At 52.3% G+C, this 69,652-nt stretch overlaps 4 protein-coding genes across 4 annotated transcripts; 3 read left to right on the forward strand and 1 right to left on the reverse strand.

Annotated features, from left to right (window-relative positions):
• The first annotated feature begins 4,726 nt into the window (after positions 1–4,726).
• LOC104332246 (putative P2Y purinoceptor 10) lies at positions 4,727–14,336 on the forward strand. The gene is made up of 2 exons (XM_075435136.1): positions 4,727–5,313; positions 11,216–14,336. The coding sequence occupies exon 2, from the start codon at positions 11,266–11,268 to the stop codon at positions 12,238–12,240; it is 975 nt and encodes a 324-aa protein (XP_075291251.1). The 5' UTR covers positions 4,727–5,313; positions 11,216–11,265; the 3' UTR covers positions 12,241–14,336.
• A 4,066-nt stretch (positions 14,337–18,402) lies between these two features.
• On the forward strand, positions 18,403–24,261 carry LOC104332247 (putative P2Y purinoceptor 10). The gene is made up of 2 exons (XM_009937645.2): positions 18,403–18,539; positions 22,011–24,261. Exon 2 carries the CDS (start codon positions 22,061–22,063, stop codon positions 23,174–23,176), a length of 1,116 nt encoding a protein of 371 aa, XP_009935947.2. The 5' UTR covers positions 18,403–18,539; positions 22,011–22,060; the 3' UTR covers positions 23,177–24,261.
• Positions 24,262–30,708: 6,447 nt separating this feature from the next.
• GPR174 (G protein-coupled receptor 174) lies at positions 30,709–38,775 on the forward strand. The gene is made up of 3 exons (XM_009937646.2): positions 30,709–30,760; positions 32,905–32,977; positions 37,174–38,775. Exon 3 carries the CDS (start codon positions 37,571–37,573, stop codon positions 38,549–38,551), a length of 981 nt encoding a protein of 326 aa, XP_009935948.2. The 5' UTR covers positions 30,709–30,760; positions 32,905–32,977; positions 37,174–37,570; the 3' UTR covers positions 38,552–38,775.
• A 15,180-nt stretch (positions 38,776–53,955) lies between these two features.
• ITM2A (integral membrane protein 2A) lies at positions 53,956–64,724 on the reverse strand. Its single transcript, XM_075435584.1, has 6 exons — positions 64,579–64,724; positions 60,672–60,803; positions 60,262–60,450; positions 58,758–58,868; positions 57,488–57,638; positions 53,956–55,038 (listed from the first exon to the last, which is right to left on the reverse strand). The coding sequence occupies exons 1-6, from the start codon at positions 64,660–64,662 to the stop codon at positions 54,950–54,952; spliced, it is 756 nt and encodes a 251-aa protein (XP_075291699.1). The 5' UTR covers positions 64,663–64,724; the 3' UTR covers positions 53,956–54,949.
• Positions 64,725–69,652: the final 4,928 nt, after the last annotated feature.

Raw genomic sequence — 69,652 nt, forward strand, 5'->3', positions numbered from 1 at the left:
CACACCACTGTCTCAGACTTTCATTACCACTACTCTTCTAATTGCCTTGCCAATACAAGAGGCCCTAGCCACCAGCATGCAAGAGTTGACGTAACTCTAGCAGACAGCTTCTAAGCTGACTTTGGTTCCCTTAACGTGATGATCTGAGACTAGAAGAGCCTCACGAAGAGAGCTCTAAAGCCTGTTAATTGTGCAACCTTTACATTTAGTTGGATCTCAGCAGATTGTGCCAGTCTTTTTCCTCCAGGAACACTGCTGGGCAGTGAGCAACGGCCGTTAGCAGAAAGCCCCTAAAGGCACGTAAAGGGTGTGTTCCATACGCTGTGCAGATAAGAAAAAGGAATCATCTGTGCAGGCTTGCAGCAGCTGCTACAGGGTTACTCACTGCTATACAGACCCCCTTGGAAAGAGGACTTCTGCAAATCTCTTGGACAAACTGGGCAAAGAAATTAAAATCACCACCAAAAAAAATAAGCACCCATTCTCCCCCAGGTCCCTCCCGCACAAAATCTTCTTTTATCCCCCCCCTGCAAGGCTGTAGGTTACCACATTCTCTGTGTCAAGGGAATCTGAGCTGCACAGGATGGCAAAGAAGTTTTAGCAAAGACAACTGATGAAGCTGTTTTTAGTATCAGTTGCATGGAAAACACTTCTCAGAGGCTCTGGTGTGTTAGAGTAGAAGACACATTTCCTCCTTTTTAGTTTCTGCTGAAAAACGGAACTTCAGAAGTAAATAACAATAACAAAAGAGCAACGGTTCTGATGGCGAAGTACTTGTGGCTGGTACCGGCCAGCCCCAAAGCTCCCATGCGAAAATCTTTTCAGAGTTTCATCCAGTTCCAGACACTCAAGGTGCTCAGCCGGTCAGAATAAAAGCTGGGGTGAGCTTCCAAAGTTTTGGGTACCCCAGACTCCAAACCGTTCTAAGATTTCCTTTCTCTTTCTGCTGTCAGAGGGGAATAGTTTCGTTACTGCAGAAACACTTGAACGTTTTCAGCTCATTATCCAGTCACAGTTTCAGCAGCCCACGGAAGGGAGCGGGTGTTGTGGGACGCAGTCGGTGACGAACTGAGACAGGACTAGCAGGCTTCTCTATTAGGAAATGCTCCTGTTTCGAATTAAAAACCTATCTACTTCGAACAGAATCTGCCTCTTTTTTGGACAAAAGTAACATGTGCGTCTGTACTAGGACCAGAAGAAATTATTAACAACGTGATCTAACCGTGCTATGTCATTTGAGCTCTGTAACAGCAAGAGAGTCACCACTGAGCAATGATATTTCAGTTGCCACAAAAACGCAGGCAGGTAATTAGAAATGATTTCTGACAGTACACCCAGCTTTCACCTTTTCAATACGCCTGCTTTTTCTTTTTTTTTTTCAAGGGAAAAAACGATTACCATCTGGGCGCCCAAATACACAGATAAAAGGACAGAATTTTGAAATGTCTGTCACTTTGTTCCTCTTTTTTATCTGATTTATAGCATGCAAGAGGATTTTAGAATAAACAACACATTTATGTCCTTTAATCTGCACATATGCTTTTCACTCTGCGTTTGCAGTCCTTTAAATAAACCTGTCTAATTCTCCATCAGAAGACAGAGAATCAGGATACAAATATTTACTTTCTGTTTGTCATAGGACAACTTCTGACCAAACTTCTATAACTTCTCGGTAGCATCTTTCACTGAATATCTGCTTTTCTGTACTACAAAGCCTTGAGTTGACAGCAAAATAAATTTGCTCTCCATGCTACCACATGAAATCTAACGCTAAGGCTTTATTTCAGGCAAATGTTAATAATTATATTAGTGATACTAAGAAGAACTCAGACACGCATAATTTTTTCCCCTGGTTCCCACTAAAAGCGATTGATTTTGTTTCATTGGAGATTGATTTTTTTTCCTCATGGGACTTCTTCCCTTGTACATGTGGAAAACAGGCATATCTAAAAAAAAAAAAAACCTGCTTCAAATACTTTGTGACCTAAAATGCACTGATGCTGTTCTTGCCTGGTGAGACACACAGCAGCCACCTGATTATGGATTTTGGAAAAGAACTTGGAAAGGAAGCAGAAGCAGGAAAAAGGCACCGTAACATGTTTCTACGTGTGTTCACTCTTGCACATTGAAACCAGCTTCCTAACAGACAAGCAGGCACATTTGGAGTTATTCTTTGCACCAAAGCCTTGAGAGCGCGCATTGCTCCATCGCTCCTCGCACAGCGATGCTGGCCCCGCGCCTCCCGCACCCAGGAGCTCGCTCCACACCGGCGTCTCGTTTCGAGAGTGGAGGACACCACAGCTGTGCTGCAGACCACCCCACGCCAGGGCCACGAGTGACCAGCCCCCAGACGCAGCCGAGGCCAAGCCCCTTCCCCGAACTCCGGGAAATGTTGCCCATGCTCTCTGGCAGGAGCCACGCTCTCCTCTAATACAGGTAGTGACGACAGCAAATGCTTTGAATATCACAGAATCACAGACTCACAGCATGGTGGGGGTTGGAAGGGACCTCTGTGGGTCACCCAGCCCAACCCCCTGCCCAAGCAGGGTCACCCAGAGCAGGCTGCACAGCACCACGTCCAGGCGGGTCTGGAATATCTCCAGAGAAGGAGACTCCACAGCCCCTCTGGGCAGCCTGGGCCAGGGCTCCGTCACCCTCAGAGGGAAGAAGTTCTTCCTCGGGTTCAGCTGGAACTTCCCAGGCTTCAGTTTGTGCCCGTTGCCCCTTGTCCTGTCGCTGGGCACCACTGGAAAGAGCCTGGCCCCGTCCTCCTGACCCCCACCCTGCAGATATTTATGGGCATTTCTAAGGTCCCCTCTCAGCCTTCTCTTCTCCAGGCTGAACAAGCCCAGCTCCCTCAGCCTCTCCTCGTAGGAGAGATGCTCCAGTCCCCTCATCATCCTCGTAGCCCTGTGCTGGACTCTCTCCAGTAGCTCCTCATCTTTCTTGAACTGGGGAGCCCAGCACTGGACCCAGCACTGCAGATGGGGCCTCCCCAGGGCAGAGTAGAGGGGGAGGAGAACCTCCCTTGACCTGCTGCCCACGCTCCTCTTGATGCTGGCAAGCTCATTATTTTGGTAAACGATAACCGCGAGCGGGAACGGTCTTAAGCATGCTATGCAAATCAAAGTTTTACCTACATAACCAGGGCAAACAGATCTACAGGGAAAGCACGTCTGTAACCAGTAGCACCGTCTGCAAAATCCCTAGAGTAAGTCTGGGTTTATCAGCAGCAAAAGCCACTTCCCCACTCCCGGCCTGCAGGAGAACTGACACGTCATGCCAGCAAGCAGGGCTCCAGTCCTCCACAGCCCTCTCCCAGTGCCAAGCGAGCGTGGTACGGCTCAGCTCGCTTTTCAGTTTTTTGAGCGTTTGTAACCTTCTAGCTGAGTCCTACAGAAGTCCAGACAGCACAGGCCTGATGGGTTCAGACAGGAAAATGTTACCCCAGCTTTGCAGCTGGGTAAATGCGAGCAGGAAGAACTATTCTGCAGGTTTTCTGTGACCTGTGCATGTAAATCTCTGTCTTCTTCTCGTAGAACAATCTGCCCTAAGCCAGGCTGCCAGAAGGATTTGCGTGCATGAGAACAGAGCAGCGACAGCAGCTTCACCTCTTCTGGGAGCAGGCCCGTTCTTCAGCAGGCGGTGTAATTTCACAAGCGCCCTTTTTTATCGTGCTAGTTTCCTTCTGTGACTGCAGTGTTTCACACACCGACGTCTACAAGTGCAGGCTAACTTCACCTCTCCTTTCGACAAAGATCGCGGCTTTTGCTCAAATCGGTCACGTCTGTTGGAGACAACGGAGTGAGGGGCGAAAGCCTTTCGGGTGGAAGGACATGCAGACGCGAGAGCATCCGCGGAAGAGCTGGCCATGTTTGCTCGACACAAACTCTAGGCAGGTCAATCAGCCAGCGGATTCTGAACTGCCGTTCCCAAACGAGGGCCTGCTCAGCTTGCCGGGCCGCAGAGTATTGCGCAGTGATTTCACGTTAAAGACAACGTTGTGGTTGGAAAGATTCCAGCAAATATGTTCCCATTGCTGACGAACAACTTAAAAAATCAGCGAAACAGGATGGACTGATAAACACGGCAACATCGGCCAAAATCTCACTGCTGCTTTTCATGAAGCCCACATAAATAATTCTAAAATAAACAGCTGACGATCTGCCAACTCCCACCAAGCTCCTTTGACAGTTCATGGCCATGGGACTGCCTGCAAAGCACAGCACTGCGCTTGGGGGGTGCTCGTTGCGGGGCATTCTCCTTTGAACCAGGGCCGTTAGCCTTGGGTTTCTGAGGTCTCTGAGCAGTCTGACACCAACATCTACGCTGTCCCCAAGGCAGGCAGCAGCTGCAGTGACGTTCTGCTTCACACTCTTAAACCACGACAGAGGAGAAAGTTGAACAACAGCTGAGCTACAGGGATGGTCGTGTGCTGCACGGCTGGGGCCGATCCTGCAGAGGAAAAGCAGGGAGGATTCCCGGCGGCTTTCTGAGAACCAGACGCTTCGATCCTCCGAGTGGGTAACGTCCTGGCCTGAGCAATGCGCTTACCCCCAGGCTAAGGGTGAGGCTGCGTTTCACCCCATTGCTTGAAACCATTTCAGAAGTGCCACTGTTTGACAGTGCTGGCAGCGAGCTCCCGCAAGTGTAAACTGAGCTGCCGGCTTATTTAGCTCAAGAGAAATGTCAAGCGAGGCTCACACGAGAGCTATAAAAAGCCATTGGGAAGTTGGGACTCCATCAGCAGGGGGACTTAGCCCTAGGTGAAATACAGGGCCACCAGCCGAGGCTCACACGCAGCAATGGCTGCCTACAGCCCCTCGACTGGGAGGCGAGCGCAGAGATGAACTTCCCAGGCAGGAGCAAGCGGAAACCTCGGGAGCGTTCCCATGGCCAGCTCGGAGCTGTGCTTGGAGAGTGGGAGAGGGGGAAGGGGTGTCCTGCACGGAGCAGCACCCAGCTCCACTTGGGACCTTCTCCGACGTGGCAGCCTGAGGGGTGCTGAGCCATCCCGGCGGCACAGCGGGAGAGAAAACACCGAGGGCAAAGGCACACGAACCCAATTTTGGGGCAAGCATACACGTGGCTGGGACGCAGCTCGGCAGGGCTGGGAGCCGAGCAAGCAGGTCCCGCAGAAGCAGGTGGGGGTCTGCGAGCCCGGCGCCCGCCCCAGCGCAGAGCACCTTGCGGCACGCCGTGATGTCATTCAGGTCGCTGCGCCCATGTAAACACGGCCGGCGCGGTGCAGCCGGGACGCTCCACTTCCTCCCGACAGCACGGCTGCGCTGAGCTGGGGTTCTGCTGGCAAAGGTAAGCCCGCTTTTACGCTCGCTCTCGGCGATCTAGAACCAACGTTCGGCAGCCTTTGCCGCTTCCTAGGAAAACACCGCACTCCTCGGGCTTTTCCTCAGGGTTTGGCTCTTGCCAGGAGGAGATTCGTGGAGCTTTGAGTCTTGAAAGAGCAGCAGCCCTCCCTGCGCGCCAATCCTCTGCATGAACGCGTGGAGGGGTCGAAACGGCGGCTGCATGAAATCGCTGCCGCTCGAGAAAGCACAACGTTGCCGCGTGGGCAGCCAGCAGCTCGCCAAATGTTCTCCGCTGTCACTGCTAGGTGCAATTTCCCTCTTTTGCCTGATTCCTCAGGGAATTTCTTTTACTTTAAAATCATACTTGGCAGTAAGGGAAACTTGCAAACCTGTCTTTTCTAACGGCGATTTATATTGCCATTAAAAAAAAATCTACGCGCTGCCTGTCTTTGTGCCATCCAATGCTCTTTGACTGAATTGCAACGGTAGGAAATTAATATTAGTCAGGAGGACACAATATGACAAAAATAGCAAGATTGCTCGGACTAGTTTTTGCTAATGAGAATCCTGAGGCAGTCTTAATTCACAATTCAGACTGCAGTCACTGGTCTGGATTAAACCTCAACTTCATGGACTGAAGCCTTTAAGCCGTACTTTTTAAAAGGTGGTTTGCAGACAGGCAGACTTTGCGTTCGCTTGCACCGGCAGCTCGGCTCTGCAGGGAGCCCAGCAAAACAGCGCGTACGCCGTTCGGCAATGGCAGACAGGATTCACAGTGGGTGGACCCTAAATCTCAAAATTTCTTAAAGTAAATCAAGAGGGAACTGCACCGAAGGTGAGTCAGTATGGCAGCTCTGGCTTGCGCGGATTTATGTAGGAGAGGACCTCAGCAGCAGGCTGGAGCAGTAGGACGTGTGAAGTAAGAGTGTGATTTTTGTTCAAGGGCATGTTTTCTGGTGTGAAGCGAAAGTGCTGGGACCTTGACTCCGGTGCAAACATCACCAGCCATGGGAATTGCATCTGTGATTGATGCCAGTCCGTCCACGGGACAGCCCTTGCCCAGCCTGGAGCAAGCGCTCCGACGAGGCTGCCGGCGCCCTGCGTGTGCCTGCCCTGCTTCATCTGCTGCCTGAGAATTAGACTAGTTGCAAAACGAAAACATCTATCACAACAGACCAGAAAACCCAGACCCGCTCTTTTTTGTGGAAGAAAAACAGAAAAAGTACCCTTAACTGTAGAACTTTCCACTTCTGACTGCAGAGGTTTCATACCGACGTGCGAGTACAGTAGCGTGAGACATTCATAGTCGTGCAATGAGAGCAGGGTATAGAGGCATTTGTGTTTTAATAAAACCAATTAACTGGCTATGTCCAGCTTTTCACCCACCAGCACTCCCAAGTCCTCCTCGGCAGGGCTGCTCCCAAATCCCTTCATCCCCCAGCCTGCACTGATACCAGGGTTGCCCCGACCCAGGTGCAGGACCTTGCACTTGGCCTTGTTGAACCTCCTCAGGGTCACATGGATGCACTTCTTGAGCTTGTCCAGGTCCCTCTGGATGGCATCCCGCCCCTCCAGCGTATCGACTGCACCACACAGCTTGGTGTCATCTGCAAACTTGCTGAGGGTGCGCTCGATCCCACTGTCTACATCACTGAGGAAGATATTGAACAGCACCGGTCCCAGCACAGACCCCTGAGGGACACCACTCGGCACCGATCTCCATCTGGACACTGAGCCGTTGACCATTACCCTCTGGATGCGACCATGCCACCAATTCCTTATCCACCGAACAGCCCACCCATCAAATCTGTGTCTCCGCAACTTAGAGAGAAGGATGGTGCAGGGGACTGTGTCAAAGGCCCTACAGAAGTCCAGATAGATGACATCCGTAGGTCTCCCCTTGTCCACCGATGCAGTCACTCCATCAGAGAAGGCTGTCAGGCAGGACTTGCTGCTGGTGAAGCCATGCTGGCTGTCTCAAATCACCTCCCTGTCCTCCACGTGCCTTAGCAGAGCTTCTACGAGGATCTCTTCCATGATCTTCCCAGGAACAGAGGTGGGGCTGACAGGTCGGCGTTCCCAGGGTCCTCCTTTCCACCCTTTTTAAAAATGAATAAAAATTTAAAAAAGAAATACAGACTCTAATTAAAATGTAAAAATCAGTAGTTAGGTAACAGTGTATTTTTTTGAAATTACATATTCTGAAAACAGTACGTTGCTGTGGGAGCTGTCTCCCTGCAGCACGTAAATAAGCACTGATAAAATCTGATGGAGCTTTTCAGCCCTCTACCTCGGCAGCGCACACACCGCGCAGCAAAAGGCTTTGCTTTCTTTGCAGCTTCGGAGACCCAATTTCAGACTGACACTCGGTGGTTTCTCTGCGTGTCTGCTTTTGCGCGCAGGTGAGAAGATAAGGGCACAGTGTGGGATGGAGCTTCAATCTGAACCAGAGAAGCGGGAGGAAGGGCAGAAACGCAACGGTTTTGTAGTCCCCTGTGCGTGTGCCTGGGTGCGTTTTGTGTAAAGAGATGGTTTAATCTCATTATATTTTTATGAATTCTTAATGCAGCTGTTCATTCTCAGAAAGCGCCCCGTTCTGATGAGCCGGCAGACATCACCCGTGTATATTTTAATTGCGTTAATGCTTTTGCACTGCCAGCCAGGTCATCCTGCTCAGTCCACTTCACTGTAAACGGCCTGACCTGGAGCTGACGGAACACGAAGGAGAGGCCTCTTCTGACTCCACGGGCCGTACGTCTCCTGTTCACCAAGCCCGGTGTTGCTTTTGCTCGGGGTGGTGGGGATGGGACATCACTCGCAGTTCTGCAGGTTGGGGCTTGTAACTTCTTGGCCCCAAGGGTGAAAGAAGCTCCCTGGCGTCCATCAAGCGCAGCTTTTCAGGACTCTTCTACCTGTAAATACCCGCGATACGAGGACTACTCCTGGGAGCACTTCTCCCCCGAATATCAGTTATTCAGCAACACAAGAGCTTTCCTACGTGGGATCACCCAAGAAGACAGCAACACAAACTCATGAGAACAGAGTCACCCCACCGCCTCCCGCCGCTCAGACAGCCCTCACCGCTTAGAAAAATACCTTAAAGAGGAGGGCAAAGAAATGAAATCTTGATTAACTCTGACACCTTGTGGACAATTAGCAGATGAAGATGAAGGCCGAGGGGGAACCTCTTCGTGCTGCGGGCTCGGCCATGGTCGCAGGCACGCTGCAGCCCTCGCAGCCCAGCCCCGTGCGCGTCTGCGTGCCTGGGCACAGCCTGCTGCACCCAGCAAGCGAAGGCTGAGTTCTGGTATCTGGTGGTATCTGGTGGTATCTGGAGTGCTCAGCATCACCCTCATGTTGCAGCAGACATGTCCTGGACGCGTCGGTTTACCCTGAACGGCTCCGTGCAGAGGCCAGTTTGAGTCAGCAGCCTGAACCTGATTATTCGCGTTGCTGACGGTGCGGTCTGGTCCTTAGCTGTCACATGAAATGTAACCAGGGGCTAACTGTGTCTGGGGACCTCAGGAAGCAAACTGACTGCGATGACTCATTTGAACTGAAGAACACCCATCCACTGGCCAGCATTTACATATAAACGCGTCCCTAAAATAGAACATTTTGCAAACGTACCTAACCCTCCATGGTTTCAGTGGCCATCTAGCACCCGTGTTTTGGAGGAGCACTGGCCAGTCAGCCGACCATTTACATTCAAGGGAAACCAGGCAGCTAGCAACTTTGCAGGTGGCTTGTTAATGGCTTCTTGGCAAAGCGGGAGGTCACCCGATGGGACAGAAACTGGGTGCAGTGAGCAGTGCTCTTACTAGAGACAAGGGCAGCAGACAGCACGTCCAGCTAGAGCTGCAGGTGAACCAGATGGAAAGGGATCACAGACTTCCAGAGCGCCAGAAACTCACAGCACTCTGAAGAAATGGGATGTAACCCAAATTTACCACTCTGAGAAGCAACGTCCTGAGTGAGCACCGCAGTGCTTAGCTCCACGCCCTGCCTGCTCCCCATCTCAGTGTCCTGAGGAGCACCAGAAAGGAGAGCGGGAGGCCTCCAGCGTTGCTTCTCAGATAGGTGGCGATCAGGCCATGGGCCAGATGCATCTTTCCCCCTCATTTCCACCACCTTTTGAGCTTCCTCCATCCTCATGGGCACATTACAGCCTTGAGATAGGAGCAAGGCTGTGGTGTCCTGGGATGGGGACAGCTAGGGACACCCCACCACGGAGCAGAGCATCTCATCCCAGAGCTGGCTTGGGGTGAGGGTTACTGGGAGCAAACAGCAGACTGGAGGGATTGCCCTAAGGGGACAAAACCACCCGGGAAGGGGTGCTCCAAGGCACTGCTTGTGCCATCCCAGTGAAGGATGGGGATTAGATAGATGGTTTCTCAATGACACCATTTCTTTGATGGTTGGATGCAGCCCAGTTGCTGAGTGTGCTGCAGGAGATAAACACGCAGACCTTGCTTTTTGAAGACCGTGAGAAAATGAAACATGAGTTTAAAAATAAAAGCAAGGAAGCTGGCGGCAGCTTCTGCTTGGGGAGCCCACAGGAGCGGCGGTTAGGTGGCCCTGCTCACCATCACCATCAGCCAGAGCCCCTGCACCCGCAGCGAGGGTGGCCCGTGTCCCATCCTGGGACCTGGCCACGTCTGGGCATTTCTGGGGCCCAAGTTACAAGCCTTCCACAGCAGCCTTGAGCAGTGGCTGTGCAAGCTGCCAAGTCCAAGTACTGCAACAATTAACAAGCTGAAAAAACAGCTATTTTTGTTCTTTGTCGCTTGAGAGCTCTAAATGCTACTCTTTTTTTGCAACACAAAGGAAAAAAACATTAGTTACAGGGTACGAGTTACTAATATCTACCTACAGAGACACTTTTTCTGGCAGATGCCCCTTGCCAGCGGTGCAGGAAATGAGTCAGAAGGAATGAATCAGTGTCTGCAGTGCCACATGAAATAGGAAGCTGATAGTTTTAACCGTTGTGTTAGACACAGGAGGGAACCACTGCAATGAGAATTATAACCCTGTGGGGAAACACCCAATAAAACCAAACTCCTGCCTGTGTTGCCTTACTGAAGACAAGTCCCAGTCGCAAACGCTGACAAAAATGGATGGCCCAACAGTTCGACATGTGACATTTCACCGTCCAAACTCATCTGAATCAAAGGAGAGACAGAAATTGGAAGCATCTAAAAATAAAGTTATCTGACGGAAAAAAGTGTTAAACTGAGGCTACTAGGGTGATGAGAAATGGAAGCTGCTGATTCGAGTAGGTCTCTGCTGGTTACATTAGCTTAAATATATGGCAGCTCTGGCTGCGTTTACAACAGCCAAACTTCTCAAGCCCACCCTCTGCTACCCTTTTCGTCATGGTCTGTCCCCATGAGGAGAGAGAAGGTGGGTCCACCGGGTCCACCGAGGGGGTCAGGGGGTCAGGAGACATGCCACCCACGCAACACCTAACGTACAACTTAATGCAGGTATGCTTCAGAGGTTGGCACCCACATTTTGATCGCTGGGCCATGTGGCTGCTCACGTGCAGAAGCTGGGCTGTAACACACCTTTATTCCACGTATTCCTCCCCTGCTAGCCAGAGACCAAAGCACAGATGACCTTGAACTGCCAAAAGGACAGGCAGCTTCTCCTGCTCCTCTACGAGCAGCATGGCAATCGGGCAGCCTGGCAAGGGGACTGACACAACAGGAATGGTCCTCACCTCTGTGGGGACAGTGGGTGACCTCTGAAAGCGCAGCTCTGAAGAAGATGGCAGGATGTTTTATACAGAAAACATTTCTAAACCTCTGCTTTGTACTGAATAGTCAGATAGGAAATGCAAATGTGAATATCGACAACTTTTGCAGTGCCTTTGCCTTTACAGCCTCTGTTTTTGTTCTCTACAGGAATCAGCCACCCATCCTATACCACAACAGAGGTTTCCAGCAGCCCAGTCATGACACAAAGCAACCAGACCTGCTCCAGTCACAATATCACGTTCAAAAACAGCCTGTACGCGACCACGTACACCCTCATCTTCATCCCCGGCCTCCTGGCCAACAGCGCTGCCCTCTGGGTCCTGTGCCGCTTCATCAGCAAGAACAACAAAGCTGTCATCTTCATGATCAACCTGGCCGTGGCCGACCTGGCTCACGTCCTCTCGCTGCCACTGCGAATATACTATTATATTAACTCCACGTGGCCTTTTGGGAGATTCCTTTGCTTACTATGCTTCTACCTGAAGTACCTCAACATGTACGCCAGCATTTGCTTCCTCACCTGCATCAGCATCCAGAGGTATTTCTTCCTGTACCAGCCGTTCAAAGCCAAGGACTGGAAGCGGCGCTACGACGTAGCCATCAGCATCGTGATGTGGCTTGTAGTCGGGATAGCGTGCTTGCCGTTCCCCATCATGCGCAGCTACGGCCTGACCAACACCACGAATACCTGCTTTGCAGACCTTCAAGTCCGGCAGATCGACAGCAAGGTGGCCACCGTGCTGATGACAGGCACGGCGGAGCTCTTTGGGTTCATTGGCCCGCTCGTCATTATTTTATTCTGCACTTGGAAAACAAAAGACTCTCTTCGTGGCTTCCAGATACCACTGCAAAACAGCTGCGAGAGGCGGAAGGCTTTAAGGATGGTTTCCATGTGTGCCGTTGTGTTCTGCGTGTGTTTTGCACCGTATCACATCAACTTCTTTTTCTACATGCTGGTGAAAGAAAATGTCATTACAGACTGCTTCCTGAGCGCCATCACGCTCTACACCCAACCCTTTTGCTTGAGTCTGGCGAGTCTGGACTGCTGCTTGGATCCGATCCTGTATTTCTTTATGACTTCAGAGTTTCAGGACCAGATATCAAGGCACAGCAGCATGGTCATCAGGAGTCGGCTCATGAGCAAAGAGAGTGCCTCATCAATTAAGGAATGACAAGAAAGCCAGCTTAGAAGAATGAAGATATTTCATACGAAATCTGTGACTGTTCTGTGATATTCGATTACCAACTCCGTTGTGGAAGATCCTGGAAGTTTATTTGGGGGAGTTTTGTGGCAGTGGAATTCTTCCGATACATAGAAGATAAAACTCTGTTCAAGACCAATATGTTGGGAGCTGATGAGCAAGTCAACTGTCGTGACTACGCCTACCACTGTGCCACCCATTCCTGACTTTGCTGGACTAGAAAATATACAGGAGGGAGTAACAAAGCTTTTGCTAGGAAATGGTGGAAACGTCCCAGGAGCTTTTCTTCCATTTTCCCAACTCCACGGCTCTACGATCAAGCCAAAGACGATCCCACGTCCACACACTGACGTCTGCTGCAATGTCTTCTCTGCTAAACACACACAATGCATCCAAGGACCTGAAAACGGCTGGTAATAATAAATGACAGTTTTGGTCTCTGCACTCAGGGCTGCAGACGGATGAAGGCTGGCAGCTTGCTTCAGCACGGCAGCTCTGGCTTTGAGTGCATCCCACTGGTCACCATACTTACCTCTGCTTCGCTCTTCCCGCACTCTTCCTCCTGCTCTCGTTCATTATTTCCTCATCACCTCACTCTACAGGACTTTAATCCCCTCCAAGCAGCCCATGGGGGTGAAGGGGGCATTAGAACGTGGCCTTTGCCTCCGGACCCGGAGGGGCAGGACCGCCGGGAGCGTGCCGGGAGCTGCCGGGCTCAGCATCAGGGGATTTCACATTTTGACATTGTTGGTGGTACCATTCAGGTCCTCACTCTCTTCTGTGTGTGGCTTTTTTGTCCCAGAGGTACCTGTGATGGATCCGCCCTGTGAAATCTCTGCTCAATGGGATCAACTGGCAGAACTCTTTAAAAAAAAAGAGTTGTCCTTGCCAAGGTGATTTCACTAATAGAGCATAAGCTAATTTCTTCGGTAAATTACTCATCATGATTTTTTTCCGACCAGCTTTTCTCATAATCTTAATGTTTACATTTTAATAACTTTGTCAGCTATGAAGATACGAAAAACAGCAACAAGGAAGCCACTTACCCCTTATTTTAAATTAGTGACAGCTCTTTGGCCAAGTTCACCCGTGTTGTGTATCTTCAAGGGCACCCTCACGATACCTGGGGATTGCTTTGGCTGAACACATGCACTGATTTTATTGCCTTTGAAAACCGGTGTTTCTTCAAAAGGAACATGCACAGCTCTCCGTAAGCACCAGTGCCAGCATCTTACACGTTGCCATAAAAATAGAATACCAGAGATACTTGCTAAGTATATTTTAAATCTAACTACTCAGTTCCACTTAATTACATTTTAACCCAGCCAAAAATTTTCTGCATGTTATGTTTACCACTTGACTCTCACACACTAAAATGGGGAAAACCAACTACCAGCCAGGTTTAAATTGCCATTACACTGGAGTTCCTCCAGAAGCCCGCGAAGACGTACTGATTAAATACAATAAGCTCATGTAGTTCTCCTCCCATTCGTGAGAAGATTATTACGGGCTATAGTACAATGAACCTTATCTTCTGTGTAGATACGTGAAAATACCAAAATATGCCTATCTGAAGGAAGCAACTTTCACAGAGGGAGCATTACTGCCGGCTTTGCTAGTTTTCTGGTGAGAAAGCTGCAGCGTAAGCAAACGGCCCATCTCCCACCGCAGTCAATGGAAAAGTTTTCTCTGCTTTAACCGGCAGTCCTTTACGCCAATGACATATGTACGAGTTTACACACCACAAGTAGTCCCTTTAAAAATGTGAGCAGAGGTTGATGCTCAGGTATGCAGCTAAACATGCATAACAATTTTCATCAGTTTAGCAGTTCCCATAAGCTAGACACTGTGTAATATTGCCAGTGAAGGAGCTTTCAGTTTCAAGGGTTGGTTCTGAGGATTTTTACGGACCTTGATCCGCTAGCACGCGACTGGGAGGTGTTTACTGTGATTTCTTTCTCGTAGAATTCTCCGTTTATCAGGTGAAAAGAAGTTGAAGGCACTGTTACGGTAACTATGTAGCTTGTCCTACATTTTTCCTTCTGAAAATTGATGCTTAAAAAATAAAGGCATTTTTGCAAACGCAAGCTGAGTTTCATAGTTATCACTTACATCCAGTGAAGGTAGCGAGAGCTTTTTTAAGCCATTTACAACAAGACTGGTAAAGCAGAAATTGGTACTGAAAGTTATAATGCAGACCTGGCAGGGGAATAACCTCCTCCAGCATCCGAATGTCCAAAGAGCGATGGTGGCTCTCCTACCCCTAACCTTAACAACGAATTCGGTGGCACCATGAGGGACAACATTCTCCATCACCATGCTGGCATCCCCAAGCACCTCAGCCCCCATCCTCCTGCCCTCTGAACTCTCTTGGACCCCCCAAAACTCTCCTTTTACATACCACAGCCCCAGCCTAAGAGGAAGTCACACGCTCAACGCTTGCAGCCTTCCAAGCCAACTCATTTTGGTGGGCAAGTTAGACAACTTGGTCTAATGGTCTGTTCTGGTGTGTGGGAAAGTGAACTGGTTTTGGCTAGGATAGAGTTAAATTGGCTGCATGGTGCTTAGCTGCCAGGTAGGCTTAAACCATGACAGAAAGTTAGCCAAGATGGTCATGATGGTGAGCTAGCCTAGAGAGCAATAAGTCATAGTAAAAAGAGACCAAGGAAAACTTGCAGTTTTCTGAAAGCGTGCAGAAAGTCAAAGACCATGAGCTTGGCCTCCACAAACCGGTATGTGAAACTCAAAGCTTTCGGTTCCAGTCCTCCAGAACCTCAGCAGTGTGTCTCGGGAGAAGACCAGAGAAATCCAACATCACTGCAGAGGAGAACAGCATCTCAACTGCCTTCGTGGCTGGGAGGTGCTGGATCCCAGACACGACCTGGGGCTGCAGGTGCTGGCTGTCAAAGGCACAATGTGCCCAGCTCCCGTTCCTGTAATTCACCCCCTTTCCTGTGACCATGAAATGTATTTATTATTTTGACAAGAGGAAATGTAATTACATGATGTTACTCCTGGATTATCTCTTGCGCTGCTCCCACCGCCCAGACTCACCAGCTGCAAAAAGATGACATCTTCAGCCTTCTTGGGGAGACACAGAAAGAAGCCTTTCAAGAGAGATGCCACAGAAAGGCCAAAGTTAGCCAAATCAAGAGGCTGGGTACAGCTAGGCGGGTTTGCAAAGGCTGGATCGGAGGGGGCCCACGGGCACCCAGTGCTGGAGCAGCCCTGTGCCAAGCCTCACCGTGAAGGGCGGAAACAGCGAGGTCTCCAAGCCACCCACACCGATGGCAGCTCCTGTCCCCTGATGGCACGGCCCCGGGCAAAACCACGGCATGACACACTCTCTTTCTCTAGCACCTGCACCATTCACCTCTTAGCAAAAGAAAATGCGTTTCTTTGCAGTGCCAGCAAAAGGCCACCTCATCCTAACTGGTATCAGAGGTCTGGTGATTCCTCTCCTGCTTGGGAAAGGGCCCTCCTGTGCTCAACAAACGTATTTGGAAAGAAATCCCATGGGGTTTAATGCCCTTCTGCAGCCTCAGGTTCTGAGCTGCAGGTCCTCACGAGTACCTTGGCTTCATTTTCTTTCCTTAAATGAAATTATGAGCTCTCTGCACAGAGAAAAAATAAAATGCGCTGTAAATGCAGAGTAACAGCTCTGGGAGCCAGCTAAAAAACTATGAAAACCCTTCATTGCATTTAACAGATTTTGGGGCTATGGTTGGTGCATTTTGACCAAAAATGCGGAGTCTGTAGATTACACAATGGCTTAGCCCGAAAAAGTAGGGAGCGACTGACAATTATTTGCTGCAAAAAAAATTAATCAAAGCTTCTTAAAAAAGCTGCCACTGTAGAGACCACCGGAGACTCACCCAGCCCCACGGGCCACGTGCTGACGGCTCCGGCCAAGCCGTAGCAAGTCTCTGCACAAGGGCGAGCTGCTTTGTGTGAGTAAGACCCTCCTCCTGCTGAATGGCCCACTGTGTTTCATACATCCTTCAGGTGCATCCTGTCTGATATTTCTAAATGCTGAGCACTGAAAGCGACGGTGATGGCATGCATTTGGCCTTCTGCCCACAGGATACCAGGCTCAAGGCGAAGACGACCTTTATCTGGAGGCCTTAGATAAAGTCTCACAGTTATTTAAAAATCCCTTTGTGTCTTCTGCCTTTGAACGTACGACATTGCAGAGCGTAAAACGCATGGTTAGCATTGGTAATGAGCCAGAAGAACAGAACTGCTAAACAAAAATATGCATGCAGTTGAAAGGAGAATGGAGGGGTCAATTAGAATATGCTGAAGGCCGAGGCTTGAGGCTTGCCAACCCATCAGCTTTTCACCACCAGGAAGGTTGCGATCTCCTGCGAAAGTGCTTCAGAAAGACATGAGCGGAGGAAGGACCTGGCGTGGTTACGAGCCCCGAGGTGGGAATCTGACCCTCGCTATGGTCTGACATCCTCTGACCTCTCCTTCCCCAGCAGCCCAGCTCCAAACATGTACCTAAAAATAGGGCTCGGAGATGGCTGGATACGGCGCTGGATGTGTAGTAGGATGTCCTAGGCAGGATATCCTGATGGAACAGCCGCTTCACTTTGGGATAAGCCTTTAACCTCTGGAGAGGGACGGGGCGCAGCGCCAGCCTCCCTTCTGTGAGTCGGTGAAGGGTCTGCAGACACACGAGCACGGCTCTTCCTTCCGAGGGTCAGCGTCAGCTGCCAAAAAAGACGCAAGAGAAGAAAACCTGGAATGATAAGAAGCTCTCGCATCTTCCAGATCACTCTGCTCTCAGCTGAGACACGCAGCCTGAGGCTTCACAGGTACTCATCGCTAGCAGGCTACATCTACACGATGGATAAGCAAGTGGTAGTGAAGAATCCCACAGATATCTATACAGGCTGGTATATAAACCGTATATAAAGCGGTTTTGCCTTTGCCTTCATGAGGATGTCAACCAACGGATTTAAGTAACTGCATCTCCACCGACCACAGGACACTTCAGGTCGAGGATCCTCTGCTCCGTTCTCTGCGCTGCCGTCGCGAAGCAGCACTTCACGGCACGGGAATTGCGCTTGGGTCCCCGCAGCCGGTGTCACAGCCAGCACGGAGAAACCCTGGCAGAGCCGGTGGGCTCGGCTGCCGCGGGGAAAGACGCACGCCTGATCCCAGACCCTGAGCCCGCGACTTGTTCTACAACTTAAGGTCATCATAGCTTCCTCCTTTCATTTCTCTTTCACAGTTATGCTTCTGTTAGTTTTGCAGGATCATAGGACCAATTGCAGAAAATAGATTGAAACAGCAAGAATAGTTCTATTTATACATTACCTGCAGTGAGCTAGGGAAAGATGCCAACAGCCGTATCGTCGGCACAAGCCCTGGGCCGTGAGGTGCAACACCAGATATCAAATAAAACTGTTCAGCTGGAAATGCAGCAGCTCATAGTAAGTCACAGTACGATATATGCCTGCCAGCTTGCAGCAATTCAGAAAGGAGATGATGCTTAGCTGGCAGTAATAGAACTAAAAGTTATATATATGTGTATATACATACATGGGAAAAGAATTAAAGGAGGCAAAAAGAATAAAAAGAAATTAAGAACAATACACATGATGTTTGGGGTTTTTTTTTTTAAACAATAGTATTTTAGGAAAGACTCCACCTTAAGCCACCATATTATTTCAGAAATCAAGTCCAAACCCTTAGCTCTAGCCTATAGCCTCCACAGCCTGGGGCTAACCAAACTTCCAAGAAAATGAAGGAAAATTGCTGCCTTCCAGTAACTCACGCTGGCACAGTTTTCAGTTTTCCTTCAGCGAGCACTTACTGGAAGATTTTTGCTTCTGGATTTTCTAGCGTTTAGCAAGCAGACAGCAAGTGACTGGGGATAAAAGCAGAAGCAGCTGGACCGAAGGACGCCGTCACCTAACACAGCTTCTGAGCAAAACGAGGGAAAGCGAGCTCCGAGGTCCCCTGCGCGCGGCGGCTGGACCAAACGACGTCATCGCCTTCCCAGTTGTTTTAACGTCATTAGCCGTACACGTTTTCGGTGGCGAGGAGAAACAAAATACAGGATTTCCTGTTCTGCAGCCACTGTACTGGGCTGCAGATGCCGGCAGGATTCCAGCGCTCCGAAAACATGTGGAAGTTTAACGAGGAGTCGCCGGAGCTGGGACTGCTGCGAAAATCGGGAGGAAATCAAAGCAGCAGGCTCGCTCCTCCCGCTCTCTAGCATGGATGTCACCCCTCCGAAGGATGGGAGTCGCAGGAAGGTAAGCTGGGTTTCTGCTGCGCGTTCTCTTCCGTAGATTGAAGCTGTCATGGTTTTGAGCAGTGCTGTCGCTCGCTCGGTTTTAGTTCTTCTTCATGAGATCGTATCAGGCAGAAGCTGGTGCAACGTCCTCAGCAGCTTCTGACAGTGCCCACGTATCTCTGTATCACTCAGCTCCGAAGGGTGGGCAAGCGGGGCTCGGTGCCTCCGAGCAGGCTGCTGCGTGGGGCAGTACGTGGGGAAAGCCTCTTTTACCCAAAATACTTCAATTTTGTCATTGCTGACAAAAGCTGCCGTAACGGACCAGCTCTGTTTACACATTTCCTATTAGTGCCTAGATTAAACAAACAAAACTACTGCTCAATATGCAAGTGCCAGAAAGCCTCCGCTACTTCAAACCAGGAGCTTATCTCAAGCCAAAAGGGGATTGATTTGGTTTGATTTTTTTTATTTTCCCTCTTAAGCTGCTTTTTCCCCAGCATCCCCAGCTCGGAGGGGGGCTCTGCCCCAGTCCCCCCGCGCCGGGGGCTCTCCCCCACCACGCCTGGGGCGCAGCTTTAGCCCGGTTTGTCCGACCAACCCATGGAAAAGCTGAGGGCGAGTTTGCCAGCGAGCCCAGGAGTAGTAACTACAACACCGCGGCGATGCAGGGCTGGGTGGGGCGCAGCGTGATTCAGAGGAGCCAGGCGATTTCCAGCGACAGCCACATACGCCTCCAGGAACACATACTGCTGACACGCTCAGAAAGAGAAACACGGGTGTTTCAGTAGCTGCCTTAACCTCCTCATGAATTGCAAAGTTGGTTACTGGGTGGTTACTGGGTCGCAGCGCCACATCCACAACCAGCAGCCTTACTCCTCTGGCAACGCCGCTGACCTCCCCCCTGTAGTTTCAGCGTGCCATGGGATAAAGCTCCGCTTTGCCACTTAAAAAAAAAAGCCCACCCAGCTCCTGCCCATGTGCAAATCCACGCGTGGATGAAATAGGAAGACGAGGAATAGCAGCTCCCTGCTCTATGAAGCCCCTGGACCAACCCCTGCCACAGCCCAGGGGAGCATCTCTGCCCCGACACCGGCATCACCGACAGCAGAACACGGGGAGAGTTGGGGGGGGTTTGCGGCAAGGCGCAGGCAGGAGGGAAGGTGAAAACTGGAAAACAACAATAAATCAAAAAAAAAATCCACCCTTTCAGAAAGTGTTGCAGTGAGTGAGCACCGGGCTGAGCCCAGGCCAGCAGCAAGCTCCCTGCTGCCTTCTTGCCAGGTGCCCGACGGGTGCTGGCACCTAAAAACCAACAGCGTTGGCTGCTGGGAGTGACACCCGGCCCTCCCGCCGAGAAACGGGCACCCCAGGGCTGCCTGGAAAAGCCAAGAAATGGAGAAAACCAGCACGGAGGCTCCCCATGGCCACGGTTTAGATTTGGGCTGAGACACGTGGCAGGGAGGAGACGGTGGGATGGGGACAGCGGGCACCCCATAATCCTGCTCACAAGCCCAGACCAGCAGCATCACCTCTGTTGCTGGAAGGCTGTGCCGAGAGCCAGGAACAGCAGCGTTCCCCCCGCTCCCTGGCAGTTTCCCCTCCCTGTTTTCCCCAGGGATGTGAAGACAGGGTGTCCTGCCACCACTTTTCCAGGGTTGAACAGTCTCTGGGTGCAAAGGGCTCCAGCCGAGAGCGGGGCCAGCACCGAGCACGAGCCCCTCACGGGTTTTCAGGACATTGCAGGGACCGGAGGGTTTTGTTCCCCCGCTGTCCCCTCGGGCCAGATGTCACCGCTCCCCTGCCCCATCCCAGCAGAGGGATCAGAAACCTCCGACCCGGAGCCGCCTGCTAAGCACAGTCAGCAGCCAAAACAGCGCATCAGCCCAGGTTTCACTTCAGCCTCGCTTTTTCACAGCCAAAGGCTGGAGAAGTCAGTAAACAGGGAAGGCGGTTTGGCGAGGGCTCAGGAACCGGGACACGAGCACTGCATGTGGGCACAGTGATGGGTAAATGCACCGACCCCTCTCGCACCAGCAGTGTGGGCAGCAGGCAGCCAACTGAGAGGCTGATAGCTCTATTTCATATATATATATATATATATATATATATATATATATATATCTGCATATAAACATATAACCTCCTCCTGGAATGGAAAACATGACAGCCCCCCGAAGAGCTGCCTAGGTGAGGAGGAGTAGGGCAGGAGAGCCTTCACCCCGTGCCTCAGAGGAACCCCAAGTTCTGCACAGAAGCCCCGTCCCCGCTGCGGGCAGTGAAACCGGTCCCCGTGGCAAATGCCAGGCTCAGGGCTGTGGGAAGCAGCACCAGTGGCTGCTTCTTAATTAAACACCACTATCGAGGGGCTCGGTGGCCATGGCAAGAGGTGCTCAGGGCTCTGCCAGATCAGGCTCTGGTCTCCTGGAGGGGAAGGGCAGGCTGCCCGATGGCTTGCAGGCAGCTACAGGCTCCATTTCCAAGGGGAAAATGGCACTGTTCTGCTGCAGACGATGCTACAGGCCCTTGGTTTGTAACCTGCTGCTGCCAAACTGCCTCTTCCCCAAAAAAGCAGGCTGTTTCCCCGCAGGCTTTGCTCACAAATGGCAAAATCCATCACCTCTGCAGAGCACGGCACGGGGACCTGCGAACTCCCCATGACCCGCTAATGCCATCAGCGCTGGCTGGATGAGGCGAAACAGATAAATGGATGAAAAGAATTTCTGCTCTAACTAAAAGACAGATGTATTTACCTTCCTTCACATCCTGAACCGTTGCTGGAGGCTAATTTCTGTTGCTACAGCACGATGCCTGCATAATGCGCCATGAGAGCCGGAATCGAGTTAGCAGGACCGGCAGCGCGACTGGCCTGTGTTCGGCCAGCTATTAGTTTATAAACCCGGCCTTAAACCTGGAGCCAGAGCTCTGATAGATCTGTCTGATCTGCCTGCACCTCTCCCACTGCCCTCCACTCCGGTCAGCTGCCTGCCAGCACCGTCGCCTGCCGATGGTGATTCCTGCCCTCGCCACCGATTCACGTCGGACCACTGCAAGGATCCGAAAAGACAGCGTCTAGATCCATTTAATGCCCCTATTTACAGTCCCACCAAAACTACTTGTAGACACAGAGAGCACCAATCTGATGGGAGTGTGACAGAAAACGATACGCAGTCAAAGAGGTCTGGAGAAACCCCAGGGAGCTGAAGCAGCTCTCTGGCCTTAGCAATAAAGAGATTAACGCTCCGCAGCTCGGTTGCGACGTCGCTGTAATTGCGGCATCGCCTTCGGGGGTGGCAGGGTACCAAATCCTCCGGGAAGGAGCTGCGTGGAAGATGCCTGGGATCGCTGCCTGTGAGCGGGGTCGGGCTCTGCACCCTCCCCAACACACACACCCCACCTTGCACACACCTCACTGTACTCAAGCACGTTCACTCCGTGTGGGGAAACACTGGGGAGTTCTTGGCTTCACAGCATTTGTTTTTGCTCCCGGCAGAGACCCTCCGCCCTTCTTGATCACCCCATGAGTGAAGAGACTCAGCCGAGATGGAGAGCAACGCGTCCTCCGGGAACTGTACCGATCCCCAGATGTCCTTCCAGTCCACCCTGTACGCGACCACGTACACCCTCATCTTCATCCCCGGCCTCCTGGCCAACAGCGCTGCCCTCTGGGTCTTGTGCCGCTTCATCAGCAAGAAGAGCAAAGCCATCATCTTCATGATCAACCTGGCCGTGGCCGACCTGGCTCACGTCCTCTCGCTGCCCTTACGGATGTATTACTACATCAACCACTCCTGGCCGTTTGGAAGTTTTCTTTGCCAGGTGTGCTTCTACCTGAAGTACCTCAACATGTACGCCAGCATTTGCTTCCTCACCTGCATCAGCATCCAGCGGTACCTCTTCCTCCTCCACCCCTTCAAAGCCAAGGACTGGAAGCGTCGGTACGACGCAGCCATCAGCGCTGCCGTCTGGCTCTTCGTCGGGGCGGCGTGCTTACCCCTGCTCGTGGTGAGGAGCCCAGCCCTGTCCAACAGCACAAACGCCTGCTTCTCGGACCTGGGGGTGAAGCAGCTGAGCCCGGGGGCCTCCATCGCGCTGGTGACGGTGGCGGAGCTCTTTGGGTTTGTCATCCCCTTCGGCACCATCGCCTGCTGCACGTGGAAGATGTGGCAGTCCCTGCGGGAGTGTCCGACGCAGCTGCAAAGCACCGGCGAGAAGCAGAAGGCTTTGCGCATGGTCTTGATGTGCGCCGCCGTCTTCTTCATCTGCTTCACCCCCTACCACATCAACTTCCCCTTCTTCATGATGGTGATCGAGAACATGATCCAGGACTGCGCCGTTCACAGGAGCACGCTCCGCTTCCACCCCATCTCCCTCTGCCTGGCGAGCCTCAACTGCTGCCTGGACCCGGTCCTCTACTACTTCATGACCTCCGAGTTCCAGGACCAGCTGCTGCAGCACGGCTGCGCCGTCCTGCGGGCTCGGTTCATGCGGCGCGGGAGCAGCCTCTCGGTCAGCGAAACCGGCCACGGCATTCGCATGAAGAGGAGAAACCTTCCGCGCTTTCAGTTTTGGTCTCTTCCCAAGATTTTTGGCCGAATAAACAGCATGGAAAGCCCCCCCATGCCGCCTGACGAGCTGCTGCTGGAGTCCATCTCGTGAAACACAAGCCCTTTTCTGTCTGCGTAGGTGCTTCTTCTGGCTTGAGCGAGGATTTCATTAGGTCTGCAAATACATCTTGAATTACCTTTGTGTGCAACAGACACCAGGATCTGACCTAGAAGGACATTTTGATGCAAAAACACTTGCTGGCTGTGGTGTTGCCGCTGGGGACTGTTGGCCTTACAGCGTTCTCCATGGTGATCTTGTTAAAATACCCCAAACAGGCGTCACAGACACCAGCACTCCTCCCGCGCTGAACTGCAGCCGGGTCCAGGTCCCTCCTATTTCTGTTGTTTCAGTGCTTCTACATATTTGTCATTTTTACAATTCCTTCCGGGTCCCGAGCGGCTCGGCCCCAGAGCAGCTCGGGGAGGCAGCACCGGGGGAGTTCCAGCCCCGACCGCAGCTCCCTGCGATGACGTACAGCACCCACCGCGCTCACGCCAGGCTCCACGCCAGGACAGTTCGTTATCTCCATGTAAACCGAACCTCTTTCCGTTGCACAAAAAAAAAATCAATCCTCTGGACCTCGCCTCGTGTAATCTGGACTGCAAGACTGTAACTTTACCAATATATATCAAGCAAAGAGTATTAACCTATATCCACATCAGTGTTAAAGAGGGTTTTTAAACAAACTGGAGTCAGCTCCCGCTGTTGAAAGAGACACCCAGACTGAGCAGGGCAGCCTGCCTGGCTCCCGGGAGCTGCGGGATGCTCAGCTGATCGGGGGGGGATGAAGACCTGGAAGACAGCCTGTGACTGGAGATGCCGTGAGCAAAGAGGAGGAAGGATGAAGGATGTCTGCCAGGGCTCATCGGCTCGTAGAGACCCGGGGCGAGCCGCAGAAGGGAGGACCAGTAGCTGGTGTTGCCACCTCCGTGTCTTTATTAGGAGTCTTGTGTTGCTTGGCCTTCTGCTGAAGCCTGTGGTGATAGATTGAGACGTTACCCGAGCCGCTCGGTTTTGCTTTAAAAACCAGAAAAGGTCCCAGCCCTCGCTGGGTACTGAGAAAAGTTTACAAGACTGACCTGAGCGCATCCTTAAGGCTTCGAACTCGGGAGGAAATAAAGTGATCTCAACACATATTTCAGCATCGTGGGTATTATTTTAAGTGCTTGCAAATAGTCTCATTGTGCACCACGTCTGCTCTCGGAGCAGCAGCACAATCTGCGCGGCGGGGACCCCAGTCTGGGGCTCAGAGAGGCCCCGTTGCCATCGCGGCCCCTCACACAGTGGCCAGCACGGGGTCTACGAGGTTTGCTCCTTGGGGGCTAAAGCATCGACGACCGCAATGCCAAAAAACCCTCGGGGAATTATAAGTAAGCGCAGGCAGAGGGAGCTTGACAGCAAACAGCTTTGCCGATGATTGGATGCACATTTCTGACCCGTGGAGCGTTTCTGGGAAATGCAGGCGGTGGTTTACCCTCCGGCTGCCAAGGCCGGTCTTCGAAAGACGAGGGGAGATCCAGACAACCTGGAGGAATTTGCTTTGGTACCTACAGCGTGCCAGGGATGGGCAGAAAACCGAGACGGGCAGAAAACACGCTGCCCCGCAGCTCGCTCTGTCCTGAATCTCCCTCTCCTCTCAAAAAAAAAAAGGTAATAGCAACAAAAGGACACATGTTCCTTGTCTGCTTGGGGGTGGGAGGGGAAAAAATTAAAGAAAAAAGGGTTTTCAGGGCTGAAAAAAGCTGCTTTGGGTGGCACAGACCCAGCAGCGTGCAGAGGCAAAACAGGAAACCCAAGCACAGCCCTGGGCAGCCGCCACGGACCGGACAAGTCACACCACCGGCACCTTCACCTGCGAGCGCCTTTTGGCAATGCTACAACCCCGAGTAGCTGGGGTGGACATCCCAGCAGCCGTCAGGAACCACAGCTAGATATTTATAAGTGCTGCTGACCGAGGGCAAAGCCCGTAGCGTGGCTCTGACCTTACCGGCAGCGCCAGCTCTGAGTTTCCCAGTACTACCAGCTACTGGTGGGGCTTTGCCAGCTTTCACATTGCAACAGCTTTTCTGCCGTTTCTGTAACGTAGCTTCCCCCTTCCAGAAAGAAAACAGGAAAAGAAAGTAAAACAAAAACTCTCACTCATCTGCCACGCAGAGACGCAGTGGCAGCACCCTTACTCGGGCGGCCCCTGCCACCTCTCGGGCTCGCCCACACCACAGGGTGCAGTGGGAACACAGCAGAAAAAAATCCCTTTCTGGGTTATATGAGCTGCACAGCAAGGATTTTGCTGGATTTCACCCGAACAAAGCCCTGAGGGAAGATCTATTTCCAGTGCAGAGTGGTGCTTTCTGCCCGTTGGAGGCCACGAGAGACCCACCAGCCCTCCTGTCCCACCTCAGCCCACCAAGACCCGCTGCCGCAGGCACCCTGGCTGGGTGCCGGGACCCAAACCGTGGGGATGTGGGGTCAGCGGGAGCTCTGTCACCTGGATGCTGCACTGGGGGGGAGAGACAGACAGGGATGCTGCTGGTCCCCAGTGCAGAGATGCAAGAGCTGGGGGGGGTGAGGGGGGGCAGCAGGTCAGAGGGGGCTGGGGGACGTCTGTCCCTACAGTGCCCCTAAGAAAGTGTAGATCAAAAGCTGCCACACTGAGGATTTGCTTTGCTGAGGTCAAGGTGGGAGCTGACTTCTTACAGGGGAAGAGCTCAAATTTGGAGCGAAGGGAGAGTGAGGGGCTGGGAGCTGATGTGCAGGGGGTAGAGGACAGGGTGGGTTCAGAGCTTTCAGAATTTCTTTCTCAAAGCCACTACCTGTGGGCATTAAACCTTTTATTCACATGGCAAAACCAGCCAGGAACAACCCCAGCGCTGCTCCTCAGCCCCATTAATTTCCAGGCAATGCACTGCAGACCCTTGCCATGCCTGCAGGAACAGGTCCAGGGGCAGCAGCACCAAGCACACGTCCCTCACCCCGGGCACTCCCAGCCCTGCCAGCCATCGTCAGCGCTTCTGACAGAGGAATCCGTGGCGCAATGCTCCAGGACCCGGTGGCCTCGCCAGCCCGAGCGTGTAGAGGCATCAGGCACTGGTGACAATTTTGGCGGTGACGATTCCCTCCCCAACAAGGCGTGCGGGCAGGGGGGCTGCAGGAACACCCACCCAGGCAGGGCAAGAACCAGCACCGACAACTACATAGCTGGAGCTTTTCACATGCATCCATCTGGAGTACTGCATCCAGTTCTGGGCTCCCCAGTTCAAGAAAGATGAGGAGCTACTGGAGAGAGTCCAGCAAAGGGCTGAGAGGATGATGAGGGGACTGGAGCATCTCTCCTACGAGGAGAGGCTGAGGGAGCTGGGCTTGTTCAGCCTGGAGAAGACAAGGCTGAGAGGGGACCTTAGAAATGCCCATAAATATCTGCAGGGTGGGGGTCAGGAGGACGGGGCCAGACTCTTTCCAGTGGTGCCCAGCGACAGGACAAGGGGCAATGGGCACAAACTGAAGCAGAGGAAGCTCCAGCTGAACCCGAGGAAGAACTTCTTCCCTCTGAGGGTGACGGAGCCCTGGCCCAGGCTGCCCAGGGAGGCTGTGGAGTCTCCTTCTCTGGAGATATTCCAGCCCCGCCTGGCCGCGGTGCTGTGCAGCCTGCTCTGGGTGACCCTGCTTGGGCAGGGGGTTGGGCTGGGTGACCCACAGAGGGCCCTGCCAACCCCGAACATTCTGCGATTCTGTGAATTATTCCATATGGCTTAATCCTTTACAGCTGGCTTTGACTAGAACTGCTTAGTTGCTTTTTTATATATATATATCTGTGTGTCCATCCATACACACTACACCCCTGCACACACACCACACTTACATACACCTAAAATTATGCAGTACTTAAGAACAGCCAAGACGACATCTCTCGTGCACAGCAAGGAAGGAGGGAAGGTTGCTTTTTCTCTTTGCTAAAAATACCTTTTTCCTCCCTCCGTGACCGCATGCTTCCAGTCCGGCCCCAGTAAAGTGACTTTGCCTCTGGAAAACCACTCAGCCCCAGCTCCCGGCAGAGCTCGCACCGCCTCCCCGGCAGCGGGACTCGGCTCTGGGGAGTTTGGGCACGGCGCTACCGGCCACCACGGCTGGCAGCGAGCTGCTGCTCCATCCACCCACCCACCTCACGCCGAGGAGAGCGGCAAGCGCTGCGCCTGGCAAAGGAATGAACGCCCCAACTCTGGTTCTGAGCGCGAGAAGCAGATTTGGCTGCTTCAAACCAAGCCAAGCTGGAGAGCTGTTTTCCAGACGGTGATGACTTCATCAGACCCAAGTCCAATTTTCTGATTCACGGGCTCAGCCAGCAACGCCCTGCGAAGCCCAGCCCCCGGGGTTCGAGGGGACAGCACCGTTTTAGAGACCCAGATACATCTAGACACCCGTTTAGATACCCAGACAGGGTTTGGGGAACTCTGCGTCAATGCCACGGCCGTGTCCGAAGGGTCAGCTCTGCCCTGAGAAGCAGCCAAAGCCTCAACCTTGCGGCAGTCAGCAAGCCCGATCCAGCAGGAATTGCCACGCCGATCGCTCAGTTCTGCTCCTCTGAAGGGGGAATTTTTTTGTTTGCTTAAAGAAAATTCCCCTGCCGTAGGCGGACGGGGCAGGCACTGAGACTGGGGAGGAAAATCCAGAAGGTTTTAGCCCCGTCCCGGTGAAAGCAGCACGGCTGCGTCCCTGGCTCCGTGGATGAGAAAGACCTTAACTGTTTCTGCCTGAGGATCTCCTACGAGGTGATGAAGCACAAGCTCAGATGAACTGAAAATTTCTCATTTTTGTAAGATAATATAAAATCCTAGAATCATTAAGGTTGGAAAAGACCTCTAAGACAAGTCTAAACGTCAAGCCAACCCCACCACGCCTGCCAAACCGTGTCCCCAAGTGCCACATCCACACATTTTTTGAACCCCTCCAGGGATGAGGACTCCACCACCTCCCTGGGCAGCCTGGTCCAACGCCTGACCGCTCTTTCAGTAAAAAAATTTTTCTAAATATCCAATCTAAACCTCCCCTGGCGCAGCTTGAGGTCATTGCTTCTCATCGTATCACTGGTTATTTGGGAGAAGAGACCAACCCCCGCCTCACTACATCCTCCTGTCAGGCAGTATAAATAATATAAGAAAAAAACAGACATATTAAATAATATCTTGTACTATGAAGTGATTGCTTTGTGATTTGGTGCTCAGCTGATTTTTGGTGGCCTCAGCCATGGCAGCTTTGGGAAGGCCTCAGCCAGCGCTGCCACCGCACGCCCGGTGCCGGGGACAGCACAGCTCGGAGCCCGGCGTCCGCTGCCGGTAAAGGCGAGCCCTGGGGCTCCCACCCACGCGCCCCGGGAAGGGGCCGAGCCAGCGCCCGCGACGGCTCCCGGGGTGACGGGAAACGGGATGGACGGCGGCGGCGACGCGCGCCAGCTGCACGCAGAGCCTGGCACCGGCAAAACAGGATATGGTTATGCTCCGAAAGGTGTTTTTGAAGCAAAAAGTCTACCCGTACAGTAAATAGACTCGCTGCCCCACGCGAGGGCTAGGCTTTCTCATAAATAGGCCGGCTCCGGCGGAAATGAAAGCGCAAAGGCATCCATCACATGTTTGGTTGGGAAAAGAAAAGAAAGAGGCATCGTCTTCAGAGCCCCGGTGCGGTTCTGCCATGGCCAGGGTGGCACTGCCCTCAGCCTTGGGACCGGCCCCAGCTCTGCTGTCCCTTAAAGCGGTGTCCGAGCCGTCCCCCTCGGGTGCCAAGGCCACGCAGGGGAAGGCTGGCGGGGCAGGAGCTGAGCCTGGGCACTGCCAGCTTCCACATCACACGATTTTGGGGTGAGGGAGAGGAAATAAAAGGTTTTTCTTTACATAACTACAGTGAAAACGCTTTGCAAAGCGTGAGAGCGCACGGCAGAGGCGGCTGCCAGGAGGTGCTGGCAAGCAGGGGGAAAGTTTTGCATCCCGGATCCCACTGCAATCACCGAAACGCTCCCAGACCAGCGTGAACCGAGCCAACACCCCACCAAGGTCTCTGCACAGCTCCCAGGAGGCTCCACCACAGCAGCGAGCCCCGAGCCTGCGCTGCTCCTAGCCCAGAAGCGTCAGCAGACTCATCCATCCCCGCGCCCAAGGGGACACCTCGGCAGCCAAGATCCCGCCGTGCTGAGAGCTCTAGCTCCCACACAAGGTTAATTAAGGCACGTTAAGTAATCACTGGGCTTCAGGAAAAGGCAAGAAGATTTAATGGAGTGCCAGCTGCTGAAACAGGTGAAGGCACCTGTGTTTTAGCAGGCACGAGCTGCAAAGCCCCAGCGAGGAGCTGAGCCACGGCAGCGACGACAAACCCGGCACGCCGCGAGGCTGCAACAGCCCACGATGCGCCCAGGAGATGAATTCCCTATAAACCACAATAAAAAGGAGTATAGAGCTACACAGCCCCTGCCATAAGCTGGAATCGTTGTACAAGTAAATCGATGGTGCTTTACAGGAGCAGGTGTTGCTGAGAGCCTGGTACCTGCCATGGTGGGGGACGCACCGCCTGGCCCCCGGGACCCTCTCCACAAGCCATGCTGCAAGAGAAGCCCTGTCTTCCCGAGCAGACATGAAAAAAAAAAAAGAGAATACATGCAAATTAAAGTCACAAATAATTTCAGGAATCCTCAATCCCTCTTGATCTGGAAAATATTGGTTTTGATACTTCTTGAGCCAGGGATCGCTACAGCAGCGCTGCTTTTCCAACCTCTGGGAGGGCCGGTGCCGCACGGGGAAGGGAGCAGCCCGCGCCGCAGCCGGCACTGCCCTCTGCCGATGCCCGCTGCCTGCCGAGCACCCACGGGTGCCGAGCCGCGGGGCCGCGGTGACGGGCGACACCGCTTCGTGGCACGAGGGTTCACGGGGAGGAGTCCTTGGCTTGCTCCATGTGAGCTGCAGGGATCCACTGAATAAGAAAATAATGAGGGTGGGGAACCTCCCGCGCTTGGGGAAGCGCAAAGCGGGGCGGGAAGGGCTGCGGCGCGACGGTGCGAAGCCCCCCAAAGCGCTGGGGGCAGGGACAAACACCTCCAGGTGAGAGCGAAGGAACTCTCCCGGCAAGCTGAGGGAGGGAGAGGAAGATAACTGATGCAGCATGTTGCTTCATCAGCCTCGTTCGCTCCGGGTCCTTCGCCGGAGGGGTCTCTGAGTGGGTGTCGGGAGCCCACGCGGCTTCGGGCGGGTGCTGCCGGGGCGTCGAGCCCCCCACCACCCCTGGCAGCGGGGGAGATGGCCGGGGCGATGGCAGCCTCGCAGCAAACGGCGACTGCCATGCCGTGGCCGTTTCTGAAACACCCCCAACCCAACAACGCCTATATAGATATATATATATATCTAACCACAGAAAAAAAAAAAAGAAGAGAGAACGCAGGAGGGCCGGGTCCGGCTGGGCCGGCGGGCAGGAGGAGCGGTGTAGATGGTGCTGCCGGCCGGGGAGGGCCCCGTCCCGTTCCGTTCCGCTCCCCTCCCGCGCAGGCTGCGGCTGCCGGCAGTTGCACTTTTGCTTTGCACGTCGAGGGGTGGGGACCCACCGCCGGCACCCACGGATCGGGGCCCGCGGGGTCACGCCAGAGCAGCCCGTCAGACAGCAGAGGTAGGACCGATGTTTTTATCCCTGGTTACCGTCGATTCAGGCTCACGGGTTTAAATTGGGCTTTAGTTTTGATGACTGCAACGGAGGCTTGGTGCCACTTCTCGCTCGAAGTGCCGGGAGGGGATGGGGACACCCCGTCGAGAGGCAGCGGGGTGCAGCATTAACCCCCGACCCCCGCAGACCTCCAAAAGCAAAGGGGTAGAGGCGAGGAGCCGCAGGCTAAGCCCAGGAACGGGCGAGGAGCCGCCATCTCCACTTCTCAGCAGAGCGAGCTCGTGCGAGCGCTCACGAGATGCTCTGCCGCTCCGAGGGAGGAGGGGTTCAGCTTCACCCAAAATAGCCCACCACGAGGCTTCAGACCCTATTTTCTCTTACTGCAACGCGAGCGTGAAGAAGCTGTGTTTAAGAATAACCTCCACCGCGGCGATCCGTGACCTCCGCAGAACCCGTGGCTGCTGGCGCAGGGACCCGTCCGCGAGCGGACGCCGCGGCCAGGCAGCCCCGTCTCCACGAGCACGGTGCTCCCCGGTCCGCTTCACCCGCTCTGGCCTGGGTTCGCCTCGCTGCCTTCATCCACTGGGTTATTCCCAAACAGTCTGCTCCTGGCGAAGCGGCCGCACGCTGACTTTCCACCAGCAATTTTCCACTTACTGGCAAGAAGGGGGGCAGGGAGAAGGCAGGGTCATCCGTGCTGCTGCCGGCGAGCGCGGGCAGAGGGCTGCGCGTCGCTGGGCGGGTGTGCGCTGACCGTCCGGGTGGAAAACTCCCGGCTTCGGTGCTCGTCACCGCGCACATCTACCAGGGATGGCCGGGTGTGCCAGGACGGGGGAAGAGGGGTGGGGGATCAGGCCAGCACACAGCCCCGCGCTCGGAATTTATTTTCCCTTTTTAACCAGGATAAATATTGACAGGGGAGGACGAGAGCTTTTGCAAAGGATTAGAGGGCAAAAGCAGCATATTTCACACGGCATTAAACCAGAGCGCTTGTTTTTGCCTCCATATTCTTGGAGTTTACCCAGCCGAATTCCCCCGGCATCGCCGGCTGCCTGCCCACCCGCCTGACTCATTGCCCACCGACGCGCAGCCAGCCCCTCTTCCCAGCCCCTCTCCCCAGCCCCTTCCCACAATCTCAGGTCTGTGAGGGAATCTCCCTCGAGCAGATGCTGGCAGCCCAGCGTGGACATGGGCGGAAAGGCAGGGAGCAGGGCAAGGCAGGGGGTAGGCACGCCACGGAAACACCCAGATACCTCCATAACGAGCAAATGAGAAATTAATGAAAGAACAAAGAGCAAGAAACCTTTTCACTTCACTGTGCCAATGCCCCGGTTCTAACCTGTGAAGTCCTGGCTGTCTCACTGCCTTTCCCCCCCCCCCCCCCCCCCAGAACAAACCTTCACCACCCGCAGTGACTCCGGTAACCCCAGGAGTCAGACGGGCGAGCGGGCACCTGCTCTGCCACGCCGCGGCTGGCTCCAAACACAAACCAGCCCTTCTCACCCCCATCGCCTTGCAAACGTGTCCTGGCAACCCGGAGCACGGTGCAGAACGGATGCTGGGCGAGGGGAGGGATGCTCCCGAGGCCACGGGTGGGACCCCGGAGGTGCTCGGGTCAGGGGAACGCAGGGGAAAAACCACAGGAGGTCCCAAGGATGCCCAGCAAAAGCTCTATGGCCTCTGTGGGCAGATGCTACCGAAAAGGAAATAAAAGAGGGAAATCTCCGCAGTTAGCACAGCAAAGAAGCAACGCTGCTCCTGCAGAAGAAGATCTAAAACCCAAATATCCACCAGAAAATGGCTGAAGGGAGAAAAACCTTCATCCCTCCTGACTTTTTTTAAAATAACTAAACAACAATCCTATGCAATGATGTGTTTATATTTCTATTATTTGCAGTTTCAGTTAATACCTACTAGTTATTACTACTGGCGGTTATCTCTTACTTCAGTGGACACAGAAAACCAGTGGTTACTGGGAGAAGCTGGGCACAGGACACCGCTGCCGTGCTCCAGCCCCTGGGCCAGCTCCATGTCCCCACACCCCCGGCCAACCACACAGGGCAAAGGACAGGGCCACCACCGCACCGCTCCAGCGGGAAACAAAATTTCTGTTTGAAGTCACCCCTGCGCACGTTTTCCTTTTGTTTTAGGCTGTGGAGGAGAAGGAGGAAAACCAGAAGAGAGGTCCCAGCCCACAGCACGCCCGAGCCTCCCCCCCAAAGGGTAAGTCAGGAGATGGCACTGGGAGCATCACCAGCGGCTGCTCTGCCCGTGTCACCTCTGCCACGGGCTTCACGTGTTCTGACGGCGCAAACGCTGGCCCCCCACCAAACACGGGGTGCCCACGCTGCTCACCTGGCCCAGCAGCAGTCCTCACAAGAACGGTGCTTTACAGCAGGATCCGGCCAGGCTGATCTGTCCCCCTGGTCCTGGGAGGGAGCAGGAGGTGCTGGGCAGCATCCTGGGCTCCAGGAGAGACCCAGCACCCACAAACCTCACCTAGCCACAGGCTGCTTTCCCCCAGATGAGCTGAAGAGCCATTCCTCCACCGAGCTGGCTTTTAAGAGCTGCTGTGGCTTTGCCTCCCGGGGTAAAACCCAGCGGATTTGCTAACAAGGGTCCTGGGTTGACCGGGTCAGGTATAACCACCCTCAGGTGAGGAGCTGTGTGGGTTTGATGGGCTCTGATGTGGGTGGGGGTAGAGCCCCACTGCACCCCAGGCCCATGAGTGTTGTAGCTGCTCCCACACGTGTTCACAGGGTACACAGCTGCCCTTCGGCACACACAAAACACTTTACATGGTACGTGCCCGGTGGCTGCAAGCCCTGCCTGGTGCTCCTGACTCTACAAACGAGAAGTCTCCATCCCGTGGGGTGAGCTGGCTGATGGCGGGGTCTCCTCGGCAAAACAAGGGGTGGAAAAACCGTTTGGGGAAGAAGGAAGCCGTGCCTGGGAGAGTCTCACACCTACCGCCGCAGCCAGCCCCTGCACCGAGGGGAAGCGAGCGCAGAGCGTACGACGCAAAATTTCCTCTTTCTGGAGCTTTTTTTAGCATCCTGCTGGTTTTTACACAGCGCAGTTGGCTGAGCCTTGCAGTCTTACTGCTTGGGATTTCCAAAGCGCAGTTTCTCACATCGCCGTGTTTCTTACCCCCGCCTCCGAGGGCGGCCGTTCTCGCAGGGGCATTTTGGGGTGTCCTGGGCGAGCCCCCTCGCTGCTCCCCAGGTTTAGCTGGGCTTGCTGGGACCCCCCGTGCTGCGGGTCTGCAGCCCCCGGGAGAGGCAGAAGGTGCTGCCAGCGCATCCCTGCCCCGGGGCCAGGCAGGAGGGGGACGAGGATGGTGCTGCAGGAAAGTTGCTCTGCAAAAGCAACTTTCTCTCGGCAAGAGATGAGAGGAAAGACACGCTTGTTTTTTAAAAAAAAAAAAAAAAAATTAAAAAATCAGCAGGAGGAAGAGCTGGGTGATGCGGGTCGTGGGCTTTACCTTGCTAAGATGCTCCCCAACCAGGCGTAGCCCTGCCCGAGCAGCGTTCACGGACGTGGGGCCAGCTGGGCACAGGAGTGTCTGCAGGAGCGGGACGCTGGTACGGGCAGCGAGCGATGGCACCGCAAAGTCACCCCAGCTCCTCGCCGCTGGCGCCTCAGAGCAAACTCCAGGCAAGGAGCTGAGACATTCTGCGGGAAAAAAAGGGAAAATCAACCCAAGGCTGGCTCTGCCGGGCAGGCTGCCCACGTCCCTGGGCACGGCGCTGGTATCTGGGAAGCCGAGAGGAACGGAGGAGCTCTCCGGGAGTGAGCGGATGCACCCGGTCGCCGGTGCCCCGGTCCCGCTGCCCGGGCACAGCCCAGGGACCTGCAGTGCAGTTGTTTAGCTCGGATGCCCCGGCAGGATGGGAAGCCCGGACACGCCATGCTGAGGAGTTTGCTGTAACAGTAAAGCCGGGCACGTCTTCATGGGAAGCCGTCACCAAAGCGAGCATCCATCCCATCCTCTACACGTACCAGTCCCCACGAAGCAGCTCCGGATGCCTTCCCAGCGCAGCCTGCTCTGCCTGTACCTATACTCAGCATTTTTTCAAGCCCAGCAAGGCAATTTCTGACCCCTCGGGGAGGATGTGCTGGTTTTGGCCAAATGGTTTGGCTCGATTCCAGTACAGAGGAGAAGGGAGGAACCTGCTCGAAGTGGGTGCCGCTGTCAGGAAGCTCCAGAGGGGTTAACCAGCTGCCTGGGGCGAGCTCTGGAGCCCCAGGGAACCCCACGGCATGACATGTACTGCCAAAAACCAGCCACATCCACAACCCTCTCCCAGCTACTTGCACCAGTCAAGCTCCAGCAAACGGAAACCAAAGCCCCGGGCCCAAGTCACCCACCAGCGACAGACCAAACCTAAGGAGTAGGTGAGCACCAGTTCGTTTTCCTGCATGACAAAGAGATTACTCACACTTCTAGAAACAGTCATGCAGGTTTGTGCAGCAGAAGTAGGGTGGAGAACGAATAAAAGAATTGGAAAGTCTTTGAGCAGAAGGCTAATTAACACCACGGCTTATTAATTGGCGTTTCTGAAGTTTAACGGGATTATTTCACGAGCCGTTTCGCTCTACTGGCTCCGTTAGATGCTGGCTCCCTGGAAGGAAGGAAGAGATCTCGGCCTCAGCGGGCTCCTCACTCCACGCTACACAAGAGACACGACACAAGCGGACACGGACGAGTCACCCCCCTGAACGGTTTCCTTTTGCAGAAGATCTTCTGTTTCCACTCCGAGCTGCTTCAAAGCTTTGGTGCCATCATGCTGACAAGTGTTGAACGCTGGCTTTACCAATAAATGTTCCCTTTTTAACACCTGTACCTAAAAGCACAGGAAAAAACATCAGGGAATGCAGCAGGATGTAATTTTGCCTTTGTAAATGTGCCTTGGACGTCTTGGTTGGTACCTACAAGCTTCTCCCACCGAGGCCTGCGGGTTAACTCTTCACGCTGAAGCAAAGGGCAAACCTAAGAGAGTCTGGACAGAGATCTGAATTTCCTCTCTATTTATCAGATCTGGTTGTTTTTTTTTTCCTGACAGATTCAGATAAGATTGGCTGCTTACCATTCAAATAAAGTCCACCTACAGGCACCTCAGTGACAATATCTTGTATTTCCAACAGCCACGGCAGTCACCGCGCAAGACGGGTAAAGGAAAGGTTCAGAAAAAGCAGCTGTGGGAAAGTCAAATTTAACAGGAGGAGTGTGGCCAGCAGGTCGAGGGAGGTTCTCCTCCCCCTCTGCTCTGCCCTGGGGAGGCCCCATCTGGAGTGCTGTGTCCAGTTCTGGACTCCCCACTTCAAGAAAGATGAGGAGCTACTGGAGAGAGTCCAGCAAAGGGCTGAGAGGATGATGAGGGGACTGGAGCATCTCTCCTACGAGGAGAGGCTGAGGGAGCTGGGCTTGTTCAGCCTGGAGAAGACAAGGCTGAGAGGGGACCTTAGAAATGCCCATAAATATCTGCAGGGTGGGGGTCAGGAGGACGGGGCCAGACTCTTTCCAGTGGTGCCCAGCGACAGGACAAGGGGCAATGGGCACAAACTGAAGCCGAGGAAGCTCCAGCTGAACCCGAGGAAGAACTTCTTCCCTCTGAGGGTGACGGAGCCCTGGCCCAGGCTGCCCAGGGAGGCTGTGGAGTCTCCTTCTCTGGAGATATTCCAGCCCCGCCTGGCCGCGGTGCTGTGCAGCCTGCTCTGGGTGACCCTGCTTGGGCAGGGGATTGGGCTGGGTGACCCACAGAGGGCCCTGCTAACCCCGACCATTCTGTGACTCTGTGAACAGAAAGCAGGTAGTTCTGCAGCAAAAAGTGTTTCATACATGGGCCAGTTGTCCGTGCTTGCGTGCAAGCATGTTCTATATTCTATTTATGAAAGAGAAATGGAAAAGTCGACCCCGGTTCGGTGAATGCCACCGACATGGACCTTGGCTCCGCGCCGCAGCAGCAGCAGCACTGGTGGGAAATGTTCCTTTCTCAGGCGCACGTCGGGCTCATTTACATACGGGGCAGATGTCGTTCCGTCACCTTCTCGGCTCTCCGCAGCCGCGGTGCGGGCGGGAGGTTTCTGAAGGGCTTTCCTGGGAAGGCCAGGGGAGCGTCAAACCCGCGAGCGCTGCGCGAGGCGAGAGCATCTCTCAGCGAGCCGGGATGCAGGCACGGCGCTTGCCGGAGCATCTCTGCGCTGGCCACACGCTCGGGCACAGGGAGACCAAGGCAACCGGAGGCAAAGGGAGCTTCGGATGGGAAAGGTGGAGCTGGGAAAGACGCAGCCGCAGAAACCCGGCCGCAAGTTAAATGTGTCCCGCGATCGGGGGCGACGGGTGCTTTCCTGTACCTTCTGCTTCCTAAGCCCCGTCTCGCCCCACGACGTTCTAACCACACCTTTCTGTCTTTCAGCTGCGGGGCCATGCCGGCTGTCAGACTCCCGCGTTGAGAGCAGTGGCTGAAATGCCACCCAAGAGGTGACCAAGGGGCAGCTCCGGCAACGAAGTGTCGGCTGCTTCGGCACGTGACGATGCATTTCTCGGTGTGGATCCCCTCCCAAGCAACCAGAGTCAGGTCAGGTAACTTCTGACGAAGAGCATGAGCAAAACGCAAGGAGTGGGACTTTAATTAACTCGCTCACCCCATAACGAAGCTCCTCCCCAGAGCGGACACGATGACCTGGTGACGGAAGCCTCGCACACGGATGCCAAGGCTGAACTTCTCTGTTTCAGCGCCGACAACCTGAGGACAGCCGGGCTGCAGGAACATGTTACCATGCCGGGGTTGAGCACGCATCTGGAGCACAACCATGACGAACAGCTCGACCTGCACCGAAACAGACCTCAAGCCCTACTACGCCATTACGTACACCTTCATCCTGATCCCTGGACTAATAGGAAACACGTTAGCTTTGTGGGTCTTCTACGGGTACATGAAAGAGACTAAAAGGGCCGTAATATTTATGATCAATTTAGCCATTGCCGACTTGTCGCAGGTTTTGTCCTTGCCCCTGAGGATTTTCTACTACTTGACCGGGACGTGGGAATTTGGAGGAGGCCTCTGCATGCTCTGCTTCTACCTGAAGTACGTCAATATGTACGCAAGCATCTACTTCTTGGTCTGCATCAGCGTAAGACGGTATTTGTTTCTTATGTACCCATTCAAATTCAACGACTGCAAGCGCATCTGTGATGTGTATATCAGCATCGTTGGGTGGGTCGTGGTCTGCGTCGGCTGTTTGCCCTTCCCGCTGCTCAGACTTCACCAGGATACCAAAAACACGTGTTTTGTGGATCTCCCCGTAAAGGACGTGGAGCTCCCCACCTCCATCGCAATGATGACAATCGGCGAATTGGTGGGGTTCATCACACCCCTACTCATCATCCTATACTGCTCGTGGAAGACTATCTTATCACTAAAAGAAAAAAATTCTGCTTCACATGACCTCGGAGAGAAAAAAAAGGCCTTAAAGATGATTCTCACCTGCGCTCTGGTATTTCTGATTTGCTTTGCACCTTACCACATCAGCTTTCCGCTAGATTTCTTTGTCAAAACCAAAAAGATTAAAAACGGGTGCGTCCAAAAGGTGATTTCAGTGTTCCACGTCGTCGCTCTGTGCCTTGCCAGCTTGAACTCCTGCGTGGACCCGGTCATCTACTACTTCACTACAGACGAGTTCAGGAGACGCCTTTCCAGGCAGGATCTGCAAGACAGCATCCAGCTCCACAGCCTCAGTTACGCGAGGAAGCACTCCAGAGACGTGCTCAGCCAGAACGCCATGGACTGCTAGCGCTGGCCTTCCTCAGACAGTCGCCAGGACTTCAGATGTTCACTCTATTTTGGGGTTTGGCCCATTTTTTATTTTCCCCCCAGAAGGCTGAGAGTGATGACTCGGAGAAGCTTCTGCTGATTTCAGTGAGAGCTGGAGAAAAACAAACAAAATTCCCCCCAAAACTCTAACCTGAACAAAAATATGTTGATTTAATACTTTGGTTGCAATTTTTCTCTGTATATAAATGACACGGTGCAATTCCCACCAGCCCGATTTCTGAGCTGGGCAGCCGGGAGCACGGTGGCTTTGGCAGCAGGAGGAGGACGTGGACCTGCAGCAAGAGGCAATGCCGTGCCCCGCTGTCACTGGTGGGGCCATTGCCTGGCCGTGTCCTGCTCACGCACCCCGGCTTCAACAAGAGGCAGCAAAGACTTCGGGGTCTTACCACGCAGAAAGAATTTTATCCTAAAAACGAGTAGGTGAAACAGAATTACATATTTCTGAAGCAAAGACAATCCAGTAGTGACTAATTCCTATGGCGAGTGCCAAAAGCCTGCCTCAAGCCACGCTGACCATGGAACACGGAGCGCGAGGTGGCCCCAAAGGACTTGCCATCTAAACAATTACCCAAGCCTCCATTTTGGGGCATAGCAGATGACATCCCCCCAAAACACCAAGCCAACCGAAGTGCCCCGACACTGTTTTTCTCCCATCGGTTCCCACCGCGGCTGGAAAGCCATCCAGTTTGAAGCCGTCTCGCTGCCTTGGGTAAGCTTGAACCGCGGGGCTGTGCTTCGAGGGTATTCACTCGGGCTAGACGTCCGTCAAGCCTTTCAGGTCCTCTTTTCACCAAAAATACGGCAAATTATTCCCTTTTCACTGACAACGGACCCTGTGCCATTGCACCTACTCTTCGTTAGCAGCAGCGTGATTAAAGCACAATTAGCGGAGCCAAACCTGTCTGAAGTTTATGGTAACGGGAGCTCGTGAGGAGCAGAGCCAACAATGCCACCCACCTGGTGACGAGAGATTTCTACGCAAGGCTCACATGTGGATGCAATCTTAATAATAGTTTCTTTAAAATCAAACAACCGAAACTTTGGGTTTGACTGGTATTTCGTTTGCACCTTCTTGTAAAATTTATTTTTCTGTGAACGTTTGAAATGTTACATTTTGAAATGGAAAAATACTGTGACGGTATTAGATTTTATTTAATGCAAGTGTTGTTTTATAGATTTTAATTTATGAAAAAAATATATGTTTTGTAGAAAAAAATGATGTGAATCCCAGAGTGTGCTGGAAGACAAAAAGACTTTTTCTTCTGGAAAAACCCTTCTACATAATAAAACAAAACTCCCCCACCTCACCCCTGCAGGAGTCTGAGCCAGCGCGTCTGTGCCCGAGCGCGTCGGCTGAGTACGCCCCGCTAATTCACAGAAACCACGCAGCACGTTGCAATTTGTTCACAGCAATGAAAAAAGTATTTATTTTTTTTTATTTCCTGTGGCATATGCTAAAAAAAAAAATATAGTTTTTTTTTTTTTTAAATTTAAATGTCGCTCTTGGCCCACTCTCCCCTCTGTACCCGCCTGCGTCACCGACCCGCGCTTACACGGCCCAGCACGCGGCAGCGCCTGGGGCACGGCTGCCTCTGGAGCGCCTGCAGAACATCCCCGCTGCCTCTTCAGCACGAGTTTAACCTCCTCCTCGCGCTGGGGAGCAAGGCGGAACGCTGGCTTGCCAAGGGACACACCACGCCGCGGCGAACGGCAGCAGCTCCTTGCCCCCGCGGGAGGTTCGCCAAGGCAACCACAGAATCACAGAATCACAGAATCACAGAATAGTAGGGGTTGGAAGGGACCTCTGTGGGTCATCTAGTCCAACCCTCCTGCCGAAGCAGGGTCACCTACAGCAGGCTGCACAGGACCTTGTCCAGGTGGGTCTTGAATATCTCCAGAGAAGGAGACTCCACAACCTCCCTGGGCAGCCTGGGCCAGTGCTCCGTCACCCTCAGAGGGAAGAAGTTCTTCCTCATGTTCAGACGGAACTTCCTGTGCCTCAGTTTGTGCCCGTTGCCCCTTGTCCTGTCACTGGGCACCACTGAAAAGAGCTTGGCCCCATCCTCCTGACCCCCACCCTTCAGATATTTGTAGGCATTTATAAGGTCCCCTCTCAGCCTTCTCCAGGCTGAACAAGCCCAGTTCCCTCAACCTCTCCTCGTAGGGGTTCCCATGGCTGATGACCAGCCCGTCGCCGTCCTTTGGCCACCGTCCCCTGTCCCCAGCTGTGCGGGAGGGGAGCAGGATGGCCCCACACAACCCCCCTAGAGCTACTTTTAGCTTCTGAAAGGAAAAGATGCTACACAAAGTGGTGCCAGAAGTTCAGAAATTGTTCAGTGAGAAAAACCTCCATTAGCATAAGGTTTCCCACCTAGAAAATCCAGCGGGTGCCCCACGAGCCGTTTCCCCTGCTGCCACAGCGACGAGGTTTATTCGTATTAGTACTAACGGTCTCTCTCTACAGGAAGTCTGGGGCAATAGTCGTGGCGGCTCACACGAGCCGAATTCCGGAGGGGTCTGCCTGCCCCCCCCCACCCCACCACGGCACCTCTGCTCCAGGCGGGACATGCCCCGGCCACGCTCTCCATCGCAGCGGGTTTCACGAGCCCCCGGCTGATGGTGCCACGGACATCTGGAGAATCAAGACATTACTTAGATTAACAGAAGGCGTATTTTCACGCCCCGTCGACGGCTCAGGATCCACGGCACCAGCCCAGGCCCCAGCCCCGGAGCAACCACAGCAGCAGAGAGATGCTCTGCAGCATCCCTGCCACCCCAGCCAGCCTCAAGCGGGGACGGCACGTGGCACACAGGGGGTTGGGAGAAGACAACCACCGCCCAGCCGCTGCAGCAGCAGGGACCAATTGCTGTTTGATCGCTCTTCTGCCCAGCTTCAAGCTCTGTGCTAGGCAAGATGCGATTCTTCACCCAGAGTTCGCTCAGCTCTGCCTGCAGTGCTCCATCAGCCTGCACATCCAGCAGAAGCTGATATTCCCATGGAAGCTTTCTCCGGAAAGCTGAGTAACAAACTTGACCTGCAGCACTGGACTGGGAACCCAAATGAGAACGTAACCGAGAGAAAGGAAAAAAAAAACCCCTAAACATCCCCTTTATTTTGCACACAGTATTTCCTCTGGTTGCTCAAGCAGCACCTCTACCCCGAGGGGTCCGGTACTGCCGAGGAGCAAAGCACGGAGGTCTCTGCCCGCAGCCTCGCCAGGCGGACTTCGTGCTGAAGTGACGAGTGGCTTTTTGACACAAACAGAGTTCGGTTTAATTAGTGCTGGGCCAAAGGCAAAGGTATTGTGGCGACAGCGCAGACACAGGGAAGGCCTGGGGGGTGCTTGAGGACCTTCAGATTCTGTTCAGAATCTGCGTCGAGGTTTTTTAATTTAGACATGAAACAAGGCGAAGGAGGATGACACAGTTCTGGGTGGAAGCAGAGCTCTGGGCGCGTTTCCGAAGGCCACGCGGCGCAGCTCCCCGTTTCCATCGACTCCCACGCCGCCGAAAGCGCAGGTGCCGCCTGCAAGAGCTGCCGACGATGTCATCACACCTCGGCACCGCTTCTCACATCTTCCTCCGTCTCTTTGTCATCACGAGAAGTGACATGACCGGGGCTTTTGGTTTTGGGGTTTTTTTTATTGTTTTGGTTTTGTTTTTTTTTTCTTCCACGTTGAGACTTCAAACTGTACTTGCAAGCAAAGGCTGCTACGGAAGTGGGAGAACGCGCGCCTGCCCCTCTTCCCGTTCTCCTCTCCTACAGCCCTTCTCAAGCTGGTTGCATTGAGCCAGATCAGAGACCACCGAAGCTGCTCGCTTGCTGCTGATGGTGGGCTTGGGGAGAGCGTCGAAACGCTGGGCTGTGGGCACCAATCCTGCCCGGGCACAGCCGTCCTCAGCCGCTGGTTGTGGGGCTTCCCGCAGCCGCACTGAAAGCATCGTTCCCCAGAGCCACGAAAAGCTCTTTGCCAACTTGCCTGACCAACACACACCTGAACCCCCCGATCCCTTAAATCCAGCAGCAATGAATCCCCTATTTCAGTTGTACGTAGGTTGCTCGGAAATGTGCTGCTGCTGCTTCGAGCCGGCCGCCTGACGACGTCTTTCGCTGTGCCTTCCTCCTGCACCACGGTGACCACCTCCCTTCCACGTCCCCTGCACGGCTCATGCCGCGGCGGAGGCGAGGTCTCACCCACGCACAGGACCCTCAGCCACGTCCCGGCCGGGAGCAGGGCCGCACGCTGACAGCCACGGCGCGGGTCCTCCGGGACCGCAGCATGCCACATCTCCAGCGGCCTCCTCACCTCCTCCGCCATCACCAGCCCCTGCCCAGGAGCCACCCACGTAACTCAAAAGATCTCCTTTCTGCGTGAAAACGGCTCCTCTTGCCTAAGCAGAGTTTTCCTTCCCCCTTGCAGATCTGTTATCAGCGCTGACTTTATCTGCTGACTGTCCGGAGAAGGCTCCCCTTGTCTCTGCAGCTTGTGGCAGGTTTTCCTCCTCCGCTTAAGTCCGCATCAGCAGCAAACCTTGACACTTCAGTGTTTACTTCCTCCTTCACTTTGCTGTTGGAAGCTAAAAATGAGTTATCACCCCCAGCACAGCTTGCTGGCCATCCAGGCACACAGAGCATCAAACGCAGCGCTGCTCCACACCCCTCCTCAGACCCCGGTGACAAAAAAACCGCCACAGCCAGTGACCCAGATACAAACCAACCCCATCCAGCACCGAAACAACGAAAAAAGAGAAAATCTTGTCGGGGGTGGTTTGCTAAAAAAATCTCCTGGCAAACAGGGAGCAGAGAGGCTGGAGGTGTCTGGACAATGCCTGGTTCACGCTTAGGTCAGGGCAGAGGAGCTCCAGCATCTGGGCTGATCTGATTTTGATAAAAGATCCAGTTACGTACAGCCATCAAGAAATAAAATAATAATAAAAGCCCAGAACGCAACTGCAACAGCGGTTCTGGTACCGGCGCTCGCCGCTGCAAGGGGTTTGCTGGGACCAGCAGCTCCCACCGCACCACCCCGTTTCGCTCACCTCCTCCCTCACGCAGCGAGCTGCACTTCAGAGTTTAACTGCGTGGGTAACACTGCTGAAAGAAATAAACAGAGGAAGACTCTATGAATTTCTCAAAAGAAAAATACACCACAAAGGAGAGTATTTGGGAAACTTGGGGTGAAAACGTGACATTCCGGTTGAAACAGTCAGATTTGTGTTTTGCTGACCATCAGTTCTTTCCTCCAGTGTTCCTTTAATGTTTTCAGCTCTGCTAAAGACTCATCCATAGTCTCTCAGTACTGTCAAATTACCCCAAGAAACCTTTCATATTTTTTATATCATTCCTTATTTCCTGAGACTGGACTCCTTGCACAGACTCCCGCTGACGCCAGCCGGCTCATTAACTTCCACTAATGAAAACCCTGACCTTCCCCGGAGGAAACCGGGATGCGCGCGCTCGTATTTTTGGATTAGCTCAGCCGAGGCAAGGGGGTGACTCTGGTGCAGCCTCCCGAAGGCTCAACCCTTGTCCAAGGGTCTGCTCCACCAGAGCTGCGCCAACGGCAGGAGAGAAGCGACAGCACCGTCCTTTCTCGCCGTGCTTCCAGCAGCTACAAGGGGAAGGACGGCACGGCTCGCCGGCCCGGCCGGCTCCCGAGCCTCGTGCCACCTCTAGGAATAATCTCCAGCTGTAACAGAGACTGCTCTGGGGCATCGGCAGATCTTCTTCCAGGGCTGTCAGCATCCTGCTCTTCTCCAGAGAGCAACCTTGAGCCAACGGCAGGAGATGCCTGATCGGGGTCTGACACACCAAGAGCTAGATTTAATGTAGGACTGGGGTTTCTAACAACTCAGCATCACCTGAAAATCTCTGGAAGGAGCGTCCCCTGGTTCTGAAACACAGGGAAAGGATAGGGCTGTCACTGCCCCTCCCTGTAAGCACAGTCCTCGCCTAAGAAGGAAAGAAAATGGTTAAAGTTCCTTCATTTCAGAGGGGATTGGAATGCCTGTTTCTCCTCACTAGGAAAATGCCCTCGGCTGGTCAGTGTGAGGACAGTCTCTGCTCCTCCATCAAAGCAGTGGGAGAAAAAAAGAGCAAAAAGCGAAGATGGCAGCCCAGTCGGCTGGCCCTGGGGACAGGGACCAGCCACCATCATGACTTTTGGTGGTTAGTGCCGTCTCCTCAAAGGGGAAGACCTGGGTGCTTGTTCCTGCTTCCAGCTCTATTTCTGTATCTTACGTCAACCCAACACGGGGTCCGCCCCGTAAACATCTCACCAGCTGCTGGCAGGGTTTCGGTGGGGTTTTCTGGCAGCAGTTAGCGCTCCATTTTAAGGGATCTCCACCCTGTCCATGCGTGGGTGACGACTGAACAACGGCCACCTCTAAGACAGCCAGTCCGGCAACACACCCAGACGTCCCCAGAACTCATTTCAGCAGGAGTTCAATCTCAACAAAAGGCCTCACCCCAGTCAGAGCCAGCGCTCGGTCTGGGCATACACAGAGGTGCCAACATAAAGAGAGAGAAAAAATGAAGCCTCTCAGAGGTTGGGTACCTCCACGGTCAGCAAGTAGCTGAGCTACAGTCGTCAAGATTATAATTTTTGATGCCAGTCTGCTTAAGTTTCCTTCCGCCTCTGCTTCTTCCCCCCCCAAACCTAAAATTCAGAGAAAAAAAAACCAGAAAAACCACCAAAGGTAGGCCAAACAGAAGTGATGCAACCAACTGTCACAACGTCTCGTGAGAATGAACAAATCTCCTAACTCCTCTGCCCACCCGTTTTCCCAGCGGGCTCTACGGCGACGTAAGCAGGGAATATCTCCACGGGGCTCCACCTAAGTGAAGGTCACGGCTTTCACCAACCGCTCCAAGCACCCCACGGCCAGCTTCGCCTCCTGGCCTGCCCTCCCAGGAGTCCCAAGGGAAAAACTCCATCTTAAAGCTTCGAACCCGCCCCAGCTCCCGCCTTGGCTGACTGGTTTCCCTCATCTGCTGTCTGCCTGGTTATCAGCCCCGTGATTCAGGGCCGTTACCTTGCACAAACTCCGCTGCTACATGACATAATTGATATTTAAAGAAATGGTAACTCCCTGTGGTCAGACAGAGGTCTGCGCAGCTAGAGAGAAAGTTCCCAGGAGACCGATGTAAAGCAGAAGCTAAAACTGACTTGGCTTGGAGTTTCTGGTTTAAGGAGAGGTTTCTTCTCTAAGTGAATCAACGCTAACCATCAAAGCCCCACATCCCAGCTTGAGCCTGCTGGTTAACGGTCTGCAAAACCCCAAGCAGCACCACCTCAAGCCCAAAGACACCAGCAGCACCCACCACTGCCCACGCCGGCGCGGTGCCATTCCGGCGAGCCCCTTCCCCCAGCGTTTCTCACTCCGGGTCCGTTTGCCCTGCACGGACCCATCCCAGGTCCCTCCCATGGGACGTCAAACCCTGGTGGCATCTGGCTCAACAGCTCTTCGGCTGCTTCCCAGTTCAGTGGGATCTTCTCCAGCAGCCACCAGCTGGGTCAGGGCCACTTTCTCTCCACGGGACAACAAAGGAGGCATTCACCCTCCAGCCCCCCACTATGTTCTACTCAAAGAAAGCCACGGGCTACGACAGGCTCCAGGATGGGGCAGTCCTTAGAAATGTTGCTCCAAATTCCAGGAAATCTCTCACAACCAAGCAAGCCGAGCAGTTCCCTTTTACCAGTAAAAGGCATGTGGGGCAGCCCCCTCCGCTCCAGGGAGCAGATCACCCCCCGTGACTCGACCCCGGTGCTCTCCCACCACGCTGCTCTTCCGCCCATCGCGTGGCAGGGATGCAGCCGCCGGAGCAGCCATGGATGGGGAAGGAGGATGGTTTGGTGTGGGGCAAATAATCCCACTACTCACCGGGATACAAGACAGCCCCGGACAACTGCCTCGCTTCCCATGGGTGCACAACGCTTTGCAGCCACGTAATGGGGGCAATCACAGAATCACAGAATGGTCAGGATTGGAAGGGACCTCTGTGGGTCATCTAGTGCAACCTCCCCTGCTGAAGCAGGGTCACCCAGAGCAGGCTGCACAGCACCGCGTCCAGGCGGGTCTGGAATACCTCCAGAGAAGGAGACTCCACAGCCTCCCTGGGCAGCCTGGGCCAGGGCTCCGTCACCCTCAGAGGGAAGAAGTTCTTCCTCGGGTTCAGATGGAACATCCCAGGCTTCAGTTTGTGCCCGTTGCCCCTTGTCCTGTCGCTGGGCACCACTGGAAAGAGTCTGGCCCCATCCTCCTGACCCTCACCCTGCAGATATTTATGGGCATTTCTAAGGTCCCCTCTCAGCCTTCTCTTCTCCAGGCTGAACAAGCCCAGCTCCCTCAGCCTCTCCTCGTAGGAGAGATGCTCCAGTCCCCTCCTCATCCTCGCAGCCCTGCGCTGGACTCTCTCCAGTAGCTCCTCATCTTTCTTGAACTGGGGAGCCCAGAACTGGACACAGCACTGCAGATGGGGCCTCACTAGGGCAGAGTGGAGGGGGAGGAGAACCTCCCTTGACCTGCTGCCCACACTCCTCTTAATGCACCCCAGATGCTGCACAGCACTTTTTTAAGGTCTTCTCCCACTATCCAAGAGCTCTTTGTTTGGCGATTGGTCAAAACCCACAAGTGGAGCATAAGGGAAGACTGCTTCTGGCCATCAAAACTCCTTTGGAGGCACAGCTGCTGCCCAGGTAGAGCTGCCAGCATGGCACCACAGCCAACCTGACAACAAACTGGTCAGATATTTAGAAGCTGAAAAGAAATTAAAAAACCTGTCCGTAGACTAGAGGAATAAGTGGGCTGAATATGGCGCACAAGCACTGAACGAAACACAGCAGAAATCCCAGACCCAAGCCCCGCTGCTGACTTTGTTACCGCTGGGTTTTGCCCCCAGTCGCACTACAGCACACCCACGCGCTTGTGAAGCTCACTCGGGCTGGTATCCAGCAACTGGAAGGTATCCAGCAACTGGAAGGTATCCCAGCGCCAGCTCCAGGCCAGGTCTGAGCCCAGCGCTGGGCCAAAACACGTGCAGGTTCCCCACAGCTCGGTGCCGAGCCCTCAGGGGCTGGCGGTGAGCATTTGCAAGAGCCTCAGGAGGGGGAGTTTGCCTCCATTTGCATCACGCAAAGTAAGCAGCCCTTGGCAGAAACACCAGACTGGGGACCACACCGCTGCCTGCTCCGAGGCAAAAGGATGAATGCAAAAGCAACGCCGCAAGGCTGAGATTTTACGGCTTTGAAACAGAATCACAGAATGGTCGGGGTTGGAAGGGACCTCTGTGGGTCACCCAGCCCAACCCCCTGCCCAAGCAGGGTCACCCAGAGCAGGCTGCACAGCACCGCATCCAGGTGGGTCTGGAATATCTCCAGAGAAGGAGACTCCACAGCCTCCCTGGGCAGCCTGGGCCAGGGCTCCGTCACCCTCAGAGGGAAGAAGTTCTTCCTCGGGTTCAGCTGGAGCTTCCTCTGCCTCAGTTTGTGCCCGTTGCCCCTTGTCCTGTCGCTGGGCACCACTGGAAAGAGTCTGGCCCCATCCTCCTGACACCCACCCTTGAGATATTTGTAAGTATATATTAGGTCCCCTCTCAGCCTTCTCTTCTCCAGGCTGAACAAGCCCAGCTCCCTCAGCCTCTCCTCGTAGCACGTCCCTGCTCCTCAGTGCAACAGCCACAACCAGCACAACCTCTTCTTCTACGTGGAACGGTGTAGGAGACCAACGGGGCAAACCAGGTCCCTCCAACCATCTCCCCTGTGGGGGGTGATGCTCTTCTGCAGGAGATGTTCCCCTGAACATCAGCACCCAGTTGTACATCTCAGCTCTGCAGCAAGGACCCCTGTTTTCCTTGTGGCGCTGGAGTTTTTTAGCTAGTGGGGATTTTTTGTTTGTTTTTAAAAAAAATGTAAATGAAAACACAGAAGGGGAAGAAAAATCAAAAGACGCTGGGAAAGCAAAAAGAAGAGTTTTGTAGAGGGAAACCATTAGCTCTGTCAAAAGACAACGAATATTGTGATTCTGCAAACGGACAGTGCAGATCTCCAGTACACCTGCGAACAGGGTGTCTACAGAGGAAACACAAAAGTTGGTGAGATCTGGAGCTCACTTCCTTCTCTCACGCTCAAGGCACTCAGCCAGAAACTTTGTTTTCCTTCCAGTTGGTACGCATCGTTTCCTTACCAGAAACCAAGGGTCTTAATCTACCGCAAAGACAGAGCCTCAGAAATACAGCGGCACTCAGCGACTCTCATGCAAGCTCTTCTCCACCCGTGTACCAGTTTACTCCCCAGCCACCTCCGCCCAAGCGAACCTTTCCCACAGCAAACGCTCTCAGGCAGGAGCCGGTGTCTTTGGGGTGTCACTCCTGCTCCCCAGCCCACCCAGCCGTGCTCTGTGAATCGTCAGGAGCAGTTAGCACGGAAGCTTTGACGAGAGCAGAAGGAACCCGGGCAGCCAGGCGGGCAGCTTACACTGCAGCACAGATGTACACGATAAGCAGAAACGCTTTCATTTCTTTTCCGACTACAAACTTACGTGAAGAGCCAAGCAGCTACAGCTCACGACCACGGAAGCACTACCCTTTACTCCGGGTGAAAGCCTGACCTCCCACCCCGTGATGTGAGGAGGCACGGCCATAACGCCGTCCCACTGCGCAGCGGGTGCCGAGGCACACCGGTACGGGCAGGGCAGCCTGAACGGGGGCTTCTCCATCCCCCTCTATCTTTCTAAGCACTCCCTGGCGCAAGGGGCTGAGAATGAGAGATGACAAAGCAGCTCCGACCGCCAAGGGCAGAGAAACCAGAGTGCTGAATGACCTGTCACCAAGCGAGAGTGCACGGTTACCACCGGCACCACCATCCCCCAGAACATCCCTTCCCACCCAAGGGATTTTTCATCATCGAGTGGAAGCTGTAGGGCTATTTATCCACGGATCTATTCCTGCTGAAGCCCACCCGCAGGCGCTCTCACTCCTGAATAAAAGCACTTGGTTCCACTCCAGCCAGGGATCGGGGCTGTAGGCAGGCAGCTCCTTGCTCCAGAACCCGGCGTCCACACGCGGGCTTAACCCGGCACAGCTTCAAACACCAGCAAGGCCTGAACTGGAGCAGCTCCCGAGAACCCGGCCGCTTCTCCCCCAGACACACAGCGTCTCCATCCACAGGCAGAACGGCTCTGAAGACCGTGAATTCACTGTCATGCCTGTTCATGTGGAACTCTGGGCTGCTGCAGTACAGAAAGAGAGAAAATTTGCTTCAGTAAACAAAACAGTTGTACTATAAGAAATAATTTCCTTTGGAGGTGGAGTGCTAGGTGGAGAGTCTTTAATCACTCTCAAGACAGGAAACACACCCATTTATATTGCCTAGGTAATATCACAAATATATATACATAATGAAGGAATAATTTTAATGAAATAATATGACTGTAATTACACATATAATAATTATTTTGGTTGCAGCCTCGAAGCTCCGATCAGTGCCAGCCTTTGGGCTCTGCGCCATAGCTGGCAGCCAAGCCACCCCCCCCCAGCTCAGAACTAGGACAGCCAGAGCAGCTTTAATCCTCCCGAGCCTGGCCCCCAGCTCAGCCTTCCCGGGGCCGTAATTCAGCCACACGGCCACTGCGGAGGCTTCACGGGCTGCACCGCATTTGTCTGGCCGGGTAAGTGTTCTCTTCTGCTCTAGGATTGTTACTTTGGGGCACGTTAAGAGAACTCCAGGTGAAATGCGACAGATCAGGCAAGGGGCAGGGGGGAGGAAGCTGTCTTTAGCTAAACACCGTAATGTTTCTTTCTTTCCAGCCTTCCTGAGCACTTCGGAGAAGACCAAGAAACAAAAGCATCCACCTACAACACAGAATCATAGCATGGAAAGGGTTGGAAGGAACCTTGAAGCTCACCTGGTTCCAACCCCCCTGCCATGAGCAGGGACATCTTCCACCAGCCCAAGGGGCTCAGAGCTCCATCCAGCCTGGCCTTGAGCACTGCCAGGGAGGGGGCAGCCACAGCTTCTCTGGGCAACCTGGGCCAGGGCCTCACCACCCTCATGGGGAAGAATTTCTTCCTAATATCTCATCTAAATCTCCCCTCTTTTAGTTTAGAGCCGTTCCCCCTTGTCCTATCCCTACACACCCTTGTGAAAAGCCCCTCTCCATCCTTCCTGTCGGCCCCTCCAGGCACTGGCAGCTGCTCTAAGGTCACCCTGGAGCCTTCTCTTCTCCAGGCTGAACAGCCCCAGCTCCCTCAGCCTGTCACACCTAGAGCTGGCAGCTGCCCGACCATCAGTAAGGAGGGGACCGTCCAAGCCAGCCCACCCTGCGGCAAGCAGAGCTGTGGCAGCTGGGGAAGAACGAATCCCAGATGCGGGAGGAGGAGTTCAAAATAGTAAACAGGAATTTTTCTCATGGGAATTCAGAGCCGATTTCAGTGGTCTGATATTTCTGCTGCCATTCACCAGAAACTCTGCTGAGCCCATCTCAATTTTTGGAATCTTTCCCTGCAATGCCACGAACTAACGAAGCCCCCAGCAGCCAGCCCAGTCTCGCTGAAGTCCTAGCAGGCTCTTCCCCCCCCCGGCATCCGCACATACACCGGGACTTCCGCTGCGGCTGCCAGGCGAGAGTTTTCCACCACCACACCAAGCAGGGCTGTGCTGCAACAGTCCACAGCACGGAGCTGAGCTGACGGTGAAACGTCTCGCTTTTAGACAACCGGTTCATCAAGTCTGAGGTGCTAAAGCTCTGTTCCACAGCAGGCCGAGGCCTCGGCACGCCTTCCAAAGGTCGCCACGCTGTCCCCGTTCATTGTCACCTTCAAGATCTTCATCTCAAGGTATTTATATATACAAATAACAGTTTAAATGCTATGAATTTTTACAAAGTCAGGCTGGAGGAAACTGCAGTTCTAGGGCAGACTGGCATCTACTCCAATGCAAGTGTCTGCCAGGAACACCCCCCCCACCTGCAGCCCAGATCTTGCCAGTTGCCCTCAGGCAGAGCGACCGGCTCTGCAAAGGGCAGCAGCAGCTCCTCCAAGCAACAAATTCCAGTCTGTTCTTAATTTGCGAGTTCTCTTTGATTAGAGTACTTCAACTTGAAAAAAACTCGCACATAATGCTAGAAGAGGAATCATCCAAAGCACTGGGCTGTCGGCTCAACATTCATAAAGGTATTTTAAACTCACATATAAATATGCTGTGTCAGAAAAATACCGTGCAAGCCAGCACGCAGATAAGCTCGTCAATAAGCAAGAGCGCAGATATTGCCGATCGTCCCCTGCACACTGGTTGCTTTTTCAGTGAACACACTCGTCAACAGCAGCTACTACAGTAAATAAGTTTGCATTTGCATCTCGGTCACGTTATCCCTTCAGTTACCACACCCGTGTTTGCAGCACGACCTTAACTCAGATATTTAATGGGGTTTTACGCAGGTTACAGATGTATTATAGCAACATTCTTTACTACGGATGAGAACTAAGCAGAGATACTAGACACCACCTAGAGGAAGCTTTCACGAAACCATCTTTAGGTGTAATTTCAGCAAACTCCCTGCACGCCCATCGCTGGCACACGCGCAGGGGTTTGTACCAGTCTGGCCCACTCCCAGCCCAAGCGCCTGCTGCCTGTGCCATCTGCTGGCACCGGACTCGTCCGGCTCGCAGCGCAGCCGGACCCACAGCCGCTCCAGCCGGGAGCCAGCACCACAAGATCCCAGGAACACCGGCTGGCTGCACAGAAGCAACCTTAGAACTGCAGTCCTTTGATGTCAATGCCCACCCACCCCATAAAACCGTCAGGGCTGGATAAAGAGCCCGGCACGCCGCACCCGCGACCGCCGCGCCGGCTACTTGCTGAGCGCGAGCAGGTAAGAACAACCCGTTCCTTGCAGTACGCTGGCTCACTGCCTAGAACATCTAATAAGCTCTTAAGGAACTGACTTCATTTCTTTTAAAGTCTTTGCCAAAGGTAAGAGGAGCTGCTTCGGCGTATCTGGAAGCATGTCCAGCGTTCCGTTACGTATCTCAAGGTAGCCAGGAGGTTAACGGCTTGCCTAGCGGGAGCCATCCACTGCACAGCTGCTAAAGCTGGAAGGAAGAATTTCCATTTTTATTTTTCAATAAAGTCAAACCTCGACGCTGCAAGCAGATGCTGCTTGCTCTCTGCAACCAACACGTTTCCAAACCCTTCCAGTCAAGGTTACCAAAACAGCCAGCCAACCCACCCTCGCTATCCTCTCAATCCGGAGGAGGAGGAGGAAGCCACCACCACCGTAACTTGCCCAAGCACACAGCCAGGCTGCAGCAGAAACTCATCAGCGCAGCTGCTTTCCCCAGCAACACACACCTGTTTCTGTAAAGCATACCTGACACCCAGGGACAGTAACTAGAGCCTTCTACAGCCTTCTCCTTCAGTGGACTGAAGTACACAAAGAACTGCTCCTCTACGGCTATTATTGTAGAGCCCAGCAGACCAAAGCTCTGGTTTTGGGGCATGTCCTCTGCGTTGCCTCGCCATACACCTGGGGAGAAGAGCTGCGTTAGCTTCCAAGGCAAGGCAGCAGAATGGGCCACCACCCCGGAGCTGCGCTCCACTCCGTTCCTCTGCAGAGTTTCACAAGCAACGACCGAGAGCAGCTGCTCCTCTAGTCACCTCTCACTCCCTAGTCCTTCTCCCAGTTGTATAATCCAAGTTACTTTCCTGGAAAGCCAGAAGGGTTCACGACACGCTTTAGCTCTTTGAGCAACCAGTCACAGAAATCTGACCGCGGCGCGCCCGTAGCTCTGAGCTTACAGCCCCAAGCTCATGGGCGAACGCTGCGAGGTGTTGCAGTCAGCTGTCGCCGAGCCCTCTGCTGTCGTGGTGTATTATGGCATGCTAAGAAGACTGCTCATTACCCCTGCCATCAATACATGAAGACAAGCAAACCTTTCATCACCAGCCTCGTCAACACCAGTGTTCAAACGGCTGAATCACGGAACACATCTGCCCTTCGCTGTCCCACAACGGGCAGTGCCACCCGCCCGCCTGCCAGCCACCCCGCTCAACGCACCCCGCTCAACGCACCCCGCTCAACGCACCCAACACCACCGAGCGCTGCCCCTCAGGGATCGAGTCTGAAGCGAGGTATCTTTTTCTTCCCTCTGTTCCCCACGTTCATTTTGCACCACAAAGCATTTCCACAGCAACAGGACGAGGAAATTTGGCTTCGCAAGATGAAAAAGAGGGGAGGGTAGGAGGGGTAAGAGGCAAGAGGGCTGCTTGCTGCCCCGGGCCCATCACCATCGCTTCCCCTCCCCCCCATACGCCAGCGTACTGCGCTCTTGCCTCTGAGCGCCATGAAGTCACACAAACGCCAAAGTTTTAGAGAAACATTTATTATAGGGTTGCAGAATTTTTGCCAATATAAAGTCCCTTAATAAAACTCTCAAGTTCATCAACTGCAGGACGCTAACTCTTCATTATCTTTATACTGCAGCTTCCAAAAAAAGTGAACAATGCTCCGACTGCAGTAGTAACGCTACTTGCTCATAAAAAGTTGATCTAAAAAGTTTATATAAGCCAGAGTAGTTTAAGTTTACAACTACAGTCACATTCACAAGTGAGCTATACCAGAACAGATTCTTGAAATAGGAAGTTACAGGATAAACCAATTCATAACCAAAAATACCGACAAGCTTTAAGAGCAACTCTATCTGAATCTAACAACTAAATACCACAAAACCAAACAAAGGTAGAGGAATTAAACGTAAGCTTGGGGAAGGTTCCAAATATACATACGAATTCAATACAGTAATTGCACAAAATGAAAGAGAGTAGTGTTAAAGGGTTTATGATCACTGAGGTTGGATTTTACATGCTTCACACATGGCTGTTAAACTAAACCTTTAATGGTACGCATCAGAAGGTTTCTTAGCCAGGATACGGAGTGCAGAGCTATTCTACAGAACTACACAAGATGTGCAAACCACAGATTATTAGCATCAATCATCCTGTGAAAGTTAAGGTGAACAGAATTGGTTCCAGCCAAGGAACTGGTTAACATTTTTGTGTATATATATATATTTTTCTGCCATTCCCAGATTACACTAAATCAAACACATTCAACGCATAAACTGGTATTAACCTTCTAAAAAAACCTTACTCAAATTTAAGTTTTACATGAGACAACTAAAAAGTTATACCAAGGATCAAAGAAAGCTGAAATGGTGACTTTGTCTTTTGAAATACAAGCAATACACAGAAAATGCATAAGGCTTTTGATTATCACTGCACATTTTAATTCAAGAAGTCGATGTCTAACGCTCAGACTTCTCAATGAAGCTGTGAACTAGTCACCTCCCATCCAACACCTTTCACTGTTGACAGATCTTTGTTTCAACAACGAAAGAGTTTTCAAAGTGTCTGATTGAATGACAGTTCTCCACTGAGCGTTTCTGCAGACCTGGGGACGAGAGAAGACGAGAGCCTAAGTGAAGCAGATCTACGACCCAGCAGCAAGTATTTACAGGTTGCGTATCATAACGAACAGCAGCGAGATACAGTCCTTCAGTACAGTGCTTCTGCAGCCATCAACTGTCACTAGAGCTTGGTATCAGTTTGTTTTCTATCAGAAAGCCCCCCTCATTTTCAGAATGGTTACAGCAACAGAGGAGGCCACGTACAACACGGGACAAAGCAAGCAAGCGCTTTCATCTAGTACCGCTGCCACCATTTTAGTGACAGAAGAGACTACACTAAATAGGTCATTTATGGCAAGTTTCTTATAGCCCTTCCTAAGTACAAAGGAGAGGAAAAACAAAGCAGATCGAAGCTACAGGGAAGAGTTTAAAAATTCAGAAAGGGTGCCAGAAAAAACCCTAGTTCTTCCTCAACACTTCCCCCCACCCAGTAAATATTAACAGCTGGTACGCTTCTATAGAGCAGTCCTCACCTTGATGAGAGCCCGGCGAGGATCTGCCACTCAGCTGATGATCTTACTGAAGTTTTCCCTAACACTATTCAAGTGCTTTCCTCTATTCTGGGACACGCTAGCACTGGATCTGACACAGGCAGTTTATCTGTATCACCTAGGTACTGACAAGAACACAGCAGTCCTGCCAAAGACACGCTGCTCAACTAAAGCCCTTCAACATACCGGAGGCAGAGAAGAAAGCTTGTTTAACAAGCATTGCTCAGCGTAAGCAAGAGAAGCTATCCATCGCAGTCCAGAAGCACCAGCCCTTAAACCAGCCCCAGCAGGGCACTGTATAAACACTGGAAACAGAGGCTGTCCTTCAATTCATCTCCATCTCAACGCCTCTACAAGCTAGGAAGTTTCCAATGGCTATCCCGCTGGGTACACAACTGAACAGCCAGGATAACCTGTCCTGTTTCTCACACGCCTTCAGCCACAACGCCAGGGAACTGCTGCAGAACCTGCGGTCAGCTGGAACAGAACTCTACAAAATCCAAGAGCCAACGCAGCACTAGCTAAACGAGAAGACTTCTCCACAGAAGTTATAAGGAGCATACCCATTTTAGTCTAATTATTTACATGTGCGTGGCTCATACAGACTAGAAGAAAGGCGTGCTAGAAATCTGATCTGGAAGGCAAGACAAGCTGTTTCCCCAAACAATTTTCTCCTCGGCAGCAGTCTTCTATTCAGCCAGATTTCCTGCCTCCTTCCCCTCCAAGGGCAAACAAGGTTAGTTACAGAACAGAAACTGCACAAAAAGCATTATTCATTTACTAGAATCCTTCTGTGCAAGTATTCTGCAGAAGTCTTTTACTATGCAGGGAAGATGTCAAAAACATGCTACAGTAAGATGATTTAAGGAGACATCATAAACACTCTTTGCAGTATCGTCTATAGGCTACAGTCTTGCAGTCACAGCAGCAGCCAATTTGGTCGTGTTCACAAAAGCATCTTCACAACAGCTAGGAGACACGTGCCTCTCCCTCCCACAAAGCAACAGCAAATGTCGCCTTTAAGTGCTCTACACCGTTAGCTACAGAGGCCCAGTTTTATGCTCCCGCATACAGAGCCTTCCACCTAGCAACAGGACGGAGTCTCCAGCAAACAGCAGATACGGCTCCTGATGCTGCAAGCTGTAACTGGGCCGAGGAAACTCTTGCCCGAGAGCTTGGCAGGAAAAGCAGAGCAGAGAGTTCTGACAAACCAAACGTTTGCATTCTGAAAGGCTGCAGCTGACAGAGGATTAGTTCACTGCGTGTTTGGCGAGAGCAGCAAACTGCAAAACGCTTTGAGAACGACAGTGAGCAAAAATTCATAGCATCAGATTTCTGTCCTCCAGGCCTCCTTCCAGTACGTCAAACCACCGACACCTCAAGCTCCATCCTTTCCACAGAACGGCAGGGGGGTGGCGCGAGCTGACAGGCAACACAGAGACAGAGCTGAGACGCTCCTACGAGGTGTTCTTCTTCCTTTAGAGAGGAAGTCTAGGATGTCCGGAGCTAGCTGTTGAATTTTTTTATTTTCAGAGGAAGTGAACTAGAAGATAATGCTTTTACTTGGTGCTCCTATAAGCCAGTTTTAGACAGGACAGCAACAGGCTAAGCTGCACCTACGCAGACTCACATTATCAGACGATTATATGAATTTTAGGGCCAAACTAACTTACAACTTCAACCAAAAGATGGAACAGAAACAGGCTTAAGTTCAAATTTGGTTTAGGCATGTAACCTCTAATTCTGTAACTGAAACTCTCATCATTTCGAATGAACTTCAGATGCTCACTTGAAAGTGGGGCAAAATACCCGTCAGTTCTACGGGCAGTCTCAGCTCATACTGAACCCTCCCCGACTTCCAAGTCTAAAAACTCCAAAGGTTTAAGTATTTACCCTTTCCCTACTTGAACAACAGATTTATTTTTTACTAAAGGGAACTTACCCGTTATCTGGTCTCTGCGCTGAAGCCTGAAGGTCTCTTTTCCAACACAGAGTTGGTAGATGAAGATACCCAAGTCAGAGACGTTATCTATCTCCTCTGTCACCACCATTTCTTCACGGACTAGGTAGGTCTGAGGCAAGTAAGAGCCAGTCTAAAAGAGAAAAATCCTTGAGACACGGTATTCTGCTAACAGCGGACAAATTTCACTACATTTTACTCTTTGCTTTGGAAGGGCTTCAGGCATTAGACTTCAGCTTTCCTGCTTTGTAACACCAAGATATGCTAGTCTTGAACAGCTGCATACAGAGAAGGTAAAAACTGACAAAGGCTATTCCAAACAGTTGCAGTTACATCCAAACAAGCACAGTTAACCTTAACATTGCTCACCTCACAAGAAGCACAACATAAATAGAACCTGTTCACCTTTATTTGTATATATACAACAGAAAGTTTGCAGTTAAGAGGAGACACAAAGTATTACAAAAGTTTCCATGTCTGAGGCAATACTTCCAATACAAAAAAAGCAATGCGACCTACAAAGGTTAAACCTTCACCAGACCACAGCACTACCGAAACGACTTCCCACCCCTCACGACCAACTCCTAAAAACGGGGGCAGGCAGACACACTTAAAGCTTGTCTTCAAGACACTGAAGAAAATGCAACAAGCTAAGCCAGATCAGGTGGCCTCCAGCACTAGGTGCAGAGGAGTCAATGACTTCTTTGAAAGGTGTGTTTGACACACGATAGCTCAGTATCCAATTTAATCTGGAAGGAGCAGCAAGCTCTACCAACTTGGCCCGTAAGTCATCTTGGAGAGATACCAGTTTTAGTCACTGAAGAGTCAAAATGCTTGTGGTGAGCTCATAACCACCGTGCCAATAAAACAGAAAAACAAGTCCGTATTGCTCTTTTCATTAAAACTCTCACAGAGCAAGTGAGCTTTCCGGTGGTAACTTTCAGGTTTGGGCTCCCAATGATATTTGGGGCTTGATCAAATTCCTTTGTAATAGCTAAATTTAACCCTGTTTGCCAGTCCCTTTCGGCTTTCATAAAGCTAGGTATTAATAAGAGCATTAAGCATGAATCTACTCAACGTAATATATGCTGACAGCTGGCCTTAACTTCAATGCTGGGACTGAGCCCGGGGATTATGTACTTTGATGGCAAGAGGACTGTTCTAGCAAGAGACCGTAGTTCAGGAGCAACACCCAGCACTCTTACCAGAAGGGATCTTGTCAGCATAACCACACAGTAAAGCTTCCACGTACCGCTAGTTTTGCGAAGAGATCCATCAGATTTCTTGGCGGCATAACTATGGATGTGTTCAGCGGAATCACATAGCAGTTACCCAGTTGCAAGTCAAGATACGCCGTCAGAAGCTATTTTGGAAACAAGTTTTCAATTAAGCAAGCGTGGCCTCTTATTGCTAGAACACAGTTCTACAAGGACTAAGGAGGAAGCTCAAAAAGCTGGAGATCATGCACAGCTAGTATCAAAGTGATGCATTCAAGAACTGTCTAGTGTAAGGACTTGGCTATTATCACTTTTGCAATCAAAGTGGTTGCAGCTAATGTTTACAACAGGACTTTTGTAGAGAAGTAAGAGCCGACTGTAAAAGCTGTTTCCACCACAATTCTAAATGAGCACAGTTTGTACGAGTACCGGGAAGTATCTGGGAGTATGCTCTCCTAACTGAAGAAGTCCAATTTAGCACAGTGCAAACAAAAGGTATCTGACTGCCGATCAGCAATCGCTCCCTGTAAATAGTTCTTCAGAAACAGTCTCTAGAAGTCACATCAGCATTACCACTGAGTGCAAGAACGGCAGAGACTGAAATTATCACCACATCTACTTGGTTTATTATGACTTTGAATAGCACTTAGCCAGAAGCAACTGAAGTTCTTGAGTTGCCTGAATCCTTTTAAGTCACAGCCAAGATGCTGTCAAGCCAACACAGATAAAAGCTGCAAGTGCTGTGATCACAGGTAGCACAGCTTGGCTGCGCGGCGTTCCGTGCTACCGCTGAAGGCAGCATGTACAGAGGTCAGTTCTGCTGCCTGTGCTGTGAGTAGTCTGCACTGGCAAAGCTGGCTTTACAGCCTTCGAGAGCTTTTACAGCTGCTTAAGGATAACTTAATACTATCAAGACAACTTTAATAAAAGAAGCATTCAAATTAAAACCATCCTCTTCTCTTTACTTTAGTGAAACTACACGCAACTAACACCGCATTCTCAAGTTCCAGGTTTCAGCCACTTGAGGAGATTTTTCAATTCTCTTATCCAAGAGAAGGAGCCCACGCTTGTTTGCAATTCCACATTTTGCTGTAGCACAGTCTGGCAGAATCTTAGACCGAATCCTCAGTTTCCCTGTTTCTTAACTCACATTTACAATGTTCTCCTGCCCTCACTTTCCTTCACATAGGATTCTTGACCAAACAGCAAGTGTCACTTCCAGACATCCTATGGGCAACAACACTTAAAGATGCACAGCACTGAGATGCACTGTTCTGAGAAACGATCCAGCTGCGTGTCACCGTGGGTATGAACTCCTCTAACACTCCTCCCTTGCGCAAGTTAAGTCCACTATTGTAGAGTTAAAAGGGTCAGATTTCCCACACTTAAACCCATCCCCAAAAACAAAAGCCTGCATTGGCAGTAAGCTTTAAAGGTCTCAGGAATGAAAACCCTGGAGCTGTTATGATTACCAGCTGCTCCACAGCTTCCCAGAGAGCAACAAGACTAGTTATTTCTTACTGCTTCACATGCACTCACCCTATCAAAGTCATGAACGATCGCTGCTGGATCACTGTCCGAGAACTTCGGAACGGGCACATCAATGATGGCTATGTTATCGTCTTCTCGAATGTCGGCTTCTTCAGCAATGGGGAGGAAATACGGCTCCACCGCACGATCACGATTTTCATTTTCAAAGTAGCACATCTCGCCACGGTACACCTTATGCTGAAAGGTAAGAGCAAGGCCAGTTATTTTTACAGTGAACGTTGCTTTAAAACTGTATTTCTAACACCAAGCACAGGTCTGTCACACTTGGAGCTTTTATAAAAGGACACAGCAGTCTTTGTGTCCCAGTTATTGAAGGTTTTCTATTATAGTGGTAATCCATGTATAATTACACTTCTTTTATTCAGTGATGCTTAAAGAAAAAAGAACTTTCACATTACCTTAGGCATGAAGTACTTGTAGATGCAGGCTCCACCGACAACAACTCCTGCCAAGATGAATGCTAGACCCAGCAGAGTCAACAGACATCTTCCAGACGAGTTTTCACTTCTATGTGTGGCAACTTCTGGATCCTTTAAAATAAGAGGGACCAGAACTGAAACTCTGAGCGGCTACACTTTCTAAAGCAAGCCATTATCCACTGCTTCACTTTGACCTACCATCGTCCATTTCTTTTAGGTGTGCAGTAAGAATTTTAAGTCAAGCATCATATAAAAAGAAAACACCTACATGAAATACTACCGCATCATATTAAGATCAGTTTTCAAACACCACTAAAAGAGGGTATTTTCTTAGTGTATGCTCTCTAGACAAACCTTTATCCAGAAACTGTTCAAGGTGTAAGAAACTGTAGCAAAAGATAGTGCCGCACCCACAATATAGTACACGGAAAGCAAGATTTGTAGAGCAAGGTCGTTTGAAGGTACACAGTGTTTTCAGGCCTCTTCCCAAAAGCCTATTTCCTATCCTCCTCTTGCTACTGGATGGAATAACATAACATCACTCTTCTTTACAAAGCTGGACTAACAGAAAATGCTAAGATGCAACTTTGTCTGTTAGCTGGGGAACATCTGACACTCAAGTCAAACACACAGGTTTGAGAACTTGTAATATGCACAAGTGAAGCCCGCTGTGAAAAGGAACCACTCATCAGCCTAAATGCAGCTTGAAATTATGCCAAATAAGTCCCTGTCGCACATCCTGCCCTGCAGCTTCAAAACACTCTTTCTTCCTCCCAAGTCCCAGGGAAGTTCTGTTTCTAGCAGCCTGAAACTTACCGCTCTAGTTCAGCCACTTTGGTTTTTTCCCCCCTCAAACAGAAGGTGACTGCATCCAGGGGAAACTGCTATCATCACCACGTAACAAGGTGATGAGTTGTTGTGTAATACTGATTGCAAAGTTAGCGGTGGTGTCTGAAGGGCAAGTTCTAACACTGAAGAGTTCTTTCAGTGCCTTTCCACACTTCCAGGGGAAGGACTCACACAAGGCAAGTTGAGAGAACAGCAAAAGCACTGTCAAATACTCAACAATCAGAAATGACACTCCCTTTGGGCAAATGCACAGGTTTTGGGACTTTGAAAAACAAACAAACAAAACCCAACCAAACCCCAAATGTTTAGATAATCTATATATTTGGTCAAGCATGCCCCTTTAATCATTCACGACTCTGGTATTTAGCAGGTCACCTTCAAGACCTACTCTTTACTGGTCAGGAAGAAAAATTGGATTTCACAGCAAAAGCTCTTTTCCTTCATGTTGTTCCTACAGTCAGTACCTAGATTTAGCACAGCAGCTTCCACGGCCCTTGTCTATTTGGGTCCCACTATTTGCAATCCTGTAGAACAGAATATATTTAAGTGACCTGTGCTCACAACAAGCCACAGTATTATTACAAAGGCTGCAAATACTTCCATGCTCAGCAAGATATGGCAGCGTAAAAGTCAAATGCATCAGCGACGCAGTTACTGAAACAAAAAACAAGCTGTTTTGCGAAAGTAAATACTCCTACATTCCACTCTCGCATCCTCCAAACAGAAAAATGTTGGTTCAGCAAGACACAAGCCGCCAGAATTGGCTAGTTAAGCATTTGTCAGAAAACCAAGCTAGTTTCATATCAGAATTATGCCACATTTATACGCCTTTATGTGAAGACCATCTTTCAGAGTTAACTGGCTTTTAAGATCAAGACTAATTCTGTTCTCTTCGCATCCTGCCACCTTCATCTATAGCTTTCAATAACTGACTCATCTAGCCTATCATTACTTGAGCACAACAGTCTGCAGCAGGTTTTGGCACTACAGACATCCCAGTGCGCGGATGATGTCGACACGTAACTAGCTATGCTTGCACTACACGTATTTCCAACAATGCAAAGGTATTTATCATATTTAGAAGCAATGTGGGCAGCCTGAATCTGAGAAGAAAGAGCTGACAGAGCTGATAACAGAACACAACACCAAGACTTCGCTCCAGCAGGTTACAAAGCCTCTGCTCAGTAAGTCATAAAACCTGCAAAAAAAATGCAGTTCTAAGCTATGCAGTAACAAGCAAAGCAAACTAGGAGTACGAGCAGAAGAAAAATCACTTGTGTTAACATCTGCAGCTAGCTCAAGAGACACTGTTGACACACTCAGCTCCAAAGAATCTGCAGGGAGAGTATTCTGCAAGCTCAAGTCTTTTGTGCAGATATTCTAGGGGACTTTTATTGTGCTGCTTCAGCCAACATTAGCCATTAAGTTTGTTTGCTCTGCACAAATATTCCAGCAAAAGGAGACATTAACAAGCACTAGAACAAGTTTGTCTTGGAATAAAATTGTCAACTTGATGCTTACATGGAACTCTAAGACATGAAGTCAGAGTGAAGGGTTGTTAAAAAACCCCCCCACGTATACATGTGCAATCACAGAGAATATTGTGACAGGTCTAACAGAACAGCACGTGTAGCTTCTCAGCTGAGAAGAGCAGCTATCATGAGAAGAGAAGAAAGGGTGTGTGTATTAGCACCACTAAATAGAACTTGCACAGTACGGGGCCAGTAAAAATATGCGTAACAAGTTGCCACAGGAGTAGCTTATGAGTTTGTCCTACAAGAAACTAGCCAGACTAATGACACTTTCAAAATTTAAATTAGCCCTCTACCTACACTGTTTCCCTACTTTACCTCCCTCCTCGTGATCTAAAAATTTGGTGCTACCATATTAACTGTGCGCACATCCAACTCCTACAGCTCAAAAGAGCCCGCTGAGTGCTAACACCACTCTGCACCCCTTCGCCTTTTCAAGGAGAAGGCAGGGGCTCAGTACGCTGGAAGGCAAGCTGCCTGATTACAGGTTGGAAGTAGGGGGGGGAGGAAAAAAAAGACACTAGAGTCCAAGTCCACAGGTGTTTTATTTAACAGTCCCACTCCCTGATTACAAATAAACCTGGTCCATCCCATACTCCTCCTATGGAGCTACTGATTTATTTACCTAGACGCTAATGATCTTCATCTGGCTACAAACGTCAGCAGCTAGGCAAGGCGCCTTCCGAATAAAGTCTCCCACAGATTTGGAAAGTTCAACTCGAGCCAGCGACGCGGCGGCTCGTTAGGAAGGAAGAGCCAACCACGGAGCGCTTGCCTGGGTTTCTATTTAAAACCCTTCATGGCAGGTTTCTTCACTGAAGGCTCGGCGTAGCGGCAGCCCGGCCGCCTCGCCACAGCCCCGCTCCCCGACTCGCTGCCGGCGAGGCTTTGGGAGCAGCAGGGAGCCGAGGGCGAGCCCGAACCCGCTCTGTTTGCTGGGGTGGGGGGGACGGGGAGCGGGCTGGGGACCGTCCCTGTGCCCGGCTCCCCCGCCCGCCAGCTCCCGAGGTTTAAAGCCCCGGCAGGGAGCGCGGCCCTGGCACCGGCCCAGCTGCCGGATAAACAGCCGGGGGCTGCCCGCGGCCTGCGGGCCCGAAGCCGTCCCGGCTAGGTCACGGCAGCTCGGCACCGCCCGCGGCTTCCCCAGCGTCAGCCGGGCCGGGAAGAACGGCTGCGGCGAGGGAACCGCAAACCGCAGCGCGACGAGCCCCGGCCCCCCCCCCCCTCAGCCCCGCACCGCTCCTCACGGCGGCGGCCTTGAGGGGAGCGACACCCCCCCCACCAACACGCCGTCCCCGGGCTGGAAGGAGCCGCAGCGGCGGGGGAAGGCCGAAGGGAGCGGGGCGGGGGCCGCCTGCCCCGCGGGGGGCTGCCGGCTGCCTTCCCCCGGCCCGCAGCCGCTGCGAGAAGATGGCGGCGGCGGCGGCTTCCACCTCCTCCTGCCCCCCGGCCCCGCTCCTCCTCCCGCCGCGACCCGGTAGCGGGCAGACCCCCGCTCCCCGCACCTTCTCGGCCACCAGCGCCTCGGCCGCCTCCTTCTTGGGCTCGTCCTTCTGGGCGAAGGGGGAGCTGAAGGCGATCTTCACCATGGTGCCGCCGCGCCGCTCCGCTCCGCCGCCTCCGCGCTGAGGAGCCTCCGCGCCGCGGGGCGGGGCGCGCCCGGGAGGCCACGCCCCCCACCGCCCTCCCGCCGCCCAGCGCCGCCTCCCGGGCGGGGGGGAAGCGCGCCCCCTGCAGGCCGGGCGGCTCACAGAGTCACAGCGCCATTAAGGTTGGAGAAGGCCTCTGAGGGCATCCAGTCCAACCCTCACCCCAACCCCACTGTGCCTGCTAAACCGTGTCCCCAAGTGCCACATCCACACGCTTTTTGAACACCTCTGGGGATAGGGACTCCACCATCTCCCTGAGCAGCCTGTGCCAATGTCTGACTGCTCTTTCAGTGAAGAAATTTTTCCAAATATCCAATCTAAACCTCCTCTGATGCAGCCTGAGGCCATTGCCTCTCGTCCTATGGCTGATTATCTGGGAGAAGAGACCAACCCCCGCCTCACTACACCCTCCTTTCAGGGAGCTGTAGAGAGAGAGAAGGTCTCCCCTCAGCCTCCTCTTCTCCAGACTGAACAGCCCCAGCTCCCTCAGCCGCTCCCCATCAGATTTGTTCTCCAGACCCCTCCCAAGCCCCGTTGCCCTTCTTTGGACACGCTCCAGCCCCTCAATGTCCTGCTCATAGTGAGGGGCCCAAAGCTGAACACAGCACTCAAGGTGCGGCCTCACCAGTGCCGAGTACAGGGGCACAATCCCCTCCCTGCTCCTGCTGGCCACACCACTGCTGATCCAAGCCAGGATGCTGGTGGCCTGCTTGGCCACCTGGGCACACTGCTGGCTCATGGTCAGCCGGCTGTCGACCAACACCCCCAGGTCCTTTTCTGCCGGGCAGCTCTCCAGCCTCTCCTCCCCAAGCCTGGAGTGTTGCGTAGGGTTGGTGTGATCCAAGGGCAGGACCCGGCACTTGGCCTTGTTGAACCTCACACAGTTGGACCTGGCCCATCGATCCAGCCTGTCCAGACCCCTCTGCAGAGCCTTCCTGCCCTCCAGCAGATCGACACTCCCACCCAGCTTGGTGTCATCTGCAAACTCACTGAGGGAGCACTCAATCCCCTCATCCAGATCACTGATAAAAGTGTTAAGCAAGACCGGCCCCAAAACTGATCCCTGAGGAACACCACTCGCGACCGGCCACCAGCTGGATTGAACTCCATTCACCACCACTCTCCACACTTGGCCATCCAGCCAGTTCTGTATCCAGCGAAGAGTACACCCAGCCAAACCAGAGACAGCCGTGCCAGCCACCCATCCTCGATGGTGAGGCGCGGCCCACCATGCCGGCCCCTCGCGCAGTCCTCGCTGCTTCTGATAGTTTTAATGAAGCTACCTCCCTTCTCTCGCGAAATACAGCCGAAGGGATCCTTAACAGCCGAGGAGACAGGCAGGGCATCACCATGCATTAAACGTCTCCAACGGGGGAGAAGAAGAGAAAGCTTCGTGCATTAAACTGTCTGAAAGGATCTTCTCCTTCATACAGATGAAAGTCTCCATGCAGCTCACTGGAATTTGACTTTACAGCTCTAGAAAGAAATCTGGTTTGAATCTGGTGCCTACACCATTGAACTCTTCCTCGCAGACAGCTGTAATTAAACAGAACTGGACGCTATGCAAATATTGCAAGAAGCAATTCTTCTAAGCGTAGACAAGCTGCAGTGCATATTCCAGCGTTCAGAGCGTGTTCCTGTTCTTCTGCAGATGCATTGCCACCGTTATTTCCTTTCAAGATCATAGGTTTGATATTGCTCCCTTTCATGGTAATAAGAAGTTTTGACTTTGGCTTCAGTCAGAGAAGAACGCAGTTCTTTATATCTATTTAACCTGACTTTGTCTAGTAGCAGAACACACTTTTACCTCTTTTTACCAAGAAACCAGTGAAAAATTAATTTTCATACTTCCTAGCTTCAGCATGCGAGGAAGAAGTTAAGCCACGCTCTCAGCAAAGTCCCTAAACCACAGATTTAAAAACAGATTCAGTAAGTTTCCTGTATGGCCGATGTAATATCTATACTCTACAACCTGGCATTTTATAAACTATGTGGATAATTTTCAGTATCTTAGTCCACTTCTTGCTTAAACAAATTTATCTTCCAATTACCCAGCACCTTTACTTGAAAAAGAACACCAAAATAAAACTGGAATAGACCCTTGCTCGTTATCAAGCCTGGTGTCCTTACACCCCAGCCTGCTCACCGTCAGTGTTCTGCCATCTGTTGCAAGGGAGGGACACACCTTGAAGTATTGTGCTCAGAGAAAAATTTTAAAATAGAAGGGTTTTGACATTTATCTGCACTGGCTAAATTTGCAAAACTGGAACTCTCGTAAGTTTTGTCGTGATTTTTTTTTGGTCCATTTCTATTTGTAGCATCTGTGGCAATCGCTTATCATAAAGTGTTCAAAGCTTCTTTAAATTGTGCAGTGTTCAGAAGAAAGTAATTCCAGTACCATTAAACAATTTTTCCTGTCCTTCCACTGCTGATAGTAATTGTCAGTTCAGTCAGTAACTACTCCTTCCAAATAAAGCTCCTCCGACAATAGTCTGGCTCTATTCTGTAGAGCAGTTGCAACCTGGAGTACCAGGTCTGGGAAGACAAATCCCATCCTGAGATGCACGGACATAAGAAAATCCAGATTTTTTTTTTTCCATCCTGAAATCATCAGGCTGTTCGACTGAAGAAATATTAGAGATCTGCACGGGTGGCTCCACCACGTCACCTCCAAAATGCTTTTGCATCAGCCTCTTCATCCTGGCCCAGTTTCCCTCAGACTTTTGCCATGTGGTGGCTGTAGTCTGGGAATCCCAAGACATCTGAACAAGTAATCTCACCTGCTCTTTTGAATTCCAGAATATTTCTGATTCTCCTTTCTACTAAAATACCCTGGGGTTAATTTACTGGTGTTTATTCTGAGAGCATCTTTATCACCTTGAAAGGCAAGAGATTATCCCCTCTTATCCTTAATTATCCATTTAATCCTGCTGGTGTTTGTGATGTTAAAGCAACACTGCTTAAAAATTTAAGAAATATGCGGACTAGATTGTCGTAGAGATCTGAGGAATTTGGCCAAAAGGAAGGGTGCACTGGTGTGCCGTGGTGGCTGTGGCTCTGTTGCCCTTCAGCTTACAAAGAGAAGCGAACTGTGTTTCTTAAAAGCGAGATTAAACATGGACACCTCCCTGCTTAGTGGTGGTGAGGATGGAAGTAGCCCGGGCAGTCTGAGAATATTAAAGAACGAGCTTTGTGAGGTGAGGGAGTATCTCCTATCAGCCCAGTCACTGGTTCTGCAGATAATGCCACATGGAGCCGCTTCCTGAGCAATCCTGCATAGCGCTATAAATAATTTTTAATGTGTAGGAATTTTTAAAGTATTCTAATGTACTTTTTAAAAACCTCAAACTTTGAAATACATTCACGGGTATTCTATCTCCTCCTCTTGTGTATGCCAGGAGAATACTTCCTTACCTTTTGGGAACAACGTGATATTATATTTGCCCTGGTTAGTAAAGTATTCGCAGACAGGTTAACCATGAGCCAGCAGTGTGCCCTGGCTGCCAAGAAAGCCAATGGGATCCTGGGGTGCATCAAGAAGAGTGTGGCCAGCAGGACGAGGGAGGTTCTCCTTCCCCTCTACACTGCCCTGGGGAGGCCTCATCTAGAGTACTGTGTCCAGTGCTGGGCTCCCCAGTTCAAGAAAGACGAAGAGCTACAGGAGAGAGTCCAGCGGAGGGCTATGAGGATGATGAGGGGACTGGAACATCTCCCCTACGAGGAGAGGCTGAGGGAACTGGGCTTGTTCAGCCTGGAGAAGAGAAGGCTGTGAGGGGACCTTATAAATGCTTACAAATATCTGCAGGGTGGGGGTCAGGAGGATGGGGCCAAGCTCTTTCCAGTGGTGCCCAGTGACAGGACAAGGGGCAACGGGCACAAACTGAGGCACAGGAAGTTCTGTCTGAACATGAGGGAACTTCTTCCCTCTGAGGGTGACGGAGCACTGGAACAGGCTGCGCAGGGAGGTTGTGGAGTCTTCTTCTGTGGAGATATTCAAGACCCGCCTGGACAAGGTCCTGTGCAGCTTGCTGTAGGTGACCCTGCTTCGGCAGGAGGATTGGACTAGATGACCCACAGAGGTCCCTTCCAACCCCTACCATTCTGTGATTCTGTGATTCTGTGACTTTGAAGCAGAAGGTGCTACGTGTGTGCGTAACCTTCCGTCACGGGCACTGTCCTCGTTCGGACGGAGCTGGGGTCAGGAGGGCTGCCCCCAGCCAAGGCACGCGAGCACACGCTTGGCGTTTCGGTGGCCGCTCGCAGCTCGACGGTGAGCAAGTGTTGAAGCTTTTTGTTAGGCAGTGCAGTACTGGCGCGCGTCTTCGCTTCGCTCGAGCTTCGCGCTCTGGCCGCACGTTGCGCAAGTGCACGGGTGACAAGGGCTGTGCCCGGCGCGGAGCGTTGTGTGCGCAGGGCATTGCGCAGCCCAGCCCAGCCCAGGATCCAGGTAGCACACGTGAAGAAACAATGATTAATGCATGTAATTAATAACAGTTTTAAATATACACCCTATCTATCAATTGAAAGTTTTTATGGGTAGCAGAGTTACCGAAAGAAGGACAACGAAAGGTAAACAGTAAGCACGTCACGTAGGGCTGCTAAAAATGAAAGAGAAACTACGAACTTTCCCCTTCGCCGAAGGAGACCTGCTCCAGGTCTGACGTTTGATGTTTATCCAGGTGTCGGAAGTTCTGCATTTTGCCTCCAGCCCTTTTCCACCGCCCTTGCTAGGACGTCCTCCTTTGCCACCCCCTCAGCCTGTTGCCCCTCGCTCCCTAGCTCTGACATTCGCTGCCTTCGTGCCTTCTCTCGTCGGTGACCCGTGGAGCTCTGCTGCCTTTCTGCTTCGCTCTTGTTTATGCGGCTGTCGATAAGGAACCTGTCCCTATCTCAGCCTGTGAAACTCTCGTGCTGAGAGCTGCCAATCCAC

Source organism: Opisthocomus hoazin, chromosome 14, assembly GCF_030867145.1.
Source record: "Opisthocomus hoazin isolate bOpiHoa1 chromosome 14, bOpiHoa1.hap1, whole genome shotgun sequence".
Classification (NCBI taxonomy): Eukaryota; Metazoa; Chordata; class Aves; order Opisthocomiformes; family Opisthocomidae; genus Opisthocomus; species Opisthocomus hoazin.

What these genes read in the sequence shown, in the direction of transcription:
- ITM2A (XM_075435584.1), bottom strand. Translation starts at nt 64,662, where the DNA reads ATGGTGAAGATCGCCTTCAGCTCCCCCTTCGCCCAGAAGGACGAGCCC. An exon ending in AGGCGCTGGTGGCCGAGAAG is followed by an intron (nt 60,804 to 64,578) that starts GTGCGGGGAGCG and finishes CTTATTTTAAAG; the next exon opens with GATCCAGAAGTTGCCACACA. An exon ending in ATCTCTTCGCAAAACTAGCG is followed by an intron (nt 57,639 to 58,757) that starts GTACGTGGAAGC and finishes TTTCTCTTTTAG; the next exon opens with ACTGGCTCTTACTTGCCTCA.
- LOC104332246 (XM_075435136.1), top strand. Translation starts at nt 11,266, where the DNA reads ATGACACAAAGCAACCAGACCTGCTCCAGTCACAATATCACGTTCAAA.
- GPR174 (XM_009937646.2), top strand. Translation starts at nt 37,571, where the DNA reads ATGACGAACAGCTCGACCTGCACCGAAACAGACCTCAAGCCCTACTAC.
- LOC104332247 (XM_009937645.2), top strand. Translation starts at nt 22,061, where the DNA reads ATGGAGAGCAACGCGTCCTCCGGGAACTGTACCGATCCCCAGATGTCC.